The sequence below is a fragment of the Haliotis rubra genome, unplaced genomic scaffold (assembly GCF_003918875.1).
Source record: "Haliotis rubra isolate DU_JTF1 unplaced genomic scaffold, ASM391887v1 Scf171, whole genome shotgun sequence".
In the NCBI taxonomy this organism is placed as follows: domain Eukaryota; kingdom Metazoa; phylum Mollusca; class Gastropoda; order Lepetellida; family Haliotidae; genus Haliotis; species Haliotis rubra.
This window is the reverse complement of record NW_025765681.1, coordinates 382,286-454,374: the sequence shown is the minus strand read 5'-3', so window position 1 is coordinate 454,374 and position 72,089 is coordinate 382,286. Positions and strand designations below refer to the sequence as shown.

Here is a 72,089-nt window from a genome sequence, read left to right as displayed (position 1 = left end):
AATTGCAAAAATGAGTATTTGTTAAGAAGGGCTGTCATTTAAAATATCTCGCTAAGTCAATTAGCTATCGATCGGTGAAAATGAGTGTGAAATTTACGTTCCTATGTCGAACAGTTGCGATTGGTTTTAAACGACTTTCCGGATTTCCTGCTACAGCGTCTAAGTTCAACTCATATATTTTCCCTAATGGAGCGCAATGACTCGGGCGCCCGGATTGATTGACAATGCAGTTGTATTTTTATTTCAGAAATGAAAAAAAATAATTTGGTTCTTGAAGATGAGATTTATTTATTTCGTGAAACAACGATACAATGCCTAGATTTGAATTTGAAAGGCACCAGGCAATAGAGATATTAAGTCTTTGACATAAGTCATCGCTTATGTCACATGTATCTAGTTTGGGGTTGAATTCCTGGCTACTAAGTCATGCATGAAGAATGAAAACGGTTTGTTTGCAGGATGCTTTTTTATTACAGCAAAACCAGAATAAATAGGTCATACTGAAATCCTTCGTAATGACTCTGCAATGCTAAATACATGTTCTTTGTAATGTTTTAAGGGAACTTTGTTGACATTTAAATCATTCAGATATTTCATATTCTTAACAATATTTCTGCAGAGAAACGATTAGGAATGACATTACGTCAGCACGTCAATTGCCAGAGTTAAAACGTATTCAGATCAGGACTGGAACAACCGGAACCTCCCAGAGCAAGGAGGTGTCAACTTCAGGCTCTGAAGACATCCTGCGACGGTGCCATCTGCATTGCTTGTACCATTCATGTGGTATATGAATTATTAACTGATGGTTTCAGCAAAGTGTTCTGGGATAACTTATGATCCGATAACATTTTGTATATCATCTAGTACTTTCTATCTATAACGAAATAATTTGTGAATTAATTGGAGTATAAAATATGAGTTGAAGAAATGTTAATAAAACACACAAAATCAGTAATATAATCGACCATTATTTACAAACTGTATCAGGCACAACCAAATAGGTGGTTTCATTTAGGTATAAATCCATTCATTGGTTTCATTCGCGTTTCGTATATTTCCGGCACCTAATAAGTAACGGATGTAGCCTCATTTGCATTTCTTACTGGCATTGTCTTGAGACACCCAAGATGAATGTTTCTGGTTTTTTTGGTTTGGCCTTGAATGAAACATCGTGCATCCTGTACATGTGGAGCTTGTACTGTCAAACTTGTGCAAGCAGGTCACCCACGTGCATGTGTGGCATTGCATGCATACGTTATAAATACTTAGTGTCATGTCATAGGTATATTGCAGTACCACGTGGCATGTCATAGGTACACTATATCATAATATTGTATGACATTGCAGTCATCAATTATAATGTTGAGTGGCATGTGATACGTACGTTATGATCATCTTGAGGCATGTCATACATACGTTATAATACTTTGTGGCATGTCATACATACGTGATGATTTCTTTGTGGCATGTCATACATACATTATATTACTTTATGGCATGTTATACATTCATGATTAAACATTGTGTCATTACAAATATACATTATAATACTGTGTGGCATTATATACATATATTATAGTTCTGTCATACATACATTATCATACGTCATGCATACACTTCAAATACTTTCTGCCATCATATAAAGAAATTAAAATATTGTGGGGCATGACATGCATACATTGTGATACTGAATGACTTGTTACAAATAGGATGTGGCATGTCATATATACATTTTAACTATTGTATGAAATAAGATACATGTATAAATTATAATACTGTGCAGCATGTGTAACACATATCAAATAGTGTGTGGTATGTCTTACGTATATTATGAATACATTGTGCCATTACATACATGCATAATAACACTGTGCAGTATGTCTAAAACATATTACCTAGTGTGTGATATGTCATACGTATATCATAAATGCATTGTGCCATTACATACATCCATTATAACACTGTGCAGTATGTAATACATACATTATAATAGTTTGTGGGATGTCAATATATTATATTATTCCTTCCGACATTCATATAGAAATTATAGTGAGTGAGTGAGTTTAGTTTTACGTCGTACTCAGCAACATTCCAGCTATATTGCGGCGGTCTGTAAATAATCGAATCTGGACCAAACAATCCAGTGATCAACAACATGAGCATCGATCAACGCAAATGGGACATGATGACATCTGTCAACCAAGTCAGCGAGCCTGACCACCCAATCCCGCTAGTCGCCTCTTACAAGCATGGGTTACTGAGGACCAATTCTAACCCGGATCTTCACGGGTGGACTAGTTAGGAACGCTCGGTGAAAGTGCGACGCCCATGCTCCATCAATACGTCCCTTACAGTGATTATAACACTGTGTGGCATTACATTTCAATCCTGCGGATTGCATGTAATATATACGTAATGAAGACTGTGTGGTTTGTCATACCCACCTTTTAATATTTTGTGGCCCTTATGTGTATTACTTTCAGCAAAGTCTTGAAAATTCTAGGTTATCCGGAAGTTAAATACAGAACGTTAACGTCACAGAACAACGAGTCTCGATAATTCTACAAAGGAGTTTCAACTGCAAGGCAAAATGTATGTGTGGATGGATCACTGAAAAACGTGACACTTGGTGTTCCAAAAAGGTTAAGCATGCCCTGCCCTACCCGTGGCACCGCCACTCACACTTACAAAATCCACAAGACATAAAATATATACTTATTACATATCTAATAACATATCTAATAACTGCAATTCAACTGCTGCATCATATCCAGGGGCGGTGGGGTAGCCTAGTGGTTAAAGCGTTCGCTCGTCACCCCGAAGACCTGGGTTCGATTCCCCACATGGGTACAATGTGTGAAGCCCCTTTCTGGTGTCCCCGCCGTGATATTGCTAAAAGCGCCATAAAACTAAACTCACTCACTCATCATATCCATGCTGACAGGCTAAAATATGTTTCCATATTTACCAAAAATTCGTTATAAATAAACTTATCGATGTCCCAGACTTAGAAATTTAGACAAGAAGAAACGATTTCATAAACCCATGGGATTCGTAATGTTGTGACTTCGTCAACCCAGTTTTGTTAAGGTACCGAGGAGCTATAAGTTCATGAACCATAGAGACAACGGGATCTGATTGTACGACGCAAACACGCACCAACTGTTTTTCTAATTCTTTGTTAGAAGCCTCGACCCACAGGGGCATGTTCCACTCTGATTATGTTTGATAAACTTTGATTTTAATCTTCTTCCAAAGATACTTCTTTTATTGCTTGTTGATCTAACGGGGATGACAAAGAGACCTTGTCTTAATCAGAGGAGGGCTGAATTAGCGCGAAGCCCGACACGCGTTTAACAGTCGTCCCCAGTTAACTGCCGAGATTAAAACAAATAAATTTCGGCACCTCTCGTTCCTGCTGTTGAAATGTTGTAGAATTTCCATACCCGATAAGCGACGTTTAAGAAACGCGATTGACGTTTGATGGGCAGCATGTAAACTTTGGGGATATTAATTTCTGGAAATATTAGAATATTGTTAATTCTGTTAATTAAATATGATATTTTATTAGAAAATATACTACAGCGGCAATTGCGCGGTAGCTAGTGGTCCTATAAAACACCCAACAATGTCTCAATCAATGTTGTTTATTGGCTCTGTGATGGAATACCTCATTATTTCCAGCGATTGTGATTATTTATATATAACCAATTCACGCGTCGATTAGGATAATTTGATAAAATGGTCAAATATGAAGGAGAAGATAGCAAGACAAGGGGTTTTGTGATAAAAATAGGATTTTATATGCTTTGCGGCTGTGAAATCTTTCAAAACAACATGACTAAGACAAAAAGATGGTTCATTAGCGCAGACGGATTGTTTTACTCAGCTCAATATAGCTGATCTTTATGATTGTGGTTTAGGTTTTCAGAGCCTTCGATGAAAATATATTGATGTTGACCTCGTAAATAATGAACAGTTGTATCTTTGTTTGGAAATTTATTTTCGAAAGGTCAAATCGGTTTTCTGTGGTGTAGCTTTATCTCAGACATCTGACATCCTCCGAGTTGAAATTTCCATGATATCACAATAATTCCCGCTAAACACTGAACACTGTGGCGATTGATAGGGTTGCGACGATAACATTATATATTGTTCCTGCGTTAAGCGGCAAAAGACACGGTTTTTGAATTTACTCAAATGCGTTGCAGATGTAATAAAACACTTGGACCGAAGCAGCCGTAATGATAATCAATTGTGTTGGAGCAAATTGATACACGGAAGGCCCCTCAGACTCCTCAACTGTAATTAGCGAGAAGACGTCCGCTTTCAGGAATCCACATTCAGAATATTTCCGATCCGGTTTTTAACATAAGAAAAGTTCTGGTTCCGTGTCGGTTCAGGGAGCCGGGAGTGATTTTACATCAACCCAGCTGCATGACATCTGTGATGGGTTTAGCAATATGACGTTATCTGTGTTTCCAGCTGAAATAGTATTGTCAGCAACAACGAGAAACAACAACTGCCGGTAGCAATGCTGACTTTTCGTACTTGTTTTCCTAGATACTGGAACAGTCGTTGTAACATACTGCAGCACCATCTGTTCTGCCTAGCTAGGATATGCTGTGCTATTGTATTCATAATCACCTAGTTCTCCCATTAATTCTGGAGAGAAATGATTTTTTCGGGAAGTGCCAGTGGCGAAAGGATTCCAGAATGTAATATGAAGTTGATGAAAATGGTTTACCAGATACTAGTACTAGGATAACGATGAGTCAAAGAAAAAGCAACCTCATTTGTTCTTGAAGCTACTGGTTACACATTGATACCCATTTCATGTGTAATACGCAAAGTACTTATCCATTTCCCAGCTCATTATGAATCAGTTAATACCATGTTCTCTCATGACTAGATATGCGTAAAAGTAAGATAGTGCAAAAGAAGACACGGGATATGTAATACCCAATTCTATACATTCCCCACGCGCAATACAACTGCAACTGTCCGGATCGCGCATCTCTGTCACGCAAGGTGCCGAGTTTGTTCACTATCGCTTGACTGGGCTCTGTCTCATTCGCTTGTCCCGATTCCTTCAGTCAACTCCACATTTACCAATATTCACCTAACCACTGCTTTTCTTTGAGTAAATGAGGTTTACGGTAGACTGTTCAAAGCATCTCGGATCACGTTCAAGAAACAAAACGCCAGTGAACAGATATGGGAACACATTCATTCATTCATTCATTCATTCATTCATTGCAGCAATAAAACAGCTGTGTGGAAAAAAGAATCGGGTTCGCCGAAATGGTGCATAAGTAGCCATGGCTTATCGAAAAGGAAACATGTAGGGATTCGAAATCTTTTCTTATACGTGAGGATCGAACGCTTTAACTTTGGGTTATCCGAGGTAATAAAGATCAGATTGTGCGCTTTGAGCAGGATATCTAGCATGGAAAAGGCGCGTTATAAATATTCTCATTATTATATTCTCATTATACAGCAACTGTGTCATCCAGACAGACCACTGGTGTAACGCCGGTCCAACTTTTGATTTTGTTTGGTTGTTTGATTGTTGTTTTACGCCGCACTCAGCAATATCCCAGCTATATGGCGGCGATCTGTAAATAATCGATTCTGGACCAGAGAATCCAGTGATCAACATCATGAGCATCTATACAGTTGGGATACGATGACATGTGTCTACCAAGTCGGCGACCCTGACCACCCGTAAGTCGTCTACCAAGTCAGCGACCCTGACCATCCGTAAGTCGCCCTTTAAGACAAGTAAGGGTTGCTGAAGACTCGGATTTTCACGGTTCAACAACTTCAGAACAACTCTTTGTTACCGTGGCTGGACAACATCTGTTTGCAATGTGAACATATGCTGTGTCGGAGCAACTTCGTCCAACGCCTGACCCAAACCCTTTCTACCCTAAATCATACACGATGTTTTGAAATCATTTAACCAAATGTGTGAACCACATTCAATGTTTCATAAATATGTTTGTCTGAACAACATATAGCGCATTGGAATTATATTAAACAATGTCTGAAACATACTTCACATACTGGAACTATTTTTGTAGTGACCAGATCAGACGCATTCGGATTTCAGTCCACAATGTCTAACATGTCTGATGCATAAGAGCTATTTTTGTCTAAACAAGATACGAGTATGACGTATAGGAACTACACTCCCAATGGCTGAACCATATCTGACTCTTTAGAACTTCTTTTCTCGATGTCTGAACCAGATCTGACATATCTGAACCCAATCACTGATCCGTTGCCGACATATTGGCACTACGTTTCCCAATGTTTGAACCAAAGCTAAGATGACGGAACTAATTTCTGCACCACATCCGACATATCGGAACGATTTTCCCGATGTCTGAACCAGATCTGTGACGTTTCGGAAGTAGCTTGGGGAAAAAGGAAAAGGAAACAAGAATATATCTGCCATTGTCTGACGTAATATTTGTACCCCGTATCTTGTATCATGTGTTCCTTTGAATATGGAAATGGTTTTGTCGCTTATATTTATAAAGATCTTCCTGCATCTGGAAAACATCTGAAGTTTCAAACCTACTCCGAGTGCCAATCCATCAGCCCCTTGTCCCCCTGTCTAAGCCAAAGCATCCATGATATCTTTCTGAAACATTGCCACCGTTTCGCATGAAGAATGAAATGTCTTTGCATTTTTGGGAATAATATATCACTGAAATACTAAAGAGACATGTAACGGTTCCAAACCTTCAAAGTTATTCCCTGGAATATGTTTTGCGTATTGTTTGTTTTTCTTTTTCATTTAACAACTCAACAATTTTCCAGCTATATGGCTATGGTCGAGTCCAGACCAGACAATCCATTGATCGACATCAGGTGCATCGATCAATTGGGATACGATGACATGCATCAACCAAGTCAGCGAGCCTGACCACCAGATCCCGTTAGTCTCCTCTTCCCATAACCATTGAGTGCTGAAAACCAATTCTAATCCGGGTCTTCTCAGGTATTTGAGTAATGATTCAAAATTATAAGTTCTTATATGATTTCAAAGTTCAATATAACTGTTAGTTGAATGGAAACAGTCTTGAATACAATGGATGGCACGGAGGTTGGCAATGCACACACAACACTAGTGTCAAGTGGTATGTTATGACATTGAAAATAAATGATTCGAATTCGCCAGATTACACTAATAGGAGAGAGATAGAGACCGGATCTTCTGTAAAAAATAATGCTACTTTCCTAAAGTCACGTCATATCTTAAAAATAAACACATAATGCTAAAGTATATGTTGATCTTTTGTGTCAGGAAAAGTTGATATCACCAGACAGAAAGACGCCAACAGCAATCAGTTCTGTTAACCAAGTAAATTAAAGTTTAGGTCAACACATACGGTTATAGCACGGTTATATCTAATGTTTCAGTGCAGATAGTTGATGAGTTATGTTCAGTTATCTTTTTTAAAGCAGTCCAAAAATATTATATGTTCACATATTTTCTGTAATGTCTTATTCATTCGTTTGAACCATTTTGCTAATTTTCACGACTGAGTCTACTTTATCTTATTGACCTCTTATTGAACCTTGCAGCTGAAGACGCCGTTGTTAAGGCGGCAAATGTTATCGAAACTCCTGATTGGGTAATAATCAATGTGATTCGAGTGGTACCCTCTGTGAACCTTCCATGGTGTTTACTTCTGAATGAAACAATCGTTGACATATTGGATATTATTAAAGAGAATTAGTGTGTTGTACCTTTTAAAGCTATTCTGTGTTATTTCAATACAGAAATGAGACTGCATATTGTCGACCGAGCTGCCTTAATGATGTAATACCTGTATTTAGCTATTCCCCGCAATTCTGCATGTTTTCCTCATGTTAGTCTTGAATTTAAATTGTAATTCCCGTTTCATGTTACCTTTACATTAGACATTTTCCTGTGTATAATACTTATATTTCGCTTTGTATATTTTCATTTATTAGCTCGTCATTGTATCCCAATTGCGTAGATCGATGCTCATGCTGTTGATCACTGGATTGCCTGGTCCAGACTCGATTATTTACAGACCACCGCCATATAGCTGGAATATTGCTGAGTGCGGCGTAAAACTAAAATCACTCATTCACTCATTAGTAGCTCACGGTCCATAGTCCCTACTGATCGAGGCGTGATCAGTGAAAGGGTCACACACAATCAAGGAACTTTACGGTACATGGAGCCTCAACTGGAGTACAGTGATATGGAGTTATTGGCAGAGAGGTGTTGGAACAATGTCACAGTGAAATATTTTTCAAGCTTTTTAAGATCTAAGAAAGTATACTTTACAAGGCTATCGTTTGCATAACGAGCCTTTCGATGTACACAACTGGATTAACTTTAGTTACATTTAACGGGTATACGTAACATTCCTTCGCAAAGACATTTTAAACCACAACATAAGGGCATTTAAGTCAAAAGGGTTATCCCAGTTGACAGACACTGAACTAGAAGGTTAATTAGGGTAACACCTACGGGTATAATGGAACAGTCCACTGTCTAGTGAGTAGAGCAGGGTGAGCCTGAAACAGGTTCGTTACTGAGAAGTTTGATTGTGGGTAATTAGAACTTTGTTGTGATTAAATGATAAATGATTTCTCTTCTCAAAATTGTTTTTACTATCAATTACTGGCTGTCTGCGTAATGGGAGGACACCGTCAAAAGTGATACTCTAACTATATCCTTTCAAGTCACCAATTTATTGTTAGAATACTGAACACAATCCAATATACATTGGTACGAACATGTGAAACATATTTTTTAAACACTCACAGGTCATGACTGTCCTTCTATTAATGAACCTTCCTAATTAAAAATACTGTTATAAACAACCCCGTTCCGACATTCATTCTCACGCCGTTTTCCTTCTTTCGCCCAGACTCTTTCTTTTAACGACTTTTGTTTTTCCCGCCCCTTACACAACCCCATCTCCCTTTTCCCGACCCCCTTACTCGTCCCTGTCTCCCCTCTCCTAAGCGTCCAGTACTCCAGTGGCTATTTCCCAGCCAATCAGTTACGGCCATTCGAAGCGGCTGCTCATCGCTAGAAAAACGTCTGTGTAATAATGATTAATACGCCGCACCGCTATCATTAATTTTCGGTCGCATTTCATCGCCCTCCTCGCTAGGGAAATTAATTCTTAATTCGATTGCAACAAATTTTAGCCGTTCCCCAGGGCCAAATTCGATGAGAGCGACTCGCGGGAGCAGATTAAAGGCGCGATGACATGCAAGCCACGTCCCAACATGCCAGCAACTTGCAGGGTGGCGCACCGACAAGGTCCCCGCAAACCTCACTGCGGGCCTTTTCTGAATACGGAACCTGAAACCGAGGCTGAGATGTGATAACTGCTCCATTGGTTGAGATGAGGACGGAGATGACTAGTGAGGAACTGGTACTGATGATCTTGATGGTAACAGACACCGGATACTAGCCCTGTTGATAGGGAGGTAATAAACATCGAACATTTATTTATTGATCGGGATGATAACAGACATCTACCTCTAGCCCTGTTGATAGGGAGGTAACATGCATGGACCGTTTACTTATTGATCGGGATGATAACCGACACCTGATTCTAGCCCTGTTGATAGGGAGGTAACATACATGGAACATTTACTTATTGATCGGTATGATAACCGACACCTGACTCTAGCCATGTTGATAGGGAGGTAACATACATGGAACATTACTTATTGATCGGGATGGTAACAGACATCTACTTCAAGCCCTGTTGATAGGGAGGTAACAGACATGGAACATTTACTTATTGATCGGGATGATAACCGACACCTGACTCTAGCCCTGTTGATAGGGAGGTAACATACATGGAACATTTACTTATTGATCGGGATGATAACAGGCATCTACCTCTAGCCCTGTTGATGGGGTGGTAACAGACATGGAACATTTACTTATTGATCGGGATGGTAACAGACATCTACTTCAAGCCCTGTTGATAGGGAGGTAACAGACATGGAACATTTACTTATTGATCGGGATGATAACAGACATCTCCCTCAAGCCATGTTGATTGGAAGGATAAAGACCATTGACTATATTGGTCAGGAAGACAGTTAAAATCATGTAATTGGGACGGTGACAGAGACACCTCAAATTGACACTAATGACACGTCTACTATTTGTTATATTGACAGGAATAATGTAAAAGATACCACCCATTAGCTTAAACACACCTCACATTGACTCTAATGGTAGGTGTGGGGACACAGTCATGTCACACTGACTCTATTGATCGGGATGGTGACACAGACATCTCACACTGACTCTATTGATCGGGTTGGTGACACAGACATCTCACACTGACTCTATTGATCGGGATGGTGACACAGTCATCTCACATTGACTCTATTGATCGGGATGGTGACACAGTCATCTTACATTGACTCTAATGGTAGGTGTGGGGACACAGTCATCTCACACTGGCTCTATTGATCGGGATGGTGACACAGACATCTCACACTGACTCTATTGATCGAGATGGTGACACAGTCATCTCACATTGACTCTATTGATCGGGATGGTGACACAGTCATCTTACATTGACTCTAATGGTAGGTGTGGGGACACAGTCATCTCACACTGGCTCTATTGATCGGGATGGTGACACAGTCATCTCACATTGACTCTACTGATCGGGATGGTGACACAGTCATCTCACATTGACTCTATTGATCGGGATGGTGACACAGTCATCTCACATTGCCTCTATTGATCGGGATGGTGACACAGTCATCTCACACTGACTCTATTGATCAGGATGGTGACACAGTCATCTCACATTGACTCTATTGATCGGGATGGTGACACAGTCATCTCACATTGACTCTGCTGATCGGGATGGTGACACAGTCATCTCACATTGACTCTATTGATCGGGATGGTGACACAGTCATCTCACATTGACTCTATTGATCGGGATGGTGATCTCACATGACAGTCATCTCACATTGACTCTGATGATCGGGATGGTGACACAGTCATCTCACATTGACTCTATTGATCGGGATGGGGACACAGTCATCTCACATTGACTCTATTGATCGGGATGGTGACACAGACATCTCACATTGACTCTATTGATCGGGATGGTGACACAGTCATCTCACATTGACTCTATTGATCGGGATGGTGACACAGTCATCTCACATTGACTCTATTGATCGGGATGGACTCTATTGATCAACACAGTCATCTCACATTGACTCTATTGATCGGGATGGTGACACAGTCATCTCACATTCACTCTATTGATCGATATGGTGACACAGTATCTCACATTGACTCTATTGATCGGCATGGTCACACAGTCATCTCACATTGACTCTATTGATCGGGATGGTGACACAGACATCTCACATTGACTCTATTGATCGGGATGGTGACACAGTCATCTCACATTCGATCTCTATCTCACATGATCGGGATGGTGACACAGTCATCTCACATTGACTCTATTGATCGGGATGGTGACACAGTCATCACATTGACTCTATTGATCGGGATGGTGACACAGTCATCTCACACTGACTCTATTGATCGGGATGGTGACACAGTCATCTCACACTTGACTCTATTGATCGATCGGGATGGTGATCGGACACAGTCATCTCACATTGACTCTATTGATCGGGATGGTGACACAGTCATCTTACATTGACTCTAATGGTAGGTGGGACACATCTCACACTGGCTCTATTGATCATGATGGTGACACAGACATCTCACACTGACTCTATTGATCGGATGACACACAGTCATCTCACATTGACTCTATTGATCGGGATGGTGACACAGTCATCTCATCTCATTGATTGACTCGGGTATGGTGACACAGTCATCTCACACTGACTCCATTGATCGGATGGTGACACAGTCATCTCACATTGACTCTATTGATCGGGATGGTGACACAGTCATCTCACATTGACTCTATTGGTCGGGATGGCGACACAGTCATCTCATTGATCTCTCATTGATCGATGGTGACACAGTCATCTCACATTGACTCTATTGATCGATATGGTGACACAGTCATCTCACATTGACTCTATTGATCGGGATGGTGACACAGTCATCTCACATTGACTCTATTGATCGGGATGGTGACACAGACATCTCACATTGACTCTATTGATCGGGATGGTGACACAGTCATCTCACATTGACTCTAGTGATCGGGATGGTGACACAGTCATCTCACATTGACTCTATTGATCGGCATGGTCACACAGTCATCTCACATTGACTCTATTGATCGGGATGGTGACACAGTCATCTCACACTGACTCTATTGATCGGGATGGTCACACAGTCATCTCACATTGACTCTATTGATCGGGATGGTGACACAGTCATCTCTCCTGGTCGCGTTGTGACACAGCCATCTCACATTGACTAAGTGTGTCTGGGCAGGTAAGAGGCTCTGTTGATGGGAATGGTGACACAGTCACCTCACATTCACTCACATTCACTCTATTGATCGGGATGGTGACACAGTCACCTCACATTCTCTCTAGTGATCGATATGGTGACACAGTATCTCACATTGACTCTATTGATCGATATGGTGACACAGTATCTCACATTGACTCTATTGATCGGCATAGTCACACAGTCATCTCACACTGACTCTATTGATCGGGATGGTGACACAGACATCTCACATTGACTCTATTGATCGGGATGGTGACACAGTCATCTCACATTGACTCTATTGATCGGGATGGTGACACAGTCACCTCACATTGACTCTATTGATCGGGATGGTGACACAGTCATCTCACACTGACTCTATTGATCAGGATGGTGACACAGAAATCTCACATTGACTCTATTGATCGGGATGGTGACACAGTCATCTCACATTGACTCTATTGATCGGGATGGTGACACAGTCATCTCTCCTGGTCGCGTTGTGACATAGCCATCTGACATTGACTAAGTGTGTCACATTGACTAAGTGTGTCTGGGCAGGTAACAGGCTCTGTTGATGGGAATGGTGATAGAGTCGGAAACATTGGCTCAAGTACGGTGATAATAACAACAAATGATGCTGGCTCTTGTCGACGCATGTGACAAGAGACACTGAATTAGCTCCGTACATGCCATGGTTGGTTGGTTGGTTGGTTGGTTGTTGAACGCCGCACTCGAGCGGTCTGTAAATTATCGAGTCTGGACCAGATAATCCAGTGACGAACAGCATGAGCATCGATCTACGTCAACCGAGCGAGCCTGACCACCCGATCCCGTTAGTCGCCTCTAACGACAAGCATGAGTTGCTGAAGACCAATTATGAACCGGATCTTCGCGGGTCGTACATGCCATGGATATTCCTAGCAATGTGACGACGACTTGCATACAAATGATGCAGGAAAACCAGTGGTTGATAGCATGACCAACGATCTAGGCAGTCAGAGTACGATGTCATACGATTATTTAGGTCCAGAGGACTATAATATGTGGCCCTGGACTCCCATTGATAGGACAGCATGAGTGTATTTTGTCCACACCTTCCAAATTATACATGGAAAACAACAGCACCACACAAACATTCCCATAACACACTAAAAGTTAAAACAAAGGAAAAAAGAAAAGAAAACTCACACGCACCCTTCCCAAATAGCCCCGCCCCCAAACCATACCTACAAGATAAACTTGAAGAAACTAAATCCAAACCAAGCAGGTGAAATACCGAGATTTTTAAAACTATGCCCTCTTTCATGCAATTGTGTGTAGTGACTTGGGTAAATGCGTTGTGAGGGGGTTTTCCAAACATTATTTCGTTTGTTTATTCGTTGATCTGCAACCATTTATTGGTGAGTCGACATGGAGATGGTAAGCAAACATTGCAGTCAACTTTTGTTGTGAAGCGTCTCATAGAATACGCTTCATCGTGAGAGTACATTTCCATTAATTTCCCCATCTCAAAGACAAGTGGTCACTGCAGCAGCTGGCCAGTATCTTGTGATGACCATCAAGAAGCAATTCGTCAGTATACCAAGGGGTCAAACGTACTGACGGGATCAGTGGCTCTTGGTATCTTCTTATGGGTCACAGAGACGGCGTGTTTTCAGTCAGAGAGGACTTCCGGTTACGAACGGAAACGGAACGTTAGTCAACGTGGATGTCAAAGTCAATGCATACGTCAACTTCTGTTGTTTCTGCGTTATATATTATCCTATAAATATAATCAAACATTTCCTTACATACACCCTTTCAAACTTAAAACGACGTTAAATTGTCAACTAACGGGATCGAATGGTTAGGCTCGATGACTTGGTTGACACATGTCATCGGTTTCCAATTGTGTAGATCGATGCTCATGCTGTTGATCACTGGTCCAGACTCGACTATTTACAGACCGCCACCATATAGCTGGAATATTGCTGGGTGCGGCGTAAAACTAAACTCACTCACATACTACGGTGAAATTAAACTCGTCAACCAGACACGTTATGGTATTATTCTAAATGATGCGCCAAGAGTGAGAAATTGTCCCTGTCTGAAGATTAATCAAAATCAATTAAAAAAACTAATTTTAAGTAAAAATATACCGATACGTTGCCACTTGGGTGATCAATGTGGTAAACACAAGTAAACCTGAAACGCAACTAAGAAGCGTAGACGTCCATGAAGAACGCTCGTCAGCGACACAAGCGGGTCCTGAATCTGCATAATGATCGTGACAGAGAGCGGCTTCCCCGGGACGTGGGGGAGGGGCATCAGGAAGCTGAGGGGGAGCAGTCTGTTAGGGAGAAGGGTAAGACGTTCGTCTGAATCTGACAAATTACAATCTAATGCTGACTCCAGTGATGTAGGAGACGTCTGGGACGCTGACCCTCAAGAACCTGAGGAGGATAATTAAGCACAATTTAGGAACATTTCATTAGATCTAACACTGCGTGAGGCTGATGTTTATATACTAGCTGTCTCTCTCTGTATGTGAAGAGCGCTGCCTGTTTGAGAAACATACGATAATACCCAAGCTTAGCTTCAATTTCACATATATCATTTAATGAGGTGTCTATCTATTTTGTAGACACATAATTCCGACAGAAATATAATTCCACTCAAATATGATTAATAAGAATCTTATATACATTTTCCCTTATCCTACTTCATCTGGGTTAGGCTGCCAGACATTCGTAGATCAATGAAATACTGTCTAGTTATGACGGTATAGCTGTACAAGCTATACATTCCCATCGCTACGTATGCCCCTCGGATAAATAATTGCTCATATATACTCTGAACTATATTTTGAAATATAGTTGTCTGTTATCGGGCTATGACATATGTATACATGAGATTTTCTTATCATGTTATTTTCCCATCAATACCTTTTCTGTAACTTGCTCACTGCGGTCATGCAATTTTAAGTACTTATCATGTGTCAGTATTAAGATGTTATATCTAAACGTAGTTTATTCTACATATTTGGGATTATGTCTTAACGATATAGTGTTAACAAGGGGTGAATTTTTCAGCGCGCTTTATCTTGTCATATCCGAGGTTTTTGTCTTTTAACACAGGAACGCAAGAAAAGGATCGGATATAAATGAGCATACGACAGATATATACGCCAAAGGGTAATGTAAAAATGTAATATATGGGTGTCTAGACACGTGAGATGAGTGCAATGTGGTAAAACACATTATATTTGATACGCCTAAAGCTATACACTTCAATAGTCTCCAGATTGTATGTTACATATGGTATCAAAATTACATATTTCAACTTGGAATATGCTCGTCTTTTAATACGCTGTCAAGTGACATATAATTCGGATATACGGACTCGCAGGGAAAAACATGGCACAAATAACGAGAAACCAATCCCATGGTGCATTGCGTCTGATCCATATTTTCGAGTAGCTTGATCTAATTAGATGTAATTTCAATCAACTTTCAACGTTTTTGTTACCTTTAAATCCAAATTAATCTCTTTGGAGAGTATAAAAATTCCACGTGGCGCTCTTTAAATACCAACAAGCCAGGAAACCGTATATTCTTTAACCCGCGAGATTTGGGTGAGAAGAAGCGAGAACGATTTACCACTGCGTTCGTGCCATAATTAACAACAGAAATGCCTCATCATTTTCGCCCTTTCTTATCCTTTTGTCTGAATACCTCTCTGTTTTCTTTATTCTCTTTTCAAAGTCCGCAGGAGATAGGAAAAAAGTCCGATAAAAAGTAGTCCCTTCTTTAGTAACACGGCGTCATATTTCAGAAGCGGTTCGCCCTACTGCTGTGTAATGTCCGCTAAAAGCAATACCAGTTATAAAAGCGTGAATTCTATCAGCTTCATGCATTTCTGAAGTGTATATACACATGTAAAAACACATCAATTAGCGCTTAGGTAGGCCCTCTCACACCCGCAACTGCTCGCTCCGTTTAATTGATCTGACATCCGAAAATCGAGGCCGCTCACTGGTTGATTGCTTTCACGGACGCCTCTTCACCGGGCTAGACCGCCCGGATCGAAATCATACATATTTCTCCAAATAACGATTTCCCCCTCATACTTTGCCAGTCATGCATCTATATACATGACCACCCAGACTCTCCCCAACCACAGGCTACAGCTTCTGAAGAGAACTTCGTTTGGTGAATGATTTCTACAGATAATTCCTTCAGAAGGTCCCCATCAGAATGTTATGATATAAACGGTTTTGTGAGGGGGTGTTATTCTGTGGGAAATTGCGCCGATGATTCCAGAGCAGAGTGGGTTATACAATCAGATTTAGTGGATTTAACCCACTTTTATAGCTGAGTTTTGGAAAAGTTCTACGTGGCAGGTCGGGGGTTTATAATGTGTTCATTTTGTATGCCCATGGGGAAAAGACGTCATATCATTCAAACTGACGAGTTAACTTGTTGATGTACGGTTTATGTTTTAGCGGTAGCGGAGGTAAATATACTTAACATTACTATTCCTTAAAAAGGACTGAAGTGTTAGGCAGATGATCATAGCTATACATCATTCCTTTTAACAACTAGGGATGATTTTAATGTAATATTTAAACATGCCCATTATGTTTTCCTTGAGTGAACTTCTCATGGATATATGAGCAATTTGACATGAATAAAATAACTGAGGTTTGAATAGGGTTTATGACATTGTATGGAAACTGAACATTGTGTCTGTGCACGTGTGTAGAGGGAGGGAGGATATGTGTGTGTGTGTGTGTGTGTACGTGTCTGTGTGAGTATCTGTGTGTGATAATGTAAGAAAAACAAGATTGCTCAGTCTAAATGAAACGCATTTTCATGTTTAATATTTAGTAGCTATTAAATAAATGTGTGCTCATATATTACATTGAAAAGGACATTTTGAACAAGGTGTTTTAAGATAAATATTTTCACAAATACTGCAATACTTAAAGATTATTTCATCCGAAAACCTGTTAATTCAAACTGTTGTGAGCCTTCACATCCGGATTCACTGTGGAGAAAGATGAAGTGGAACACTTCATCATACCAGCTTCTAAATGCCACTTAAGGAAGTGGAGAAAGATGAAGTGGAACCCTTTTTAAGGATAGACAGCTTCTTTGTTGCAGTCGCATCCCCTGCAATAAAGAAGTTGTCTATCCACAAAAGGTGCTCTTCTTCATCATACCAGCTTCTAAATGCCACTTAAGGAAGTGGAGAAAGATGTTCATGGGCTGAAGGTCTGTTTTCAGAGCAACTTTGTAGTACTCTCAGCATGCGATGCTGCGGTTTCGAGAACGTCTCCAGAAACGTGTGTGTGTGTTGCTAACCCCTCTGCAACCGAGTCTGGATCAGAACATCCAGTGATTGATATTGCGAGGAACTATCCACGCCGTCGGGGTACAATGATATGCTATCAACGAAGTCACCTCGCCAAACCACCCGTACCATTCATTATGTAAGCCAGCTATTCTACAGGCATAGGTTGCTGGGGACCCAGTCTGACCCTGAATCCCCGGGTGCTCGATAAAAGTGCGTGTGTCGATACATGATAGTAACACAAGGAGCGTAGAGGCGGTAACATAGAAATCAGCCATCATTTAGCTCTAAGGTATATAGTAATTCTAAAACATACTTCCAACCCCCTTCCCCCCAAAAACCCAAAACAACAACACACACACCCTAAAAATAAAATAAAATGAAGCAAAACAAAACAACCCCCCCAAACAACAAAACACACACAAAAACACACAAAAGTAACAACAACAAACAAACAACCCCCACCCCACCCCCAAAAAAATCAAAAATCAACAACAACAAACAAACACAAACAACAACAAAAGAAACAAATCAAAACAAACACAAAACAGAAACAAAGGTATTCTTGGACCACTGTCATTGTAGAGTGGTATCGGTATCGAAACTAATCCAAGCATCACACAGCCATCTGACAAGATATTGTACACAACGCATCACTGACTGCATCACTGTGCTTTGAGCAAGTGCGATCCATCCCGCTGGTTCTATCCTTGTCATTCAACTAATGTGATAAGTCCATCTGTGTGAATTATTGTTTGCACTGGTCATGTGGAATGGTCAATTGAAATGGACCCTGGAAAATTTGATAAAGTTGGCCACAATCTGAGAGTGGTTGATTGCAGAGTTTATTGGCACAGTTTTCGGTTCACTTCCCACAACGCATTGTCCATGGACATATCTCTGCGGATGCTTTCGCGTTCATTGAAGTAAAGTGCCTTTAAAGGACCATGACGGCTAGCGTGGATACAGTCGTCGATGTATTTATTATATGCAAACATCTGTAACCGACGGTGATGTTCACGCGGTAGGGTCAGAGCACTCTGTATGAATATGACGTCGTGGGAGAAAGTATACACAAAGGCCATTAATAAATGTCGAAGTCCTGCGTGTGAAAACTGACTGATTTTACCATTTGTTCTAGTCATTACGTATTTTACCGCCACAATGTCTAACAGTCACAAAATGTACTGATATTTACCGTTTGTTATTTCTGACAACTATATTAGTGGAAGATAACTGACAGTTACAGTGAGAAAAAGGCCTCTTATTTTTAGGGTTTTCAAGTATCAAACACTTGACAGTCTCGATGAAAAAATGAACTTGCATTTTACCATTGATTGTCTGTGACCACTGAATTTGTGGAACATAACTGACAGTTTAGTTAGAGGCCCCTATTTCTTTACATACATTGATACTCGGTTCTCTAGGATTTGACGAATATTCGACTTTCAGTAAGCGGATTTTCCAGGATGCAGTTCTGTAATTCACGTCAACAATAAAAAAGTAAAATAAACATATCACATTTACATCTGAAGCCAAATGATACATAACATTGAGGTCATTTGCTATGTATAAATGGTAGCCATGTTGGTTACATGAATAAAATCAGTCGAAGTTCTAATTTTAATTAAACAAAAAAAGCAATGTTAGTGTGTGTTGCAAAGAATTTATTAAGATGCAAATATGTTGATTGTCCAACATTACTATATATTCATCAAAACTGTAAAGAATTTAGTAAGATGCAGATATGTTGACTGTCCAACATTCCTATGTATTCATCCAAATACGCTCTGGTGATACAAACCTCTTCATTGCAATCTGTCGATGAGTCAGGTCATATATGTGTGTGAAGTTCTCAGTATAATAATTCACGCATTAACACATCTGTTCTGCCCAATAACTCCAATGATACCGTATCATCTGTATGGTTTAATAATATGAAACCTTAAATAGTTTTATGTAATCAGTTTTCAGGGCAACAAACACTTTGCAAAAACAGATATCGTGGAATTCCCCTGACAAGAATGTGCGTTGTAAGGTGGAGATTTGACATTACACTCCCCGAGCTGGAATAGTCCCACGGAGGACATACCGCATTCATGAAACGTTTTAATTGCATTTCTCGCTTTTATGTTTAGTTAATGGTTGAGTTTTATTTGTTAGAACCTATTTCTGGGATGATATTGCTCTCGTGAAGGGCTTTCACTGTACATGTGTGAAGCATGTTGGTATTGCCGTATTTACTGTTTTTCCGCAGACAATTCATATGTGTTATATGCCATCAGAAATTAGTAAAATTTAAAATAACGTATGATTTTATCGTCCAGTAGATATGTGTTGTGTGTGAATGAGTGCTAAGGACCGGCACTTGCAGTGATTTAAAGGTAACATGTGTAGAAAAATGTCTAAACGTCTGTGGGTGTCTTGGTCTGGAAGTTTGTTTTGCTTGTTCTTTAACGTCCAGTTGTTTCAGCTGTATGGCAACTGGATTATAAGTATGTGCGTGCGTGCGTATGTGTGTGTGTACGCGCACATTGTATTAGCGCGGACTATTGCCGGATGTACACCACAATATGATATGATAATGGTTTGTATATGTTAGCATCTTGGGTTTATGGGAAAAAGAAGTCGTTTCAGACTCTTATGTGCACAGATACAAGTAACTGTCATCATGGCATTAATCAACCCGGTTCGTAATTTTCACGAAGTACCCCAATACACCGTTTGTGTGTTCACAAGTTGTGATGACATGTTTTCGTTATTTGTTTCCGTCAAGAAATATGCATTGATTAAAATATAAAAAACACGAAAAACAACAACTAAGGGTAAATAGGCTCGCCTTTTTTAATCCAAGCGATGATGTTTATGTAAAATCGATCCGTAAAATCATATGTTGTCCATTTAATATTTGTAAGTATTCAATAAATGCATGTGCTAGTGGCTACAGCCTAACTTACAGGATGCACTTATCCATGTTTCATTATGTTAAGAAAACAAACTGTATGTATACAATATATGTAGACACCTTAACCTTAAAGGGACAGAAGAAGATGCAATGTTGGTTTGAATATATCAGAACTCAGGATACGTTTAGTCCCAGAAAATGTCAGCTGTTTTTCATGTTTTAAGCCAGAACCAAAACATGCCTGTTATGTTCCTGAATTGTATCAAAGAGTACATCCGACCGTCATGAATACCCGTGTTAGAAGTGATATGCAAGAAGCCATGCTTATGGCTGGGGACCATGATGGGATTGGGTGGTCAGACTCGTTGACCTGCTTGGTGCATATTATTACATCCGAAGTGTATAGATCCATGCTCATGTCAATCACTAGATTGTCTGGTTCAGACGCGATTATTTACAGGATATATATAGCTGAGATATTGTTATAAACAACAACAACAACAACAACAACTAATACATCAGCTGAGACAATATTGTCCCTCTGGTTTTAACCTTGAGTTCCTGTAGCCACCCTAAGGTGAAAATAGTTGCGACTGTGTGTGTTTGTTCATGTGTGTGTTTGTTCATGTGTGTGTGCGTGCGTGCGTGCGTGCGTGTGTGTGCCTTAAAATGTACTGTGTACAAACGGAAGTATACCTCTCATAAGAAGAAACTTTAATATATATGAAAACGGAAAATATATATCGTTTTCTTTCTCACGGTCAGATGATAGAAGTTACTTATGAGTAAGGAAACGGTTTCGATAATGCTGAGCCTTTGAATTCGTACTGAGTGTCGCATTGTCATGGTCGCCATTTACAAATTTGGAAATATCACCGCTACATATCACTGAGGCCATGTCCCCGAAAATGAACTGTCACAACTAATTTGATTAAACATATAAATTCTACTAGTTGTTGTCACACTGTTTTTAAATGTCAACTTTCAATAGGCACAATTATCGTAAATTTGAAAAATGCAATTTTCGAATCGGCAGTAATGCTTTCCTATCGACTTCTTCTGGGATTGTTTCGTGTTCATCATATAAAGCATCAGCCGTCTGAACCTAAGCACTTTCAGGGTGCAATCGTTACAATCATATCTTCCTCACGACCAATACTCTCCTCCGTCATCACAGAACATCCCTTATTCTTCAAATGCGATTTACCAATTCGGTCTGCTCTGCTTTGACAATGGGGGTTGGGAAAGGTTAACTTGGAAGGCGTACAAATTACGTTAAAACCTCACTACCGGGCTCTTTGCCGAGATAAATAGCTGCAAGTAGTCGTAAGGGGATCAGGCGACATATTTTTGCTACAGAGGGAGTCGGAAAGACGCTTATTTGAGAATGTGATGGGTTGAAATTTATCAATCAGATTCCTGTCTTTGTTCGCGTCTCACCCTAGTATTGAGACCAGCCTCAATGCTATCCGTCATGTTGTAGATACGGAGAGCTAGCCAGACTTGAATAGAATTTGCTACTCAGGAGTGTGGGGTACAAATAATTTACTCTCGGCGGCTTGTGCCATCGCGAGGATCAGCTCTCTTTAAATGGATGATTTATCGCGCAAATTCAAGATTATTAATTGGCTTGGCTACCTGATAGAAATTAATAGCGCCCTGCCGGCTCGGCGATCTGACTGTTAGAGTGCTGATTAGCCTAAAGTGGTAAGCCCCAACAGAAAAAGAACAAAGCCTGTTATTGGCTCTCCTTTTCCCAGGCGACTAAGAAAGTTGGAATAATTCACCACACAAAGACATAGTCAATTTCGAGGCTCTCTTTATTCGAACCATCTTAAAACAAATTATACACATCGTAAGGGGCCCTTCAGGGCCGCATAAGACCTGACATTGCGATTACCTCCCCTGTTAAATTTCAACCCTGGGTCTGGGGCGGAACTATTTTGTCATGTACAAGCAGCCATAGGGGAGTAGGAATAATTGACACATCGTGCAATAATTGTAACCTTCCGCTAGGAAATAAATTCCTACTCATACAATATGAAATATTTTCTCTACTGGTAGTGTTCCATTTTGAGGATTTACAGCATTAAATATCCTCTTTCAGAATTAATAAATAAAGCTTTTGGAACATTTATGTCTCCTATGCAAGAAAATACAAAATAGTGATGATACTGCAGACCCCTATATTGTGTTAATGGATGGTATGTATAATTGACATACAAATGGCATTCAGCATCATCTAGTTCCTAGCTCATACTTCAACATACAGGTACAATTGACTAGGAAACATTGTTTCAATAATATCATTAACAATAAACTTAATTTCATTTAAATACTATACACTTAAATCATCTTTGTACATTTCAATAGAAATCCACACAGAGGACGTGAAATGTAAATATTTCATATTACATCACGCATTATCGCTAATCGGGTCAGAAATATACAACTGTCAATCAAACGAGAAGAAACAACAAAGGCTAAATCTGACATCAATCTTAACTGAAATACATTTTGGTTATGGTGAATGTACAATAGTTTACCCTTTAAAACATGCTAGTAGTGGCCATATGATCAAGATATTGACAAGGTTACATTTCAGAAAGATAAGTTATAGAAGATGTGTTGTTGGAAGACTCTGGCTGATATTGATTACATACATTCAGTATGTCATCACTCGAGGTTGCCGTTGTAGGAATTGATTGAAATCTACACAAGTTGTCAATATCACATTGGCGAGACACAACCCGTTTACAGTTTGTAAACGACTCGCTTTAAAAGAACGATGCTTTAACTAAACAGAATTGTTTGTGAAAACGTAACTTGAATTATCTTTGACAAAATACATAGTCATGAAATGAAAATCACAGATTTCAGACTAATAAGCATATGTGATATTGATTTATAAATCTATATGATAATGTTGGAAGTGTATAAGACTTCCTATGAGTAAACAGAACAGAGACATAACAAAAAGATATAAAAGTAAACAAAAGTCCGGCTTATGCTATAAGCTGTCAACACACACAGGTGTTTGTGTAGGGGAATGCTAAACTAAATATATTGCGCCTCGACTAACAGGTTGACATCGATTTATAACTCGTGTTCCAGCGTCAAAACAAGATTACACATGTAACCCTACGTTTGGGAACGGATTGCACTTTGAATACATATAATTGGTAAATTATCTGAAAAAATATGATTTGAGTCACACATTAATATTATTTGTTTCTTTGGGTTAATACAGAACCAAACAAATCAATGTTATGAAAAACAATCAATTTCAACGATTGGTATTCATAATAATATGTTGTCACAGAATGTGTTCCATTTTGCAGTTTCCACATTCAACGTAATAGGCTCACGATTTATCAACCGAAGTCAACCCTTGCGACAGTCGTCAATACTACTAGTCATACAACTGCTGTCGGATGTTAATGTCTCAAGTATAATTTGTCTGCACACTGGCAAGGATTTCAATAATCGACACTACATCACGGTGATTGCAAAATTAAACAAATGATTACCTCTTCAACTTGAGGGAGAATTAATTGATTTCAAGACAAAAGCCGCCCGATATTTAGGCGGTCGCTTGGCAAATGGTGGACAGTTGGACTTGATACCCAATCATAGAATATTTCGATACTAATCTCCGGACAAATGCTTATTGAACCAGGGAAATTATACCCGGTTTGCAACGGTCGTTTTATGATCCGAATTGTTTTCATTGACATAATTCAGTTTGCAGGGATCATTAGAGTCAATTGTTATTCAAATGGTTGTTAACAACAAATCAATTTTTACAAATTTATCAATAGCACTTTGAAAGAGTGCCTATCGTGATCGGATGTATTTATGACATCATTATCGATCAAACATGGCTTCTCCGACTTTGTCAATTTTCTCAAACAAAGTCCATACATAAATGTATGAAACGAAATACGTATGCTTATAATAGTAGCACAGGTTGTCGTGCGGTAGGTAGTATGGTAGGTTTATAAAACAAACCTCTGTCAGTATGTTGTCGATGAAAAGTGATGTTTTAAACCAAGAAAATATTATACAAAAAATACAAAAGGATCGTTTAAGAGATTTTAAATATTATTTGACGGACAAGAAAAGAATCAAACATCGATATTTGTTACTGAAAGAATCATATACATTACAAAGTTGTAATAGAAATATTATAATTAATGTGTTAGAATAATAGGTTAAATTTTAATGACACAAGATTAAGTTACTTTCTTGGTTTCGTGACATTGTGGTTCTCAGTGTGTGTCCATCTTGCTAGGGTCAGCGAAACGATCATTCTGTATTCAAGTGATAAATCATGGCTGTCTGTTAGAAATCGTGTGGTACAGATAACTTCTTAGCTACAGAATAAATGACTTGACTATGCAAACACCCTTTCCCTCAGCCGGTTGCCGGGTTTAAAGATTTGTTCTTTCCAACAATGTTATCTTGCACTGGTGCCATGGATTTCCATCGCAGAGGCGATGTGTTCCTGGTTTGAACACCACCCTTCAGAAATACAAGCCGTATACAACGCCTAGGCGAATAAAGTCGACACACGGCTGTTCACTTAAACTTAAGTTTGTAGACATAAAAATGTTGTTCTAAATGGTTTGAAAGTGAATTTTAAGTTAAATTCAAGATAAATATTACAAATGAAAGAGTACGAAATATATTTTTTTATTGTTAGACAACACACCTAACTGCAACCTGCGCGCCGATAGTGGTTTGGAATTCTTTCCATTTGCCCTTATCCTGATAAATAGCCGGCGGATGAAAACGTCGACTTTCCCTGTCAATGCCAGGTGATGTATAGCATGCTATTGACATCCAGCTCTATGGCAGAAAAGCGATCTGACTGTTCAATGCAGGGTGGGGTTTTTGAGAAAGGTCAGTAGGTCAAATTCGTTTCCCAACAACCTTTGCGTCACATGGCTTAAGAGCTAGCAAACTCAACCGCTGATGATAATGTTTGTCGCCGGGTTATATGAATTGTGTTTATAGCAGTTATAACCATATATTTGACTTTATCCTTTGCAAAAGGGCCGGGAGCGAGGGTATTGGTGAACCTATGTGGCTACAGCTGAAGGGTAAAGGTCACGGCATCAGTTCGGTGACCGGAAGTTCTATACGAGAGGACATAGCAATACAGATATGTTGGCAACACACCGTTACTAAGTAACAACGTACACCAGAGAGCGACCAACTCGTAAATGTCTTCATCATGGGCATATAACTATATAACGTCATTTGCGGCGACCAGCCGCCATCTTGAGATCTATTGCCATGGCAACCGATCCACGCCGTGCCTGAGATCTGACTTCTCATTGGCTAACTTGCAGCACCAGTCACTTCCGGACCACACAGAATTATTATTAGCACTGGTAGATCTACATCTGGACAGAGGAGTCTGTGGTGTGGCATTTCAACACACGTTAACACCGTTATGATCAAGTGTACTTTCTTCGTAACTGTCATGGCGACTGCCATCAAAATTGTCATCTTCTAAATCAGAACCCTCCAGATCTTCTGCCTGTTCCTGCTTCTTCTTGGCAGTGGCCATTTCTGCGGCATGTTTCTTGCGCCATTTAGTTCGTCTGTTCTGGAACCATACCTTAAAAAAACAAAACAAATTGTGTCAAATAATGCGAACTCACACAAGCCCATGAACACACAACTGAAATGTCAGCAAGTAAACGTAATCTCGGCGATATTTCAGCCACATCTCGACTTCAAAATAGTTGTAAAATAGAATGCCGTTTCTTTTAGAGTTGTAATACTCAAATGTTATTGCAAAAAGATTGCTAAGATTGAGAATGATAGGTCAGAAGATAAACAGATGAGGACTGGTGCCAACTTTCGACTTGACTCGTTTCAGGAAAGTGCCATCAAGTGCACGTAATCTGTGTCACTAAGTTACGGGATAAGTTACCGCTGATATTTCATTAAACTGCACTCATAATGGTCAATGACCTTCACAAATACATCAGTTATCTCCCCTTGATAAACGTCATGAACGTAAGTGAGAGCGGGATGTGTCGTATCTCAGACAGGCCGTTTGCTGTTGGCAAGACCAGGCGAGACATAAGAAATGACGGGCTTTTATTTGGCGTTAAAACAGATGGGGCGTCTATTACATTTTCATATATGTTGACAGAATGAGACTCCATGGTACGTTTATAGGCCTTCGTATATATCGCCCGTGTGTGTAAAAGGAATTTAAATGGTCAACACTCAAATCCGTCTCACAGAATGACCAAGTACTGTTGGATGTGATCGGATATACCCATTTTAACACCTCTCTGTCCATAAATCCCGCTTATAGCTTCAGCTCGAGAAGCGAATAAAGTTGATAGGGACATAAAACAGGCGCCGGGCTCGAATATTGCCGAATAGTTTTATCTGATCAGGGAGAGCGGTTTTTCGACATGCCGAAAAGCGACTCTATCTTTGAAGAGCGCGACCGGTTAACGGCAGGACGATTCCGCAACCAATCATATGCGGTATAGTAGAATTGTTGTAAATCCTTTCAATGTGATATATCCGATATTAAAAATATAATTTAAACAGCGACTTGAATATGAAATAGACTTATCTCAACAGGGAAGAGGATCATAGCATGGTATTCTATTCAAAGCGTTCTGTTATAACTTTTTCAAGGGGATTTTCTTCACCCAATGGATGTTTAAAAGGCAGGATCTCATCGTCATACTGGCTTACCCATGTATAAAACAGTTTAATGCTCGGCTATCAAAATCCTGCTTTACAAATTGAGTTGCTCGATGCATTATAAATAAATCATTTGCCTCAATATATGGCGACAATGACGGTTTGTTTGAGAAAGAGGCGCGTGATAGCCCTTTACGTTACGTTTTGAAGAGATGTGAAGGGTTATCTCTTTAACCCTGCCCAATAAATTGCAAGTGGATATTTTTGTATATTAGGGCATTGTCTGAATTAATCGAAACAACAGAGAAAAACCAAGGGAAGTAATTATGATTTAAGCGTTAAATCAAACGTTCAATAATCTTCTGATATGAATAGATCGTTTTAATTCGAATTATTTACGCATTGCGTTAGTTGTTGATTAAACGCTGCCTAGACGCAGGTGGTACATTCAATCTGTCAACCACTTTCGAATGATTTAGCCTGTGTCCTCGTCGAGACTTGTATTGACGAAGAAGTACCCTCAGCACACTATGTCGACCTGCCTCAACACGAGACGTAATGATATTCTATCAAAATAGTCACCATAGTAGCGGTAGCAAGATGTGAATAACTACCACTTGAAAAGCATTCGTAGTGTTTCATCAATGGGCAATAACTGTATCAAGGCCCACCCACTTCCAGTATTAGAAGCCTAAGTTTTGTGATACCGAAGACAGAGAACTAAATGAACAGAATATCCCTTTGCAAGAAAAATGAATTATTGACAACGCTTTTGAAAAGCCAATCGCTTCACCCGACGTGTTAAACACCAACAAAGCCCAAACGAGCGAACCATGCTTGACTAAAGACTTGCTGATCTACAAAACAGGCTATGGTTTGAATATCTTGCGCTCGTGATAAGACTACCAATGAAACTGGATGTGAAAGACCGACTTGACTCTATTGTAAATACCAAACAAAAACTCATATTAATACCAGGTGTTCACAGGACTAGTATTCTATGCCCATGCCCGTCATTATTCAGCAAGCATTATCAATATTTGATAATTTGTAGTTATGGGCAAGGTATGTATTGAATTACGTTCAGAGGTCGTTAGTTTTACGAGCGCAGGAAGAAGAACAACAACATTAAGTCATGGTTTGATTTTAAAATAGGCTATGCGGTGCGCAATAAAATTGTATAGTTCATAGTGAATCATTGGCTTGTTTCGACTAATCGCGCTGTTTGAGCTGTCGCATGAAAGCAGTTAACAAAAAGCTCTAAAACTTAATCTTCAGGATAATAATTATTTAACAATTAAATTTGTATAGAAATACTCTCAAGGAAAGATCGCATTTTAATCTGATTATTAGTTTTGATATTCTTACAAAATGTTCAACCAGGAATAAAAGTTGCTGAATGTCTAGGCGTAGCCCAGTAATCGGTCGCGTTGGTAGCCAACATCAAAGTTGCAATTTCCGTTTCTAAAAGTATAAATATGAGTTGATTAGGACGAAATCGCGTCTCCATGAGATTAGATGCCTAGTTTTCGTTTACGGTTGAATGTAAATTTGGGATTTTATATACTGTCGGAACCTCTATACGGCTATAGAGTATGTACATTATTACCAGAAATGACGTTTATTACCATAAGAGTGCGCGTCCGCGGGCTAGCTAAATACACAAACATATCAGATCCTGCGTCAGCTTTGATGGCGAACTGCTCCCCGGCTTAAACAAGGCCAACTGCACAGACCCGATTACATGAATATTCACAGAAATATGAAATCTGGATGACTGGGTATACTATAACAATTATTGAGCGAATGAGTTGTGCCTAATGCTGTTTTTAACAATATGTAACCTCACGGTTCACATAAGCCTGAGATTTTGCATATGATAAAGTATATTCTTTTTATTTATAGGAACATATTGATTATCACGATTTTGTATGTTTACATATGAGTTGTTGATTGATTAGAAGTATATATCATAGTACGAGCATCTATGTTTGTATACAAGGACGGTGTACTTGGGTTTGATGGCATTATTTCTTCCGAAAAACATGGCGCCGAGTTTCAGAGTTTGTTTATACGTGAAGGATGGCAACACAGTAAGTGAATTTCAAAGTTTCAACAAAAACATAGAAGTTCTTAAGTACACAAAATAATATCATTCGCGTTGACATTTTACGCTTCGGTTTCAAATAACGAATCTGCTAAAGTCATAGCTGGGGACAATCTATTTTGTATGTACATGGATAAGCATCGCCCCGTCAAGCACAAACGCTCAAATCATAAACCAGTCTTTTTGACACAGATCCCAGCAGCCGTCGACAATCCATGTTAAAGGGAGTTGAATGTACACAAGGATTACGTTTATGAAATAACACGTGGCTAGATAAAGCCAAGAAGTGGGGTTTTCCATATGTTGTAGGTTCATCCAGGTCAATCAAATAGCAGGTTGGTTATTTGATAAAAATAATATTGATCGACGAATATTTCATTTCATTTCTTCTTTGTTATCGTGACCCTCTGTGAGTACGATGTTGACTTGCTTTAAGCATACGAAGCCGGTATCCTTATCGCAAAGCGTGTTGCGTGTGCTCTTAGTTACATATAAATACTAATATTATTTAACAGGAATGTATGGAAATTTGTTTTGAATTAAATCAACATGTGTTCTGATGTATGATATGGCTTTAGTAAGGAAATAAACATGTTTTTGATAGTGATAATCAATTCTTTGTGGTTTCTCGCAAAGACGTTGCATTGCATCGAAAACATGTTACACGGGGAAAATACGTAATAAGTATCATAGGAAAAGTGCACACATTTATGATCTGTTATTGCGCACCTCGTGTTGTGCTAGAGAGTAGACACACGAAAGTAATATCTTTTTGTGGGATTCTGAACGAAAACAAAGAACACATCCATCACAAAGATCATCGAAATGCCACGGACGCTGCAGCAACAATCATTACCGGATGTCAGGTGAAAAACAACAAGAACATGACAGTGAAATAAAAAAATACAATTGAATAAAAACTTTACATTGTGTTTACAGACAGGACAAATATGCGCTTCTTACTGCACTAACGCTCTTCTACTACACACACGTATAACGGATGCTTATTCAAGAATTTCTGGAAAAATGGGCGATCGCTAAAATGTGACAGTCAAGCTTGAAACGTTGACAGACAACAAAAAAATCTGGCAAAACATTTAGGTAAGTTCTGAATTGCGCGCGTCGTTCGGTAAAAGATACGCATGTGCGCACAAGGACGTAATAAGCGATTACTAAGTGGGTTGAGAGAGGAGCAATTTTGTTAACGCACTGTCTCTATTCGTCTCGTTTACCCTTCGTTAGTTTTAGTTGTTTTCTCAAAGCATATACAACGATACGGGCTCTTTGACATACGAGTAATATGGGCATGTGAGGAAGATGTCACATTTTTGTTGACAATTTATGGAGTTTGAGGGCAGGGTGGAGATAAAAACTCACACCACTAAAACCAACAGTGGCTGAAGTTTGTTGTAGGATGAAACCCACACTAGGCTAGCTCGCGTAAAAACCGCCCGTTCTCTTCATTGGCTTTAATTGAGTGTTAAAAATCATTTTACAAGCTGAAAATTATGCCAGCATAGTGTTAAAGAGAGTTCCAGAAAGATTGTGCAGTCAAAAGGAGCCTTTCTCTCTTGGTGGTAGATGAAAACTTGTAAAATACATCAGCGATGTTTAGGAGATGACTTCAGAAGAGAAAATATAGCAGCTATCTTAGGAAAAGTTCTAGAACAGTTGTTGCTTGAGGTTTCTAACAAGTTCTTTACAGCCAAACCAAAAGGTGTCATAAAACCTCTGGTACCATACTCGTGTTTTATGAAGTAACACTATAGTATATAAACACATTGCGTTCAAGACAAGAGCTTTTACTGTGGCGGTTCTGCGTCAGAGGTGTATCATATGTACAAGGAACTACGAGACGTGTGAAATAGACAACATGCCAATCAAAACATGCAGCAGCTTTGAAAATACCTCCTTGGTCAGAGGACAGAGAAGTCGGTGCTAAACCTGTTTCGTTTATCAAATAAAACGCCTCTTGGATATTATTAGAATTCAGATATACTATAAATTGCTAGATAAATAGGAACAATTGACAGATATGTACATGTTTGTTGATTTCAGTGCACGTGCAGCATGCGACATTGTCTAAGCATTATCTCGGTTTGAAACAGCAGCGTGTTTGTTTATAAAGGAAGTCAGTATATGAATCGTGGTTCTAGTTTGTTGCTCTGTAAACAAAACAGACATGAATCTCACGGTACAAAAAAGAAATCAACAAGAGATACGACCCTTGAGTACATCTCTCTATCACAGCAGTGCAGCCACTTTCTTGGTGGTCCTTCGTGAATTTCACACCGACGACTGCTATTACTAATCTCAATCACAATCTTAGAACTAACAAGCATAACGAACAAATTGTTTCTTTCAGAGAAGATGCAAAAAACATATGCTTGATCGCAGCCCTGAGAGCCATATTTGAGATGTGAACGTGTTTTGGAGTGATGTTATTAGAACTAACAGTATCCCCATAAATCACCCCCCTCGATATAAGCCCGCTGGTGTAGTGTAAATAACTCCCAGTAAAAGCGTGTAAGCGAAAGAACTTAACTTTCCCTATCAGCCACCCCCGGGCTGGCATTATGGGGGTGGGGCATGACCCCCAACCCAGGAGAGAGACCACACGGGTACACAGCTCCCTTGTATCACCCCATCTCTCATATAACATGACGGAATTATTTAATATGTTATTCTTTTTCGAGTTTATGTCTGCTTTTCTCGTTATTAGCGGTGGGTAGGGGCATCTACGAAGAATGTATTAAGTTATCAAGATATTCTGAATTTCGTTTGCTTGTTAAAATAAATAAATATGCTTGCTTTAAGGAGTACAGGCACATGATTTAGGGGGCAATGTGCCGAGTAAAAAATCCCGGGAATGGTATAAGACTTTCCTTGTTTGTTTCGTTTTGACTTTCTCAGTTGAAATAACACGCGCTCAATGCGAGCTGTGTTCTCCACGTTCCTTACATGTTGAACAAATATACACAAACTGCACAATTTCACACGTTCATGGAAATGATACAGCACTTGCCTATTGTTTGAAAACACTAGACGCGATTGTATAATTAAGCTTTGAACAAAAACGAAATCTATGAAAATCTAGATGTACAGAGTGAAATATTTTCGTGAATCGGTTAATAATATCTAATTATGAAGCCATTATTTATTTACCAGTCTACTGGATAGATATCTGAAATACCATTGACACAAATAATCAATTTTGAATATAAATGCTTGAATTTGTTGATAGGGTCTTGAATGCCGTTACACTCTGCATTGGTTATATATAGAAGGTAAAAATTTGAATTTTGAACTTATGTTGCCTGTTTGAACTCAAATGAATACTTAAGCCTTTTGAATCATATTTTATACCAACGTGAGTACAAATCAATGAAGTACAGGTGCTATTAAAGTTGATGAAGCGCATTATATATTAATTATGTATGATAAAATGGTAATGAAAATTCACACACTTTGTATTCTGTGTTGAGTTCAATATCAGCGAACACGGTCGGCAACATATTTATCCTATTAAATGCAGACAAGCTTTAAGGCGGTACCAAAGAAAGGTCGAATGGAATAAAATTCAATGTCATGAACCCGCTACAAAAACGCTCAGGAATCGAAGTACCGTGATCCATTACCCCAACTAATGACTTAAGCGATCAGTCAGATCACGTGATTAAGAAATCGAATTTTTTTCTCACACATAATTGGGGATGCTATTGATATTCAATTAATCTTATTTCTTGTGTTAATCATTGAGAGCAAACATTTGGGAATTAATCATTTAGAATATATAATCATTTTGTACAATCTTGACGTTGGGGTATCATTTCATTATTAAATTATGATAATTCGTTTAAAGCGATGTTTTGTCTCATTGGCCCATTCAAAAAGTGACGTTTTTCACAAGGAGATGATGTGCAGAGAAGCATTTCATTTTAGGTACTTGCGACTATAAGATGTTTTGTCCTCATCGTGTATCAAAGGTATTATTTCGTTTATGATACATATTTCCGTAACTATAACCGTAGAAGGGTAATATTTCTGAAGCTGTAGAGTCACTTAATGCCTGGCGAAAGTTCCCATACATTTATCAAGCCTTCCACAAATATTCCCACGTAAATAAACTTGGTCATGTTAAGTAGATTTCCGTTGCTATAAATCAGAGAACAAAACAGTTGTCATATCACCGCAGCCCCGAAAAACAATAAGACGTTATGTTTAGATAATCAAAAAATACCGCGGCCGCACTTTCTCGCCCTGTGGTCTGAATTATATTATGTGAAAATCAGTAAAACTTTTGTTATTATGATTCAAGGGGATACAGTGGGCCATTGTCTCAGCGTGTTCAACCATTAAAGAAAATAGGAATGTTCAAAATCTAGCTTTGGAGTTACTAGTTGGATCTCTTGTAAAGGAATAACGATACAGTCCGTTAGGATCTTTCAATGCGTTTAATTTTACAGAATGTTCGGTAAGATTCTACTCCATGCACTATAATATTGTACATGCATTGTATCATTGTACTTGTTCCTTTGAGGGACGTGATCACATTATTTATGTCATGAGAAGTTGGCCTCCATGCTAACGAGGTGTCCCATTTAAAAGCCATTTCCCATCACACTAAATAATTAAAGTGTTAGAGCTGGTGAAAATAGATCACATTACAACTTTATTTAATCAGGAGTTGCTGACAATTTTATTTATTATTAATATTTGAATTGTTAATATTTTATGATCAAAAGTATTGGACTTAATAAAGGAATTTCCAAGAGAATACCACATTTCACCCAAAGCAGTTCGTTGTTCGTCACGTGCGTCGGAGATGTCTAAACGATGTCGATTTCAGCACGAGCGACCAAAGGGTTGACAGCTGATCTGAAATCGACATCCGCACGAGCGCACGCGCTTGTCAATTCCTGTTCAATGCAGCGTGAAAGGAGTGAAAAACTTGACGGAATTAAACTTTATCACACAGAAAATGAAATTAATATAAAAGCGAAATAAAATTTCATTAACTAGTATTGGATACGATGAGAAAAGACTGGTGCCCTGCTAAGAGAATCGTTGACCGTCGAAATAGCGAGGACTGATGACTTGCCTTCTTGCGCTTCAGGAAATAATTTTTCCGTGTGAGTTGTCCTCCTTAACTGAGACATGATCACTATTGCATGTAGGGATGCATACTCCCCAATAACTCGCAATTTCATTTTCGCTCACCATTGTGTCCGAGCTGCACGGGCAGCGACATCACTGCACGTGAAAGGCGTGAACAAAGGCTACGTCACCGCGTTTGACAAATTCGCTATGGGATATTTCAGGCTCAGAGCTTCCTCGTGTGAGAGCTAATGTTTTATCGTCGAATTTTGCAAACATCGAAGAATTGTTATACTGCCGGGTCGCTTTGGGTGAAAGTTCAATATCATAAGAATTCCACCCTCATGTGCTTCTTTATATCGCTTGATTTCAGTTTGAAATGTTAATCCTTGACCGTCTCTGTATGCCATCCACTCATTCGAGTTAATTTGACGGAATTACAGAAAAATTAGAATAGCAAGACGTTTTGTGTGCTATTTTGATTCATCTCAGTGTTCTTATTTCGTTGGTATTGCGATTGCCACAACGATAGTACCCTGTAACATTTAACATTGTATTACATAAACAGATGTGGGTATTATTCATTGTTTATTACACGTGAAATCCAGATCCTTCATCTTTCAATTATAATTAATTCATGACGGTTAAATGAAATGGAAAGAAAACATTACCATATGTACATGTTTTGATGGTGCAAAGGGGTGTGTTTATTCTTATAGTATCGGTTCCGAGACTTATAAAATCTATTGCAGAATATAAATGTCCATTTTCTTTGTTATAGATTCATTTGAAATTACAGCTGCAACTGACAGCGATTCAAGCCAGTGTGTAGTGCTAACTTGCTGTTTACAAACGCTATCGACAACCTTCGGATGTAATTGACATGATCAATGAGTTAAAGCTTCAGGTGTGTTCCGACACCTGTAGTGATGATCGCCTTCAACTTACCTGGCTAATCATATCATCAATAACACTCTATTGTCAGGAAACAGGTAAGGCGTTTAAAGTCACAGATTAGCGGCATTAATTTACTAAAGGTAGGATCGGCTCGATTTAGAGAACATTGATACAACTACAAAGATACGAGATAAAGAAATTAATGTGATAAGTGGAAGCGGCGTGATCAAAGCGAATGGACACAAAAGAGCAACAATGGACTACTAAACAGGTAAATAGATTACAGCTTCGTCTTAAAGGTAAATAGCTTGAAGTGTTCGACAGGAGAAGTCATTTTTGACTCCTTTGAAGCTCCCATTACGTTTGACGAGTGTCTAAGGTAATATTGCATGATGTTTGCAAGATAGATACGGTATACTATTCACTAAGTATCGTAAATGGTCCCGAACTTGAGTGTGATGAAATTAACCATTCATCATTTGTATGGTTGCACAAGAGTTTCTATGAAGTCGCGTTGAACGAATCCTAATTGCTAAGAAATGCATCAAACGAAATACCGACTAAACAAGAACTGCGAGTTTGTTTTGAAAATACTTCGTTATTCACACATCTAGAACATATTTCACAAACGATGTTATCATTTGATGTTGTGAGGTTTGATAGAAGACGACGGATCTTTAATATCAGTGAAGTCTCCTGGGGTTCTTGTGCCCCAGCCGTCCCCTTTGGCGAGGATTCTTTGAACTAGGAAAGAATGAGTTTATTTATCCTAGAAATTCAACTATAGGAGATTGAAACGTGGTTCCAACCCCAAAACGACCCATTCTGTGTAATTAGAACCACTTGTTCTTAAAAATCCCCGGAGAGGAGGCATATCGCGTCTTTTACCTTTTGTATATTTGTATCAAAAGGCTTGATTTTTTCTCGATTCTTTGAGCACAAGCCAACATATTTCTTAGGGGCATATTTCTTTATTTTTACAGACTTCTGCAATTTATAAGAGAAATTATTTCTGAAATACCATGTATTTGGAAACATTTGTCGCAGCTTTGAAATGTAACAGCAGATCCGGGTGATTTCTTATTGATGTGCGTTGCAGTTTATTACCAGAAAAGCCAGTTTATCTTACACCGCACGTGCAGCATGTGATTGCGCGAAGACATCCTTGGTCGATTTTATTTGTTACAAAAATGTTACCACAGAAAAGATACCGTCTTGAAATGCACATTTGCTGTTCAAATACCCTCAAAAAGCAAGACATTCACAAAGTGAACAATTTCCGCATTCGCTGATATGCCTTTCTACCAGACATGAGTTGATAAAAATCTACGCGGCTGTCAAAGTGACATCACGGGAGTCGTTCGTAATCCACATTCCAAGTGTGCACTTCCGTTTCTGTTCAGACGTCCGAGTCAACAGCGCACCTACCGCTGTGTTTATAAGTCCTTGTGATGAGGTATATTACACTTGTAGTGAAATGATTACACGATCAAACGGATAAACTTTGATTTGTTTACGTTTACATCAACGAAATATGTGAACGGATATAACACGGTTTGTCACGAAGTGATACGTTCTGATCAAAGTTGCGCAAACAGTTGCTATTAAGCGACGTGTATATTTCATAAACCTCATGTCAGTCACAACGAAGTTTGATACAAACTAGATTAAGATATTGTCAAACAGGCACAAATACTTGGGGTTTCTATAGGCATTACAGGCTGTTTAAAAATTCACAAGTGTCAATTTCAAAGAGTGAATTTTATTAATAAAAAAATGAGCCCTGAAATAGACTGACAAGCTTTTTCCACTTGACTGCTTCGGCATCTTTTTGTTGAAGGCATCATGGGAGTTGTTATGGAGTGGACATCCATATATCCCATCAACCCCCTCCAAAGATGATAGCTGTTTACGCTAAGTTAACATGTCCCCCTTTCATCTGTAATGGCGCGAAATGATGACACCGGCACAGGGCAAATGTATCGTAATGCAGAGAGAAGTCATTAAATAGAAGCCACGCTGTGCCTTTCTGAAAAGTCAACTACCTTTTTTTGTGATGGTGTCCCTCGAGTCGAGATCTCAGTGGGATCTCGCGAAGCGCAGCGGGATCTCGCGATGTGAGAACCGACTGGGTGAATTGTCAGCCAACTACCAAAGGAATAGGATTACAGTCTAAAGCGCGCCCCTCCGCCACCCGAGCTCAATTTCAATAGAGATATTAACTCGATAGATCTCCCGTGGTGCAGCCGTTATAGAAGCCCTACTCATGTATGCGAAGTATACACGTTTAAAACAGGCCGGCTTTGGTCAGGAAGTTTTTAAAAAAGAGGAAATCTATCGCGACACAGCTCGGTTTGCATAATCCCAATAGACTTATATTTTCCTCATAATAGTAGATTAAATCTCATTAGGATAATTATGCTTTATCTGACATGAAGTGACACTGGTTTAATGAACTGGAATATACCATAAACGGGTATAAATAAACGTTTATGAAAGATTAAAAACCTAGTTGGGGCTTGTAGTGATTTACCATCCCTGAATAATCGCTCATAGTGTGATGTAAATGTTATTTTGATTACTGGTTCGTGAAATGTTAACACCATCAGCTGTTACCACAGACCTATACACAGTTCCTTGTCATAGACGCCCAAAAGGATTTATTAAGTAGTGTGTACATTATCATCGGACCACCAGGCTATGCTAATAGGGACGCCCAGAAGTTTCGTCAACATTTACAGATTTTAACATCATAAGCGAGTAGCTGTTCTTGTGACACCAGAGCTGTATGCATACATTTGCCATCATTGCCCTAAAGTGTCCACGGATTGTTGAAAGCGATCCTAGAGAATAATAAATCTGACCGATAACGAATCTCTTCTTAAGTACACGCCATATGACACTTTCTGAGGGTTTCCCAAACCACAAAAGAATCCACAATGTATATATTTATCATAATCCACTGGTACCAAACCCATCTGACAGGCTTATTCAAGACAGACATGAACAGATCGGGCACATGGGCCTTATGTGATTGACAAGGTATTCAATAGCGGGTTAGACCGACTGTTCACGAACCCTGCTTCCAGTGGTTTCTCCACCATCACTTGTCAGCAGTTTCTGAAGAAAGTGACCGAAGCTCATTGGGACAAGCCAACACCGGAATTGACCCATCAAAACTATGGTCTAAACAGACATGAGCTTGATTGACAAACCGCCCGGGGGCACACAGCGGCCAATTAACACCCCAAAAGCAATAATCGGAAACAAATTAGATACACGAATTGCACGAGGGGCTGATATATCATATTGATAAGGTTCTGAAATGCGGTTTTCAAAGGGAAAAAATATTTACATTTTTTATTGATTTATATTTTTTTATTTACATCATATACTTATATATTTAATCATTTATTTATGTTATGCTTTGTACTCTTTATTATTCTTGATTTGATTTATATATTTAACAAACTCGAGATGTATTTATATATTCAATAAACTTTGAAATGGTGTTTCAATTGAAGCCATTGGACAAATGCGCACCTGCGAAACTAATCAATGATTCGCTTACTCCCTCAACAAAGTTACCCTTGCTTGAAATCGGTGGCCGCTTTGTAAACATGCACAGCAATCGAAATTGACAAACTGTATACAGTGTTGTTGATTACATGCCTAATTCATCGACAAACATGTCAATAAAGATCAAAGATCTGTCACAATGTAATTCGATAGCACACTGACTTGGCCATATCACCAAACATAGATTGCGGATGGTGGCGGATAAACCGATATGTTTTTTCAACAAATATATTAGGCAAAATGATATGGGCACGATCGGATTTCTTAACTGAAATCCGTTTCAAGTGCAATCGTCACCAGACGTTTTGGCTGCATTACGCCTCATTTGGCGGACGACATTTGGCGGATTAACTTTAATTGTTTCGTCTACGGCTTCATGATTTCACAGCTATCAGTCACCTCCGACTGTCAGCGATAATAACAGCTTATGTCGCACACTCGCTGCCAAGGAAACACTTTACATGATTTTTATTGTTTTAGTTTTAAATTTGTATTCATTGTTTTCCGTAATTAACAATTCGCATGGGATTAAATATGATTCCTATTATTATAGAAATGAATGTGAATTCATATTTTGGTGCATTAGGTTTTTGAATGCCATTGTTGGAAAGTTGCCTGGTGATTAGAAATTAAATCGCGTGTGAATTTAGAATTTTCCCTTGCGAAATGAAGATGATCTGCTGGATGTATTGTTATAAACGTATATACATTTCCAATCCCTGTTTTCGGTTGTAGACGCGTCATTGTTTTCACCAAATCTCACAATAAATACAAATGAAGTTGTCTTTATAATCACAAAGTCGGAAGTAAAGAAACAATCTAAAGAGGAAAGAATCGTTTCGACTGCACGAAGAAAGAAAAAAATGCTTTACTAGAGCAACTACGGAGTGGCACAGAAAGAATGAAAATAAATTTGTATAAATATAAATAAATAGCTAAAACTACAACACAAATGTGAAATAAATCTGACTCACCTTAACTTGACTCTCCGACATTCCCAGTGCATATGCAAGCCTCGCCCGTTCAGGTCCCGCCAAATATTTGGTTTGTTCAAAGGTTTTTTCAAGTGCAAAGATTTGTTGTCCAGAAAAGGTTGGTCTTGTGTGCTTCTTCTTTCCATCCTTGTCGACAATTACATTGGATGAGTTGGCTGTAAAACGTGCACAGGAGCCTTCATTTGGAACGAAAAAATGGGAGGATTAGGACAAATGACGAAGTGTTAATTTAATGAACAAGACATGGAAATGAAATATTGGGGCGGCGCTATATGATTGTCAAGGGATCAGTCAAATGCATCGCAAAAAAACACAATGTTCAACGCGATGCGTTAAATAAAATCTGAAATATAGTCTTCTCTTTACACTAATTTGCTGCTATCTGAACATTTTGAAAACTGGTTGCTACTCATAACGTTTTTGAAGTTAACTGCTTGAGTTTATTTAATAGATGTTAGTGCGTTTTCAATTTTCCCACTACTCAACCGATAGAGACACTATGGAAGGAAGAGAAGGTATTTTCATGTTAAAAATAATTCATTTTACTTTCTCTCAAGGATCAGCACATAGTTTGAAATGAATGAAATGTGGATTGGAATCTGCTGTTGTAATCTGTTATATACTATCAACGACATCCTATTCATTCACAAAAGTAATTCAAAATTTGTATATACTGTACACAACCGTGAAATTGCAATACAAGCTTATCTTAGGATCTGCACCGGGTTTTTTAACCCACCACCACGCGTCTGTCGCAAAACCAACACAAGGACATGTAAGATTCTGGTGCGTTTGCCGGGGGGCAATTTTGTCCCTTAATTTGGAACATGTGTCGACAATGTGAAGTTGTCATGTTCACTGGGCCCCGAAATCCCTTTCTGCTATATACAAGGACGTTGCATTACACGAACACTTCCTCTATGGATACCACATGCTATGAACAAACTGAAATGTACAGCCGTGTCGATTGCTATCACTTTGGTTTCTAACAATTAGCGGGTGTCATCTGTAACCAGTTAATTGCGTGATCTCAATCCTCTTTTCCCCCTCCCCTCTGGTTTATTCCTGTCATCATTTAGGATATTATCGATATCTTGTTATTGGGCATCGATTGCGTGCGCCATATAATCCGGTTACTGTCAAAATCAGAGCGGACTGTTGTCGGCAGCTGTCAATCAAAGATAATTTTGTCACGTGTGATGTTTGCGTTTGTTTTGAAAAAAAATATTGCAGTATCACCTTGTACTATTTTCTATCGTTATTGAGAGGTGTCTGAATCTTTAACTCTTAAAGGTTGATGTAATTCTTGTATTTTTAAATCCGTTTAACAGTAGTTAAACAAATCACAATCCTGGGTTATTTGGAAATATACATTCACATTACGATTAGACTGTCAGTGAAAGTATGTGAATATTCTTTAAAAATATTTAGCTTGTAATTTTTCAAAACGTTTAAGAATAGTTGTAATGTACATAGTGATCAGAACATTAGTTTGTTCTCATGTGAGCAGTACTGTTGTTATCCATATCCCACACATGTAGCTTATTCTAATATGATCAGTTGTGAAAATATTATAAACTCTAGAATTGTTTTACAATAACATAAAAACACAAAACAAACCCTTGACTTTAACCTCTATTGTATATGGCTGTATGAACAAATTTATTATAGTGTATCTTGATGTTGGAAGAAAATTAGAAAGCCAAATATTTTCCAGAAAGGAATCCAAAATTCCATTTCGAATTTATCAACACTCGAAGTGTATATGTTCACCCTAACCTCAGTTATCCTATACTATCTTTCCTTTGTGAGAATGGTCCCGACATAAGTTCCCAATGTGTGAATACTTACCCCCTTTCCTTGGGAGGGGATACACATAAAAAATATACAATGATGGCCCAACCCCCCACGGCCAGATAACGTTACATGGCAACCACACCAGAACCCCCAAAACATTAAAAAGTTCTCAAAAAAACCTCCCAGTTGTTATAGAGACCCCCGGCATTGCGCGTTCGAGCTGAGAAGCTTGGGTAGACATCGAAAGAGTTAAGTACTTTAAATGAGCTAACAAGGCTGTTATTTTGTCGTTAGGTAATTAGGATATGACATATATATTTTCCGGTCAGTTTTTAAGTGCTTAAACAAAACTCTAACCAGGTGGTAGATCTACCATTGAGAATGGTATATACATTTGTGATAAGTGTTTTAACATCTCTAAATGCACAGACCTGTTTTGAAAATAAGGCTACATGATTTTAACAGGATAATGCCCCAGCCTGGGATATGATGATATGTTAATTGTACTCGATCTGTTGTTTAAATTATTTATTTAACCTCCTATTATTCACACGGCATATTGAAATGTGATTTCGCCACACTTAAGTATATTATAATTGTTCTTTAGGAAAAATGATTATTTAAAATGACGAAAACTTTTGTTGAGAAAAAGAATGCAGGATGGGCTTTTATTATCGTCTAGGGACGACGCGGTAGGGAGTGAAACATTGATGACATAGTTAACGTCGAATGTAAGTCGATATGTTGAAAGATAGATGTTACAAGAATATGGTTTTATTCACCACTGTAATACAATTTGAGGCATTTATTTTGTACACAGAACCTACCTAAGAATCCCAGAACCTACCGCTTTTCTATGAAGAGGTGAATAAGAACATACAATCTGTATTATTTTGGAGAGATTCGATACACAAGGTGTTCAGTAATTTAGCAATATAATAATGAGTTAATTAAGGATAATATTAAAAAATAATAAAAAATGGAATTTAATTTAATTCGATCACACATTCCTGGTGTCAGGGTTAGATTGGATACATGGATCTTATTACAGTTATAATTGCCTTAAAAAACAAATAAATAGAATTCAATAAAGAATGAAGCTTAACTGCGAAACACATGAAAGAGAGTTAACTTTCATCTATACGTTCTTTTGATAAGCTGAGAAGTTTAGAAGGTGCAGTTACGACAAAAATGTTGCCCACATGACTGCGTTCAAGCAAGATAAGTTTTTTTATGAACGTGAATTGCGACCCTTTCATATTTACCTGGCGACGGTCTCCAAGGCTGTGGTAGCACACCCGGCCAGTAGATCGGTTGTCTACCTGGCAATTCTGCGATTTTTGGAAACCGTACTTGTGGGCTAAGGTACATCTGTGGATTAATCCGTGGTATTCCGAGTGGATTCCCGGGTAAGGGACGGCTTAGAATGTCATTAATTCCATGCGGCGTTGAGTTGGCAGCCAAATGCTTGAACGCATTTTGTTGATAGTCTGTTAACTGTTGTGATGAAGGAAACTTCATCTCTGTTAAATTGTGTAACGCCGCTAAAGGAGGACTGCTTAGGACGAAGGAATTCTGTCTAGAGGTGTCCATAGAACCGCTCATGTTTAGAATTGATGCCATGGAAGGATTTGAGGTTGGGTACCCGTTGCCCGACGCATCGTTGGCACAGTAGTCCAACATGTTGGCATCGAATGACTTGTCTTCCGTCACTTTGGATGTTTACGCTCACGGAATATGAAGGTAAGTATGTGTTCGCTCGGCGATAGTACGTCGTCGTTTGAGAAATGTACACGTCTCTGACAGTTCTAACTCGGGCCGACTTACACACTGATCTGTCAATCAGTGGGACCTGTAATTCATAACACCTTGTACCGCCGGAGGCGAGTCCTGTCGTGCGTATCGCACGTTCTGATTGGTCGAGGGGCGGGGCTTATTCCAGCTGTCTGCTGGTTCAGGTAAGGTGTTATTGGCTGAGGGATTTGAGGATAAGAAAATGATTAGGCGTTGTGTTTGAGGTTTGCTACAACAGCGTGACGACGCTGTGTTCAACTACACGTGTTGGTCGTTTAAGATCGAACAAACAAAATTCTACAACATGTTGTGAAGATAAGATCCAATTTCCTAATCACTTTTCGCATCTAAAGTGGAACGGCAGATCTGTTCCGTATTGCATTGTAATTTTGCCAGGGGGTTGGAAATTGTGTTAAAACGAAACTCCGAATAGAAAAATGTCACATTTGAACGAAAATCCTTTAACAAACGAGAAGAAAATTGATAGGGGTCAAAATTCGTTAAAACCGCACAATCGTATTAAAATCTGTTAAAATTATATGTTATTTACTCAACACAACGCGAAACAATTCACCCCTCCTGTTTTAATATTGTATTAATATTAATCCATGATTACATATTTCCATCACCAGAAGTTTTAACTACAGCTTGCTAGTTGCTATGGCTACACTTAAAGCGTTTAAAATGGTTACCTCGCTTGAAAGCCAGTCCCTGGTGTTATTCAAATGACATAAAATCCCTTATCTGAAGGACCCGCCTTTCAAATATCACCCATGACTCGTGTCAGTGAAAATAAATGACTGAAATGTCGCATATACCCTGTTGTATTATCCAGTTTATCAGTTATCAGTTATCACCCTCTCAAGGAGAAAGTGTTATGTTTTACACGCCCGAGTTTGAGTTTGGTCGGGTTCACTAAGGGATTTAACCAGGTAATTTCTTGATGTGACATTTTGGTGACAAAGTTGTAAAGTATTGATTTTTTTCAGTGTTACCCTTTTACAAAATTAATTACATTTTCGTTCTTTCTCTCACAACCTTTTGATTAAGTTGTGTTATAAATTCTTCACGGGCTGCCACGCTCTGCGCATAAAATGTTTTTAATTATGCAAATTCTCTTCGATTTCCTTGGTGGCGTTTCAGTGCCTACAAGGAGATATGTGTCAAGTTTATTGTTAACATCTTCCATTAATTTTTTTTTCGTTACAATTATGATTATGCTGTAGTTAAATTCAAATTTGAAAATAAAAGTAAGCTTTTAGGATACTGTTTTGAAGTGGCGGAAGGATAATATAATGTGTGTGTTTTTGTTGAATAAAAACGGTAAGTGTTCTTCCAATGCCCGTTTACACACAGTTCGTCCTTTTAATGGTGTCTCATTAACATATGAATATTAGCTTGATCAAATATTTAATTTTGAATACCATTTTAACAATATTCATAATATCTATGCTTGCTGTAAAATGTGCATGTGCTTGTTGTACGTTGAGATGGAGGTCAGTCTGGGACACGTGTTGGGGTAACACGGATCTCTTTAACGATCATACAACAGTACATCTGAGATTGTGACTCCTACTTATGTTAAGAATGATATTGGAACTTGTTTCATCGTTTGTGTGCTAAGTAGCTCGTATTATATATGTATATCACACTATGGGATATAAGCAATTGATGCCATACACATATAAAACAGAAATCTCTATGCTGACATAATGGGAAAATATATACTGCACTTCAAAAGAAAGTATACACCATATTTTACCCTGACTGAAATTATGATAAACAAGAACTGATTTTTCAATGGTGATGTATTTAAGATAGGCACCATTGTTGTGTACTTGACGCAAAGTTTTCAGTTTTCAGTTTGGCAACGTTTTGATAACGATTGTAATGTTTTTGTAAAGTCCAAATTTTAAGTGTGTCTTTCTTTTGTCCAACACTTTTCTAATATTCATGTTATGTATGTTCAATAAATGATCAAAACTATACAATTGCTTGTTTGTTTCAAAACAACAATGATTCAGTCATAACCACAAAAGAACGTGTTGTAGTTTTGACAATTGAAATTCACCAAATGTTGATGTTTTGTAACTTTTGTGAGCTCTTCATACAACTATTTCCTTATCGTCTCATGGTCAGCGGTGTATAGTGACATATACACCTCTTTGATAACTGTAGTAGTATTATCATAAGTTACCATTCGTTATATCCAGCAGATTATCTACCTGATAACTGTTGTTGACATAAACACGCGTGTTATCAAACTGAAAGGTTTATTCGAATAATTTAACCCCTTCTGGACATAGCACAACGCGGATAGAGTCAATAAAGCATCCCGTTGTTAACTCCCTTCCACTTAACTTCAGGGAGAAAAAAATGAAGTAAATATGCTTGAAACTCATTACTCACTTATGCATAGCGCCTCCCCATCTTCAACAAAACATCACTGTAGTGACAACTTCCTAGAAGACCATCTGTACAATTATTCGAATATATTTTCTCCTTCAAAGAACCCTCTTTAGCATTAGTTATAGAAACATAGTGATGCGGGGCAATACACTTCAGTAGTTCCTTATACAGTAAACCAAGGTAATTATTTTCTGACATAAGATGGGTTTGGCGGCTTGACTGATCTGAGCAGTGTATTGTCTGGTGGTTTTCAAATTTTAAACAGGTAAGTTAAGTTTTAAAATGATGGTAAAATACGTTGTTACTCAATGTTACCTTTGTTACCTAGCCGGCCAAACTAAACTGGGTTTATATAAGATACCTACACGGACTTATAGTCAAACATAACGATAGTTTAGTTACGTAATATAACCCTAGTATTAAGTGCCACTAGTGATATTTATATAAAGTTAACATGTAAAGTAGTTTTGTCTGAGAATTCTGTAGAATCTGCTGTTGTTATTGATTTTTATTAAAATGACACTGAATCTGAATTCGCCTGGTCTTGTGAATAATCTTGGTTGGTAACACAACTGAAGCAGAATTTAACACTGATATAAAGGAAAATATAAATTATCTGATTCCAATTTGCTACCGTGAATCAAGGAAAAAGTTAAATTTCTGAACAGAATACACCGTTGTTGCAATATTTAAACGTAAAGTGTATGCACCCAAGTATTATGGTGGCCTAAATCGAAACACATAAGAAACTGTTATCCGAAGGTTATGTGTTGGATAAGGGCATCACAGTTGTGTACAGGACCATATGTTTGCTGTATTTCAAGTTTTTCATGTAACTTTTTGCCTGATTCAGTTTTCAGGTGTATAGTTTCTTTCCCAGCCTTTCGATATGTATCTGAGACCAATTAAGTTGCATTAATTATTGTCAACAATTATCATTTGTATTTTTTCAAATGTTTGATATTTGTTTAAAGATTTAAAATTTAACAGAGCCATTTTGTATTATTGGTATTTTTGAAACTTAGTTTGTACATACCTATTTTCATGTGCATAATGTAAAACTCACAAATGTTCAGTAAGGCCCCGCTTATAATTAACTTGAATTTATGTATTCGTAGTAGGTAGAGTCAGTAATGCTGTCCAATAATATTATGCAAATTAGCTGGCACATTATCATAAATTATTGATGTGAAATGTTATCGGAAATGATAATGTAAACAATGATTCAGATAATGCATAATTTACGGCATACCGAAGTTCAAAATCTTATTTATTTACATTCTAGTGCTATATGTATAAATATTTTATTAATACCACAAAGGAAATTTGATTTTGTTTAATAAGGTTTCAATTACTTTTCATAGTTGATGTTAGTTCAAGTTACTAGATATTTAATAACAGTTCAGCATTTATCCCTACAGGACTGACAGAAGCCTGATTGTAATTTCATTTTGAGAATTAAGTTTCATAATACCTATTTTTAACATAAACATCTTTATTAAAAAACGGGAAATATTTCTCTGAAATTTACATGCAAGACAGCAGTATACATCGATCAAATGTTCATTTCAAAACATATGTTCTTTTGAGATAGGTAATCTGACAAATTCTTAGCGGCAAAGATTTCACAAGAATCAATTCCAGCTTCCGTCATTACACGTCCAGGTAGACGTATATGACTTTTACAAGCTGATAAGTGCGGTACATCGTTTTCAAAAGCAACAGCTACAGTGACATATACATGCAATCGAGGTGAAATGAACAACCAGAAATAGAAAACTAGTGGTGCAAAAACTACACAAAGTGCATCGTTTGTTATCTACACCTTGGATACATACATGCGAGAGGAGAGGATCGGCAGATATATGTACATTAAAGTAACACACACGACATAGCGCTACTTGGGATACGATTAGATTCGTGTTGTGTTGTAATATCGACGGAGTGTATAACTATAACGCTCCGAGCATTAACTCGATAATGGTTCTCATAGTTGTTTTATAATATCTCATATTTCTCCCTCCTTCCCTCCGACGCATGATTGAGGGAAGGAATAAAAACAGCCAAGGGATAAAAAATATCATTGTTTTGTACCGAAGGATAACATGATTGCTTTATAGAGCAATGTGACGTTGTGTCGGGTTTAGGAGGTGGGAAACTTATACAACATGTCTAGTCCGCTACAAATTTGTCACAAGAGGAATATACTACTTGGGTGGTCTCGTAACGGGAGGGAGGGGGAAAAACTCCGTCAGTCTATACCGCTTGCATGTTGATTCATATACCAGCAGTCCCCCCGAGATAGAGCGTTCCCCGTGCAAGTTCACAGTCTTGGTGCAATCAGGAGCGGTGCTGTTGCTACGTTTTAAAGGTGCTTTACCAATCTGGAAAATATTATTCAGTTTTCACGTTCCCCTAAAACACAGTTATATATCAAATAATATTACGCTTTTTGGGGCGCATTACATTTGCCAATTGTTTCTGTGTTAAAAATAGAGAAACTGTTGATTTCAACATGGTTGAGTTGAATTAAGTGATGAGTTTATTAAATAATTTAAAATCTATTGTTCAATAGTCACACAACTATATAAGTCACTATTTTAGGTGGCTTTGGACATTCGAAATAGTCGCATCCGTTGTGCGAACACCTGGTGTCATGTAGTTCGACTGTACTATTACTGTAACGACACTGCTCTAGCATAAGTTTGACCGTAACAGCCAATGTAGCAAGCCTGTAACGTCACTGTAATATAAAAACACTTCACTGTAATAACACTGTAACTTTATTGTAATATCACTGTAACTTCACAGTAACACTACTGTAACTTCACTGTAACACGATTCTCTGCTATCGAATGTTTCATTTTAATGGAAGCTCCAAGGATTTGCCAGCTACAACTACCCCCAACACATGTTTAACCTCTGTATTACATTACGGTTTTGTAACGACACTGAAAATTCAATGTAACAACACTGTAACCTCGCTGTAACGTAACTGAAGCAACACTGTTACTGCTCTGTAACGCGAGCCTCATCTGTCGAATGCTTCTTCCACTTAAGTGCAAATAACCCAAAGACCATGTCAGTTTTAATTTCCCTTAAAACAATCTGTAGCCAATTCCTCAGCTCATATACCAGACGAGCTGATGCTGTTGTGGCGTTAAACAGCAGGCATCAAGCTGCATCTCATTATCTGCTTGATCTATGTCTTTCTTTGTTAGGATACATGTGTATATGATTCATATTGTGTAGTCATGTAACTCTCGTGTGAGGATAGATATAAGACAACCATAAGGCTTCTACAGACTTCTGTTGCTGCAACATCCAGATGCTCTGTACTCTACATCGTTGCTTATCGCTAATCGATGCTAATGTTAGCGTTTGTGAACATTTCATAACTTGCGTTACCGTTACAAATGATTATAGGTTGGTATTTAATATCAGCATTCATGTTGGCAGTTTGCATCTTATAAATATGAAACCAATTTCGTCAATTGATGGTTGTTTTTGTATAATTCTGTTACTTATTTTCGAGGTACGCCATGTTTGTCGGGATCAGATGATGCACGTCTTCCCTGCGGTCGTAATTTAATCACAAACGAATGTTAGATATGTTTTATGATGCATAACTGATCAGAACATTGTCTGTATCCACTGTGGACAAGCTTACCAATACCCACATGAACAAACAGTCATGGATCAGTTCACAAATTACTTGATTTTATGATATATGGCTTTGATCTCCTTAAACAGATTACTTGTTAAAACAATAAAGGTTTTTTACGTCTCAGTTGACGAAACGTTTTACAGGAGAACATTTGGTGACGTACAAAAATACATGAACAGTAATCAGAGTTTGAAATAAAATACATGTGCGCCATCGACAGGATGACGGGAGGTGACACGACACGACCACAGGTGGGAAGCAAGTGGTGATAATGACGACATAGTGTGCAGCACGGTGCTGAATTAGCAGTTGTAAATTAATGATGTCGGGAACTGGGTAACAGCTCTGGCTGCACCAGCCTCTACTGTTATCCCTGTCTAGGAATCCCCCCTCCCCACAACCGCCCGGGGGGGATCAAACATACACACAGACGTTTAATATTACATGCAGGTGAAATATATTCGTTATTTGTTATGAATTATAAAGATTCACAAGTTAAGCTGCTGTGTGTTTCACAATATCTTAATTCATGATGTAGTAAACACAACAATGAAATTAACATATTGGATGATCAAAAACAGATAATCATAGTTTGATCTCTGAAAATGTATAAAATGACAATCCTGCAATCTCTGCCTTTGTTCAAACAGTACAAACATGGCAATCGGTGCTGAGTGCGAGTTATATTGACTGTGTAAACAAACTGTGAAGTCTGCATTATATGACAATACGATGCTGCAGATCATTCCCAACTCCAATATACATTTTAATTCTGTATCGTATGTTATGCTACGCTACATACTTAGTTTATGGCAGCTCTGCTGTAAGTCATGGGATGACACAATCGAATATATATATATATATATGTGGAATCTATCCATCAATATATACATCAGTGACTTGCATATATATGTATATATCACAAGATGGATGGATTTATGGATGGGTGGGAGGATGGATGGATGGATGGATGGATGGATGGATGGAGGAAGGAAGGATGGATGATGGATGATGCTACCTGATAAAAGTGTCCACATACCTGTCCTATATCCAGACGTAACAATGTATATAGCGGGACTGAACGATTGCATTATGTCAAATCATACCAACATATCAAAATGTTGAATCACACAAGTTGGTTATTTCGGTGCACAGATTTTGTTTGAAATAGTACAACAGATCTATGACGTCATGTGATCACAGATGTCTGTCAGGGACACAACTTTTGGAAAAAGTTTTATGATTGGAAATATTTTCCCATGGTAGCGCAATTACCATAAGTGCATCTTTAAAAACATGGATCTGTATCTCCTCCTTCATTCTTTTCCTTATCCAGAATGTATCACAACAGTTAAGTTCGTTACTCTGAATGTAACTTGTACCACCCACCGCCGCTATCATCTAACTTTGTTACCTGATTGTATCATTAAGTGATTTGTCGCATTAGTCGGTGCATCACCCTTAATGCATCATTGTTTGTTCTTAACCGGTCCTTTCCTCGAGTCTATTTATCTGAGATATGATCCATGTCAACTCATATCGTTAACCTGAGTGTGTCTTTAACTAATGTTACACTTTATGGTTTCGTTACTCTGGGTATATCTTTAACTAAACTATACTATCAGCTCATTTCTTCATCCCGAGTGTATCTTTAACTAAAATATCGTATCAGCTCATTTCCTCACCCCGAATCTATCTTTAATTAAAATGTCATATCAGCTCATTTCGTTAACTCTAGTGTATTTTTAGTCAGTATTCTCTGTCAGGTTATTTCGTTACACCGAGTGTAATGTTGTTTCAATTTCACATTTCGTTACAGTGAGTGTATCTTTAACAAATGTTGTTCCAATTTCTCGTTTCGTTACCCTGAGTTTATCTTGAATTAATATTCCCCATAAGCTTATATCGTCACCCCGAGTGTATCTTTAACTAATGTTCTACCGTCAGCTCGTTTGTACATAATTCTTTTCACTTGATATTATATGCTGATCAGCAATGCAGCCCTCATGGATATGCAACATGGTATTTATTGGCTGAATCTAAACGCAACAGCAAATTCCAGGTTCTGATCTACATGGCATTTCTCCCATTGTTTATACGCCTGGCTGACATGCATGGCAAACGATATTCCGAAAATCCAAATCAGTATTTCCAAGATGTTCTGAAATACCTTTTGATTGATTGTAACAATTTTTCACGGATACACATATGCCATTGCGCTTGCACGGCCCGAGAATCCGAATGTACAAAATATTTCTCGACCTCAAAATGAATAAACCATCTCTCTTTAGAAGAGCAATGTATCTGAAACAAACACGCTATTCGCGGTAGTCATCATGTTTTTTGCGTACATGGCATAGCCATAAAGATTGCGACAGATATGAAATATTGCCATTTGTTTGTTGTTATAGGTTCAGCTTAGTACATCAACTGCTCCTAACTCACGGCACATCGGAAAGAGTATAACTTTTCCAATGTTAACGCACACATAAAACACAAGTAAAATCTACCACACAAGAAATCTGTTTCTGTTTTGTGAATAGTCCTTTTCTATGCGTTTTCAGGTTTCATGCAGTTCGTCACATTTGCAGACAATTAACGTAAATTTTATATTTCGTTAAATTATTACTTTTAGTTACAAGGAACTACATAATATGCTCGGATCACATACTGAACAGGACGCTAGCACGTCAACATCAGATAAGGAGCTTGGCTGCGTAGGTGGCCAGCTTTGGTTATCGGATGTTGCTTTAAGAGTAAATTTTACTTACGAATAGTTATAGAATAGTTTTGTACACAAACATACACAGGTTAGTCAGTTCATCGCTTTGTTCATCATGGTAATATGGCCTTTTATTACTTGAAAAGAACGAACACGCGATAACACAAATATAGGTTGCACGGTTCGCTACGACCATTGATGAAATGAAATGTTTAACATCAACATACAACTGTTAACCTAACGTAGCATTAAATATGGTAAAGCACTTTACTTGTCATGTTTCATCGTTTCAGGACAATGCAGATAAACGAAATCATATTATTATGACAAACTTCAGAATACTTTAAGATCTGTAATATATGTTTAAAAAATGGAATTAAATAATTTTCAAAATTAAGTTGTTTTGATAGTTTCTCCCCCACGGGGTAATCGGTTATAATGTTTCAATAATGTCCGTTTTATTGAATCCGACCACTGAAATGAAACGTGTTTCACCCCTGAATTGTTTCATAGCTCTTTCTCTCCTCCAGCGAAATTGATTATCTGGGATTATGACGTCACAGCACGTGCCGCGTGGTGCAACAATTAACACTGCGTGTTAATGACATCGGAAGTTGAGATCAGCGAGGACAATGGTCAAGAGGTCCATCCCATACAACGGTGACACCACTGACCACTGTCCATAACGGAGGGGCGCGTCACGTTGCGGGGGAGCGAATTATTCCCTTGTTGTTAATGATCCCCCATTTGGATATGAACCGTGGTGTATAATTATCACTAGGGGTGCCCGATGTGACACTAGCACAATCGCTATCTACACCTGTATTGGCCTTGAGCGAGCGAGGTATATCTCACCTGTTGATGTGACATGTACCGTATGTAATTGACAAGGCATGGTAGTAATCTGCATTGCGTGGTAGCTACTTGGAATATTTTGTAAGACAAGGAAACGACATCTGTATCTGTTATTGACAAGATGTCCCTGTAATTGACGTGACATGCAATTGTCGATCTTGTTCACACGTGTTTATGTTTTTATTGAAACTATAGACAGATTATTCAACGTTGGCCGGTTTATTTATTTATTTATTTATTTATTTATTTATTTATTTATTTATTTATTTATTTATTTATTTATTTATTTATTTATTTATTTATTTATTTTACTCAACGGACAAAAGACAAACAAAATAATTAACATATACTATGCTGTATGTTCTCGACTCAGATGTGAAATTATTATTTCAATTCTTACATTTCACTCTTGAAAATAAAATACTACTAGCGTTGATTCTGTGAATGTATTCCACTAAGTGTTTGAGAATATGTTGAAACGTTCCCTTTTCCATAGTATTAAGATGAGTGAAGAAAACATATGTTAGTTTCGATAAAATGAAATATATTGTCCTATGTATACAATCTATTACAGATAACATCAGGTAAATTCAGTTGAAACGCTGGTTTTATTCTTCATTGAAATTGCTTTTCCCATACTAGCCAAATTACGTTTTCCTTTTTGGGAGTATCTTTAAGCAATTCTTATGCCCTACGTAAAAAGGTATATTTTCAGTGGTTATGGATAAACTGCAAAGTCGCCGCACTGCTTATAATCTGCTCGATTCCAGAATAACCAGCTGGTGTACACATATGAAAATAATTGGGACTTAATACTTAAGATGTGTTTGTAAATGAAAATCCCAAAAGTCATAGATTTTAAAATATACCAGCAACAAAATTAACCAAATAGTGTGTATATATTTTTGTTGATATGGATAACATCATTTAAAACGGGATATCCAATAATTCCTTAAATCTCGAACTATCTTCCAATATATCAGCGTGTTTATCGTATTGGTCACATGCCTAAATATATCACATCACATGGTCATGACACATAACTATATTTTTCATTCGGAAATATCTAAATATTTACATTATACACGCCTTTCTAGCAAAGCCCTTTGTTAACATCTTCGTATTAGCTACCTGTTCGTATCAGACATGTCAATTGAGTTACTGATATGTTTTTAATATATTAACTGAAAGGTATGAAACTTGTGATTTGGTAATAAGTGCTACAAAACCCACTCTCATATGTATTCTATGACAACGATCATGCTGTATTTTATATTTTGTTCCAGCGACAAAATGGTAAAGTACAGATATATATATACTTTATAAAATTAAAGTTGTGATATGTTCGATGGACTAAATTTGTTTGTCGAATTGACGCGGCGGGTTAGGCGGCTGACTTTGTGTGCTGGCGATTTGGTGCCTGACTCTGAGGGGGTGGGTTCGAATCCCGGATGGGACTCAACCCAAAAAAAGTACTAGAATTTGTACTTTACTAAGAAAGTGTAATCCCAAATATAACATATGTTAAACTGAACAATGTCATAAATGTAAGTTACATTGACCACCTGCCAATTACAGATTCAAAGGCAGCATTATTTCAACTAAATTATTACTAAAACCCTACTCCTCATGTTTGGAATAAAGCGGGCAGGCATATTATCAACCTGTTGAGATTTTACAATGAAGTTATTCAACTGATTTGTCAATAATCTCAGAAGAGTTAAAAATGATACAGTTTAATAATGAATTTACACCGGAGGGTGTAAATGACCTTTGTGAAATGAGAATATTAACCAAATGAAATCTAAGTAATCACAAATGAATTTCATGTCTTTAACATCATGAATAATAGAGAGGAAATGGTCCCAGCGGCTAAGTATAGTTCTTAGTCCAAGGGTGTAATTAAAACTAGGTTAGCTTTATAGTGACCTTTTGACAGTAAGCTTCCCGTAACATATCTTTAATGAAAAGAGGAACTGTTAATTACAGTTTGAAGGCCTATAGTCTATGACCGTTGCTCTGTGTAGCCATGCAGATTGTTGATGATGCTGGTGATTAGAGCTCACTATAATTAACCGATAAATTTGTCCACCATCAATAAAGCGAGCATTCGGGAGGGCGGTGAGTGTTCAGAGTTTTCAAAATGTCATTAGACGATAATGGGTTAAACAGATTTGAGAGCAAATTTCATGTATCTTAAATTCTAAATAGGTTAAGTAATTTTTGTTGACTCGTTTGCGAGACTTTTCGATTTATATTGTCGTTATCGTCCCAAAAGAATATCCAGAACCATTAACGCCAATCACGGCATTCTCAGATGTAGATTGTTATAGGTACTGGTCGTCCCTAATTGATAACTTAATAGCTTGGAAGAATTGTGAAAAGCATAAAGACTTTGAAATAATTAAATGTACTTTTGAAAAGGACATTCATCAATTAAATTAAACTCAGACTATAATCAGTTTGGAATAATACATTTCCCTACTGCGAACACTTAAACCAGGATCAACCTGATTTACACCTGTTCAAGGGAGAAGCATAATACGCAAATCTTATAAGGATTATAAAATGTTGAACATACAGAATTTTTCTGGATTTCGTCTTCTTTTTTTCTTTGATACAACGTTTCGGGGCCTGTTCCGACCCCATCATCACGTAAGACAAATAAACAGTTAACTGTTTAAATCCAGAAATTGCTTTATGTTTATCAAATAGCATCTTCTAAAATGTCAATAAAGCATCTGATTATATAATGTGTTTCTGAGAAAGATTTGTTTGTAACACTAAATACCCCGAATTGACATATTGTATAAAATACGCCAATGTAAGTAATCAATTTGATTGCAATTTGTTTAATAAATTGTGATGAAGATATCAGCTGTAAGAAAACGGTTTCCCGATTAACTGGAATGAAAACGAATTAAACACTGGAAATATACAGTGTCATGTGAAAATAGCGTTTGACGAAACCATTCCACCACAAAGATTTATCACCACCACTGCACTGAAAGAAGTTTAAATTTCAACTCGAGGGACCGACAATTCAGAAGAAATAACATCGGAGTATATGTTTCATTGGAAACCAGTACTTCTCCACATTCATGGATATGGTAAGGTGATTTACATGAAACGCACCGTCAAGAAATGAACCATTGTCGTTTCACAATGGACCTTTGGGAATCATATGACGATATTCCAATTGACAAAACACATATTCAAATGAAGCTTCAACTTATAATTGGTATTCTGTATGTTTCACTTGAACAATTGTAAAGCTTTCAAACGTCAACTAACTTGGATAAAAAGATTTCTTTTCTAGGACAGTTGAAACAATTTCATCACCAAGAGCTATTTGTAGAAGAAAGTGATCTGCTATTGTTCCAGGTAAATCCTGCATCTCCAGCTGTGCGCATGACGTATGCACACAAACCACAGACATGCCACCCCTTTCAACAACACCTGGTGTCTTGCTAATGAGTGATGTGCAAATTCACGACATTTAGACTTGGCGTCCAATACCAACAAGCGGCTCTTTTCAACACACAGTCACGTTCCAGCAGGTTTTCTAGTTGACGAAACAAAATCTGCTAATGTTCTCAGTATGTTCAGTTTTATTATTATAATGTTGAAAAGTTTTAACATAAAATGTATAATTGCAGTTATCATTCTCCCCGACTCGTTATTTTAAAGGTGCACGTGACGTTTTCATTGCAACATGACATAACTATCAAGACAGCACGCAAGCTACGACATAACTACAATCACATGTGACCAAACATAAATGCCGTAAATACAGACAAAAATAAACAAAAATGTCATATGAAATCTCCTTTTGTGTCAGCATCCATTGTTCGAGTCTGGCTACATCATAAGCATGTTTTAGAATCAATACTTGATTTTGTTGAAACAAGGTGTTACAAATACAGTTGAAAACATCTGCCAAACGCGTCACAAATGTTGACATTTAAAAAATATATTTATTACACATTTAAACATTTACGGTATTTGCTGATGAAAGTGTATGTCTTAATTTACGTAGTGTTTCGCATCTGAATATGTACCAAATCTTGCACATTATGTTCAACACACCGAGGATACACAACCAGCATAGCCGGTAAATGGTTTACATGCAAGGTAAGGGATAATGTTTTTTTGTTTGATGTTTAACTCAACATTGCTAAGATGGCGGTCTGTAAATAATCGATTCTGGACCAGACAAGCCAGTGACTGAACATCGATCTACTCGATAAAACGATATGCATCAACCAAGTCGGCGATCCTGACCAATCGATCTCGTAAGTCGTCTCTTACTAAAATCGTGGGCTGCTGAAGACGAATTCCAATCTCAGTCCTTCTAATATATGCTTCAAGCGGTTAAAAGTTTAACATACATGCTGAGCGTAGGTACAATACTTTATTATAAATTGTCGATAAATTGGTAATCATCATCACAATCACCTCTTGAGATGGAGAACGGACGGTCGGTAGTTCGATCCACCTCATACACAAGGACGTTAAACAATGGTACTTCTTGTTACCCTGCCTGTCAAATGGCATCAGGGTGATAGAACAAGAGTGAGTGAGTGAGTTTGGCTTTACGCCGCTTTTAGCAATATTCCAGCAATATCACGGAGGGGGACATCAGAAATCAGCTTCACACACTGTGTCCATGTGGGGAATCGTACCCAGGTCTTCGGCGTGACGAGCGAACCCCTTAATCACTAGGCTACCCCACCGCCCGATAGAATAAAAACTGATCGGAGTCAGTACAAGGGGCCGGAGTGGAGAATCCACGTTTTATTGCGGCATGGTATCTCAGTGACCAAGTATTCTAAAGATGGTGTAAGTCCGAGTTGGCAGGAGGACGCACGCACGCACACACGCACACATACATATGCTTTATCGCTATTTCATAGTAATTTCCATGCACATGCTTATGCTTTTAGCAGAAATGTCAGGCTCAGAGGCGTTTATCAATTTGCAGAGTCAACTTTTACCGTAATTATTGAGTCGGGACATTAAACGTGCCGCCCACTGTATTGCATAAATAGTATAAGGAGCACGCTATTGGCACTTGCACACAACGCACGTAATTCTAAATTTATATATCGTTTTCATTTTTCCACAAAATTGGCGAATACACAATGCCTTTCAGAAAGTGGAACATACACTAAACGCCAAAAGAAACGTTACCCTCCTACCTTTATGAATTACTGAAAAACTATGAAAGATATGTTAGAAGGTATTAGTTTACAAGAAAGCTTAACAACACAGCTTTATGCAAATCAAGTAAAAAATTCTCAAATGCATTCATATTTAGGTGAAATGCATCTTTTTCAGAAGAGTTAAATTGTCCTATATTCGTCCATGCCGAAATAAACCAATAACAGTGATTTAGATGTCCAAAAGAAAGGTTGAAATATAATTCTGCTTTGGGACAATGATAAAACCATTTGAAGTCACCATTTTTCAACTATTAAAACAAGAAACAACTGCTGTAGAGTGTAAAATTGTAAACATATCATTCCTATAATATCAGGCTTTTAAAACATTTTCTGCCGATTTGCATTAGTGAAAACAAGTAACACGTGTCTTTGATATTGTGAAAAATGTTTAGGAACATCTAAAATTATCTTTGTTAACATTTTTGCTTTGCAAAGTAACATTTTTCCATTTTCTGTTTACACATAGCAATATCAGTCGCCAAAACGCAGCAATATTCAAGCAGTATTTGCATCCATTTCACATGTAGAATGATTTTATAGGGTATGATGAGAGCCTGGAATACATGATATGATACACAGGTACGAGACATTTGCCACGATTAACAGCTGAAGAGAGAGAAAGAGCCATTGGGATGGTGCAGATGGGGTCGACATACAATGCTGTTGCCAACGCCCTCGGATGGCACCGTATCACGGTTATAAGACTTATTCAGGGCTTCAGACAGACTGGGGTCACCGTAGACAGACCAAGAAGTGGACGTCCGCGCATCATAACGCCAGCGGAAGATAGGTACCTCCGTCATTAAGAAAGGAGGGTAACGTTTCTTTTGGCGTTTAGTGTATGTTAGCTTGGGAATTACACTTACTCAACAAAGTACAGATTCTAAAACCTGTTTGGGGTTGAGTCAGATCCGGGACTCCTGTGGAAGCCGCCATGACTGAATGCCTGACTTTGTGTGCTGGAGATTAGGTGCCTGGCTATGAGATGGGACCCAACTCCAAACATTACTAGAATCAGAACTTCACTGAGAAAGTGTAATTCCGAATATAACGTAATTTGCAAAATCAATTAACGCACTGTCGTATCACGCATTGCCTGGGGTGGTGGGGTAGCCTAGTGGTTAAAGCGTTCGCTCGTCACGCCGAAGACCCGGGTTCGATTCCCCAAATGGGTACAATGTGTGAAGCCCATTTCTGGTGTCCCCCGCCGTGATATTGCTGAAATATTGCTAAAAGCAGCATCAAACTAAACTCACTCAATCCGTCGTGATATTGCTAAACTAAACTCTCACTCACGCATTGTCTGCCTCTGTTGTTACTATCTGGTCATGATAAAGACACTATTGTTTACAGACCGCCTTGTATGGTAGGAGACAAGCAACAAACGCGCACGCACGCACGCATACAAACATTTTATGCAAAATGATGTGAGCGGCTACACGGGTAGGACAGGACTTACCCTTTTCGCAAACACCTGGTGTCACCACTGATTTCTATTGGTGTTGTTTGTTTTTGTATAACGCCACACTCAGCAACATTCCAGCTATATGGCAGCGGTCTGTAAATAATCGAGTTTGGACCAGACAACCCAGTGATCAACAGCATGAGCATTGATCCACGCACTTGGGATACGAAGACATGTGTCACCCACCCGATCCCCATGAGTATGAAATTATATTAATCAATGGAATCTGTTGGGGCAGATAACAGAATCTCGTCATCATACATATTTTTATTATGAAAAGAGTTCCTTCATTATATTCAAACAAAATTAATTTTACCTTGACAAATATGTAACTTTAACTTAGGGAATCAAATATCTACCTGTATGGTTTATGGTGTGTTGATTTCCTGCTGTCAATTTCAGAAAATGCATACAACAAATGACATGGCATCTTTCCAGCTTTTTCCAGGTACACATGTACATGTACATTGAATAAACTGCAGAGTCAGCATGCATGTGTTATTAATGGCTATTCACACTTATGTTGTATCACTATCACAATATACGAGGGGCGGTGGAGTAACCTGGTGGTTAAAGCGTTCGCTCGTCACACCGAAGACCAGGGTTCGATTCCCCACATGGGTACAGAGTGTGAAGCCCATTTCTGGTGTCCCCGTCGTGATATTGCTGGAATATTGCTAAAAGCGGCGTAAAACTGAACTCACTCACTAACTCAAAATATATATTCCAGTTTGTTTTATAAATTCCATGCGTATTTGAAGTTGTTTGTTTTCCAGATTTGCCACCTTTAACGTTGGAACATGTCCTACATGGCGTGTTTCCTGACCTGGGAACTGTCGATATGGAACAGCTGGTGTTCCAATAATAACCCCAACATGCTTTAAAGATTGTGTACAACCATATGATTACATGATTTTGTTATCAGGAAACATATTTTTAAATCATCAGTTTTAAAATTCCGCCGAAAGCGATGGAACTCAGACCTAGACTTGACACGTCTTTAAATTCCTTATAAACAGATTAACTAAATACGTTGTGCATATCTAACAACTAGTTGCATCTATTTCAGAGTGACTGAGTGAGTTTAGTTTTATGCCGCTTTTAGCAATATATTCCAGCATTTAGAAAACGTATTTGATATATATTCTCCTGACTGTAAAACTTAAACAAATATATCTTCCATACCATGGAAGATTTCATGAGGGTGGTGGGGTAGCCTAGTGGTTAAAGCGTTCGCTTGTCACTCCGAAGACCCGGGTTTGATTCCCCACATGGGTACAATGTGTGTTTCTGGTGTCCCCCGCCGTGATATTGCTGGAATATTGCTAAAAGCAGCGTAAAACTTAATTAACTCACTCACTCATTTTTTAATATCTGTCACAATATAACAAAATTCTCAAATGGAAGCGATGCATTAAATATTTAATATGGCAGTATTTTACGATCGAAACATGATTATTTTAATACTCGACGACTTGATGACACAACCAATAAATCTCGCTAACAGGAAAGTGATATGTCAATGGTGTGAAGAAAGTTGATATCTCTCTGTGGTTGCGGTGGGAGAGAAATGGAGTGTGGAGGGGATATCAGTTTGACACAACTCATGGTTATCTGTCCAGCATAATCAGTTCTGTTAGGGATCTGTCATAACATTCAGTTTACAATACATCAACGAATATGTTTAAGCGATTTCACACAAGGTCGTAATGAAACTCGGAAGCTGTTGTTTCTAGTCACAAGAGTTACACTGGCGGGCCGTCTCAAAATGCCACGACGTCGTTTTATGTGTAGCCTAGTGGTTAAAGCGTTCGCTCGTCACGCCGAAGACCCGTGTTCGATTCCCCACATGGGTATAATGTGTGAAGCCCATTTGTGGCGTCCCTCGCCGTGATGTTGCTAGAATATTGCTAAAAGCGGCGAAAAACTAAACTCACCCACTCACACTCATCGAATGTATAACGACGTCTTGATATGGTTTCATGCCACATTTTGATGCTTGTCTGAACGTCCTTTCAAATACTGGATCCATTGCTATTGTACATACAAGTGTGTCACCTTATCCAGTATCCACCCATACCTATAAGGATTTGCTGATGTAGGTGGAGCGGCTAATATTTTTACGGGCGTAAACACGGCGGGTGCACATTGTGACCATAGGTGCGTTCGCAATCGTTTAATTTGTGTTGAAATTAGGTATACTTAAATTTTAAGCTTTGTGTACATCTCTTCCAAAATAATTCCTAATGTATCTTCGTTCCCCAACCGCGTCATACCAAAAGACGTTAATATATGGTACTTGTTGGTCCCTGCCTGGCGTTCGGCATTAATGGGTACAACAAGGACTGGTCGGTTCGGAGTCAGTATAATGTGTCTGAGTGGGGTATTCATGCTTCACTGCGGCATGGTATCTCAGTGGGCTAGCACTATAAAACCAGCTTAAGTCTGGGCTAGTACAAGCAGCCGCACATACACATACACACGCATGCACGTCGTCATATGAGCGAAATATTCTCAAGCACGACGATAAACCCAATTTCACCTCACCTCACCTAATGTATCTTTGTATATGGGGAGGAGTGGTACTGGGATGGACGGAGGTTAAGACACCGCTCTACACCCCTGTGGATATGGGTATAGTGAGTCTTGGGATGATGTTCATACGTTCATTGTTATGCATATGAAATACTCAAACAATTTAAATGATAACAATTTGAAGGCTGTGCGTTGCAATAACCACCAGCTATTATAGATTACATAATGTTTAAAATACGGGTGTTCCTGAATTTCTTCAGAGATTAAATAATCCAGTCTGGACCAGGCAATCCAGTGACTGACATCTTATACGATGACATGCAGCAGCCTGATCCTTTAGTCGCCTCTTACAACGCACTGAAGACCAATTCCAACCGAGAAAAGTATGACTTTATTCATTACGTGACAACTTCCCAGTATTCACAACTCCAATGATAGTGGTACCTGAAGAAGTTTCCAGGAATCGAACATTTAAGACTTGGTACTGTTGAAAAGTGAGTAAGAAATGTGTAGTGGCTAGTGGTCCTGTGCATAGAGCTCAGGTCACAAATCAGGTGAAATTAAGCGACGATGGGCGCGGACAGTGCTTGGATGGGTGACCGAGTTTGGCAGCCTGTCTCCTGAGAGTTTCTGGGACTTCAGTCCTGCCCCACAGCGAATCACATGAGACATGTGTTCTTCAAATTACCCTGTTCATCCAGTACAAAATGGATACCCAGTGGGAATAAGTCATGTAACCATTAACCTGCAAGCGCCTCACAGGCTGCTTGGGTTATCCGGGGTTATCATAATTGTTTGGGCGCTTCGAGCATGCATTGTGCATTGAGAAATGCGCATGCTAAATTGACAATCAATATTATTATTATCATTTTTATTTAAAATAAATCGCCACTTTCTAAATCCGATAGAATAACATAGGGTGGAAAATAAGCAGCAACCAATGCCCTACCCCCACTCCCAATCATGAGGAATCACTGCCCAAAACAAAGTCCATTACAGATTACAACTATATCATAAGCATGAATCTTTATCTTACCTCACACATAAATATCGCTTTCTGATTGGCTGATCGCTCTTCTATTATTTTCAATGTACCCCGCTTACAAGCGAGTAACATTTCAATGTACCCCGCTGTCAATGGCAACTCATTCTGTACTTCGTGGTAGTAATTCTTTATCTCGAATAACATTGAATTACGTATGATGTACGGAAATTACCGATGTTTTGCGAATGCAAATCGATGGAAGGGAGATAACTCTAAATCTGTTTTTCTTGTCAGCAAAATCTAGCAATGGCTACAAAAAGATTTGTACCCGTGCTTCAAACAATTCAAAATTAACATTAAGGTGTTCGGAAAGATAAATACGTTGTTAACTGGTCCCTCGGGCTCAGGGAACATAAACAAACATCGAGGGTACATCAACCCATGCCCCCCTCGTGACCAGTGAACAACTTATACTGTCACATGTGTGTATGAAGCACTATCAGATTGTGAATGTATCATGGGCCACCGGTGGCGGGTCGCAAACACCTGCAGGACAGCTCAATTGTTCTTTACAATGCTTGGCTCCTCTGAATGTGGGCCAACGCATCCAAATGCCGTGGATCGTGCTTCTTGCCATCAACCACCGGTTTACCTGGCTGGACTGGCATATCGACAATCAGCCATGTTATAGCCGGTATATTGCTGACCACTTCGTAAACCACTATTCACCTTTGGATGATTTCCTACACCCACATTGTTGTACACACCCTTGCTGTAACCAGAAGTCCCACGGGGCGGTGGGGTAGCCTAGTGATTAAAGCGTTCGCTCGTCGAGCCGAAGACCCGGGTTCGATTCCCCACATGGGTAGAATGTGTGAAACCTGTTCCTGGTGTCCCCCGCCGTGATATTGCTTGAATATTGCTCAAAGCGGCGTAAAACTAAACTCACTCTCTCTCCAGAATGTGTTCTTTTTCGATAAAAGTGAATATTATTGAGTTGGGTGTTCATACGAGTCCGACCCATGAAGGTCCAGGTTAGAATTGGTCTTCAACAACCCGTGATTGTCAACAACCCGTGAGGCAACTCACGGGATCGAGTGGTCAGGCTCGCTGACTTGATTGGCACATGTCATCGTATCCCAACTGCATAGATCAGTACTCATGATGTCAATCACTGCATTGTGTGGTCCAGACTTGATTATTTACACCCCATCATCGTAGAATCCGTAGAATGGTGAGTGCAGTGTTAAACAACAAACAATTAAATCATACGAATCCCCATCTCCGCACGGACATACCCGATGTGATCCGATAGGCGCCCGAGACACAGTCTACTCTATGCGGATGCCTGACTACGTGTGGGTGAGCCTGCACAGCACGTGCGTCTGTGAAGGATGTTAGGCACATCGGGACCTCATTATCGTGGTGGGGAATCTTGTTTATTTACGTCACACTGAGACTTAATGATGTAACAAACAACCTCACTTAAATCCATCTGCAAAACATATCGCCAAATGTTTGCTTTCCCGTACATCTTTGATACATTAAGAAAGTGGCATTTAAATGAAATTTACTTCTTGTGTTCGAATCACCGGTGTGAGGTTTCCTGATATTGATGGATGTATATTTCATCTTGAAATTGACATCCCGATGCAATTGACATCGTTACGGCATGGTAACATCCAGAAATCGTTAATTTTCTTCATATTGAACGCAGGCTCCCAAAGATTGGCTTTGAAGTATATTATTTCTAATTTCGAGCATAAACCGACGAAATCTGGTATTTATATCACCAACTTGGAGATCCACGGGGTACCGACTACATCTGTTGATATAAGGAATGGATGTGTGAGAATGGAGCTCTAATTTCTCAGAGAAATTATATAAAACCACCGTTCTCTCCGTTGGAATAATAGTTTTTACACTCAATACGCACAGTCGACCTGAGAAATGTATCTTTTTTCCCCTAATGGTGCTCATGTCTGGATACAACCCTGGGAAGGAAGTGGAGTGGCTCTCCACGGCCACACGTGCAGTTTCGTGGTATACATTCGGATATGAGTGAGTGAGTGTGAGAGAGTTTAGTTTTACGCCATTTCAGCAATATTCCAGCAATATCACGGCGACGGGACACCAGAAATTGGCTTCCCACGTTGTACCAGTGTAAGGGAATCGAACCGGGTCTTCGGCATGACGAGCGAACGCTTTAACCACTAGGCTACCCTACCGCCCCCATTCGGATGTGACTAAGTCTGCGGGGCCATATATTTGTTATTATTTACATCTCACTTCTATTTTGTGCATAACTATCTTGCCATGCAAATATCCATTTCATTCAACTTCGACAGGTATCCACAAGTCTTTTAATAATCATTATTTTCGATTTCGTTTAATCAAACCTATAACAAAACCTAGTCGACTGTGTCATTCCAGCCATTATCAAATGTCCAAACGCCTTCGAATAGTAAACCATCTTGCCATGCAACTATCCATTACATTCAACTTCGACAGGTATCCACAAGTCTTCTAATAATCATTATTTTCGATTTCGTTTAATCAAACCTATAACAAAACCTAGTCGACTGTGTCATTCCAGCCATTATCAAATGTCCAAACGACTTCGAATAGTAAACATGTAATTATTGCTTTGTTGTCTAAGAATATTTTCTCAAATTTAGTCTGTATTAATACACCCTGTTTGACGCAACGAGCGCACAGGGCCGTGCCCAGGTCACCGAGACTAACACTTATACAGACAGTATACCAGCCCGCAAAACCACCCAGCCCATGAATCGTTCTGGAACAGCTATCTACATAATACTACAAACACACGTACATACGCATGCTAATTTCACAGTCATTACACTATCTTCAGTTGTTTCCGCAGAAAGCACGGACCTGGATGTGTGTATGACAAGCTATTGACACTATATATACATAATTTACCATATTCTGCGTTCTGTGTTGTTCAAAACAGGTGGCGTGTTTCACAGAATGGCTTTTCACAAGGTGTCTTTATTAGAAAGCATGAATAAAACATGTTGTAAGATACTTAGCTGTTGAGTTACGGCTTTGTTGCAGAATCTGTACTGTGTATATAAATTAATTACGTTCCCTATTAGAAAGAAACATTGTTACAAGGGGCATCAAGGGGCGTACTTTGCCTGAATACGGATTATTACGTTTTCAGGAAATGCGAGTCTCGTGGGTACACAATACCTGATTGAATCACCTGAATATCTTAAACGGAATTGAGTGAATATGGAATAATATTCCGATGTTTATCATATGAAATATTTTATGAATTCTTGAAGTAACCGTTGAAGGTAAACGAGCCGCGAGAAAGGGCAATGCTTGCAATCATAATGCGTTCGTAGCCGTTTCAAAGGGAGACAACTGGAACAAAAGATGATTTGTCCGTTGAAATATTAGCCGAGTATTACAAAGGGTAATGCCCTTACTATTGATCGGAAATCTCTTTTTTTTCATGGATTTCGTGATTTTGGTTTTCAGGTATTATTTGTGATAAAAATGTAACATAAAAGTAGTAAAGCGGATTGTAAACACGGGAAACTTGGAATATATCTGGGGCATTGATGTTCAAGTAGAGTAAGGGACAGCTATTCTGCACGGATCTGGAGGTCAGCTGTTCGAATCTCACACTTGCTCTGATTGGTCTGCTTGCGCCAAATCTGTTCTCACAAGTTTTCAAAGTGGTGGGCCATTTTTCATTTTTCCACCCACACGAAGCAGCCTTGTTGCTATGCAACCGAAGTAGTGTTCAAATGGACATTAAACCAACTTCACTTGTTATCATATAACAATACAAATGATCACAAACATGATAAGTCAAGATTGTTAAGACTATTCAGAGAGACGTTTTAGCTTTTTGAAAGGCAAACAGAATGAAAGCAATGTTAAATTATTTCTGATAAGATAAAAGTTGGTGGTATTAACTAACCCCGAGTAGTTTGGATAAACCTTTATCAAGTCTCTATGAGCAATCAATGAGCATTCTCCAATAACTCTACTGCAGTATAACACTGTTAGATTCAGACACTGGTTTCTCATTCAACGTTATCGTAAAATCAAAGACAACGCTTTTTCATAAAGACGATCGAGATGTTATTTTTGTCCCGTAATATGATAACTAGGAAATGGGAGGCAATTGAGCATGATTGTCAGTGGTCTCATTGATCATACTGATGAAATAGAATCTCTCTTGTACATAGAATTTCACTTTATCGCGTTCTCAATTGAATTATTACAAATATTTGGCTACTTAATGAGGCGTGGGCTACACCGTGACTCATGTGTGACATGGCGTGACGGGGGAAACTCCATGTCACGACCTCATCACACCTTCCTTACGCATTCGGAAAACCCAATCATCATATTACTCCGCCGGTATCAGACAATTCATAAATCGTAACGCCACTTGCAAAGTCTACACAGAAGTAATCTGCCACTTAATCCGATCTGCCCAACACAATTTTCTCAAGCGCGCCTCTCATCAATTAGTTTTTATCTGTTTTGCACTCGCCTAAATGCTGTTCCTAATGAGGTGTATTAATGCGCCTGTCGGAGAAGTTGCCTCTCAGCATGTCTTAATGACTGCGCGCTGTAAAGATAGCACTATATCGCTTGCTCTGTCCTCTTTATGCGTCTGTCGGGAACTATCGACTCTCGTCGAATTCAACGCCGATATGGACAGGAGAAATGTGTTATGGTTGTATGAAAGATAAATATGTTTACAATAATCATTCCGTTGTGTCACTCATCACGATGCCGCCTTGCTTTGATGCACAATGTAGAACAAGCACCATGGCATTTAATTTGGCTCTAGACCGAAAATGAAATGATTTTACTTTTCAGTGAAGTGGTTTTGTGACGTAAGCGTTGAAATCATTCCTTCAATAAATGACGTTTTATAGTCAGGGCAGGTATATGGACAGAAGAATGGCAGCATTGAAATAATCCAAATGATTTTACTTTATATTTGAATCAAGTAGCAATTCAAAATATTCTGTTTAAGCGTTTCAGTTTAAATAAATCTAAACAAATAATAATCCACGCTACATACACTGTGTCATTAACGTATAGCGTATTATATATCAAGACAATTGCATGTAGACACACAATTCCATAATGAAATAATGGTAAGCAGATTTCCGACATCGATGCAAGAGAACGTAGTTCTTGAAAAGAGTACAACTTGTACAGGTGATTCGTTAACTTGGTAATACTCCATTTGTGTTATTCTATTTGACAATTTCATTCATTAACCGTACACACAGTACGTTATATACGTCTAATGGTAGAACGTACATGTTACAGCGACCTCTAGGTTATTCCATACTGCGCATGTGTACACGGCTGTAACCTAGATGTGAAGGGTTGTTGCAGTTTTTCTTCAGGAATATTCTTGGAGTGTGATGACATTAGTGTCTGCCGTTGAAATGTAACTCTCGACAAACAGATAGACGAAACACATGATATATTTTTCCAAGTGGTTCAGTTGTTTCGGTGATGGTATCGGATTCAAAATGGCGTAGTGAGGGTGACTGGCGAGAGTATCCAGTTGAAAGACTGTCAGAGGTCGGGAAGTCACGGGATGTACAAGTCAAGCCGAAATATTCCGATTGCTGATCACTAATAGCCTGGGCTATCAATCTAAACCTAATAGCATTCAAGATTAATTGTTGATTATGCTTCTAAGTGCTTTCGCATTCACAATGAAAGGCCCCTTACGACTTTCTGATGCCGATAGTTCTTTATTGCCGGTATAGAGCCAGCTTGATCAAGTGAATTCTAGCCATTTAAATAGTGGCCCATTTCCTCAGCTCTAATAGCTATTGGGTCAATGGGAACGGACTGAAAGGAGAGGAAGGAGGGCTATTAAGGCATGGGGAATCACACGTTGTATTGGGGTCTAACTGGAGAGGCCAGATTGGACCAACTATTACATCTGCAGGGAGGACTCCATCCTGTTCCTTATCCGCTAGGGACGGATAGGGAATCACAAAACATTCCGAGGTTGGTCTTCATTAAACGGGAATGACTTCATTAAAAGCGTCAAGAGAGTTGCGTTTTCCCAATCTTGGCCAACAAACAGACTGCCAATTTTATGGCTAAAACACAAGGCCATAAAATATTTGGCAAGAGAAAAGGCTGGAATTGGCGTACGTTGTAGCATTTCTATAGGTTGCCATAGTTTTGAAACTAAGGGCTGCTTAGGGAGATTTGAACAGGTTTGAAAGATGAGACCTCAGAGGGAGAAGGGCATTCGAATGAGGTTGACCAACAAGCCGTGATGATTAAAAGTCTACGATGAACTGCGTCCTATAGAACACAAGTCTGTTATAAACAAGTGAATGGGGTAAGAATTCTGAACCACTTGGGTGTTTGGTGCACTATTTTTGAGTACAAAAAACCTGATGAAAGTAACATATACAATTCGGGTTTAAATAAATAACATTAAATGCCATGTATTCACTGTTAATGTCATTCAGTATCAACATTCATTTATGCCGGATCAATGCTTGTACTGATGGCGCGCTACGATCAAACGCGCTCAACCTGCAGGGAACGCTTTTTGTGGAATAATTCACCAATTTAAACTTCAGAAAACAGGTTAGGTTAAAGTAGTCTTTATTTTTTTAAAGTTTATCTCAAAGTGCCCGTAAGTCTCTGGCAACCCAACGTAGAAATGGAGCATAGAGCAGTAGCGCTGGCGAGCTAATAAACCAGTTTAGGACTGGTTAGGGTCCTGTTCATGCATTTTGATGGGTTATCATGCATGAAAATTCAAAATGCACAGTCATGTTTAAAATCGGGAGGCAAAACCATGCGAATATTATCACTCCCGGGCGAAATAATGATAGTTCTAGTAATGGTTATATTCCCGCTGGGGCGATGGTTTAGTAGCAGAGGCGTTGGATGCGCCACGCCGAAGGACCAGGTTCCATTCCTCACATGAGTAATACTTGTGAATCTCATTTCTTGTGCCCCTCATACTGATGGAATATTGCTAAAAGTGGAGTACAGACAGACTTACTCTCATCAATATCGGTTTCTATGATGTGTAATTCTGCGGAGGTGGTTGTCTTTCTTACTCATCGCCGTGGGGTAGCCAAGTGGTTGAAGCGTTCGCTCATCACGCCGAATTTTCCGGGTTCGATTTCCCACATGGCTACAATGTGTGAAGCCCATTTCCGGTGTCGCCCGCCGTGATATTGCTGGAATATTGTTTATAACGGCGTAAATTCCAACTCACTCACTCACTCACTTACCCAAAGGTTTGTAATTTGATCGCTACTTCTACAACATTAATTCAATGTCTTAACGCCACGATGATTAAACTGATGATCAATAAAATGTTTGGAAGTCATAACAGAATCGACGAAGCTTACACAACCAGTCAGTGATCTGACCTTCTGGTTACATACTCAAAACCTACATGTAAGTACATCATATTGCAGCTACAGGACGGCGATCTGAAATATATCGTGTCTGGACCAGATATCCCAGTGATTGACGTCATGAGCCTCTATCTACTCAAATGAAATACGATGTCATGTATCGGCCATGTCAGCATCCTGGACCCCGATCCCGTTATAATTGGTCGCCTCTTTCGACAAGCATGGGTCGCTGAAGGTTGATCTTCATTGTGATCTTCACAGGTCTAAGTAACACCGACGTTATGACGTTGAGATTGGTGCAATCGTCACGAAGTAGCGGTATTCGACGGATAGTGTTCATGGTGACCGACACCTTATTGATAAGTTAGAAACATTTCACAACCAGTGAGTGGGTTTAGTTTAAGGCCGCTTTCGCGGCCCAGCTTGATGGAGATTCAGAGAGAGTGAGTGAGTTTAGTTTTACGCCGCTTTTAGTAATATTCCAGCACTATCACCAAGAATGGGCTTCACATATTGTACCTATGTGGGGAATCCGGGTCTTTGGCGCGTCGAGCGAACGCTTTAACCACTAGACTACCCCATCACTGCTGACGATGGAGAACTGATGATGTTGAAACATTACAATGAAACCGACGAGCACAATAATGGTAAGAAAAGAGTCAAGACGATAGTTGAATTCGAACCCATAGGTTTCTGGCAAAAATACATTTCGCTGCAGTATACATATTTGTATCCTCAATGTAGCATTAACATAATTTACATCACTGTTTGTTCAATATCCAGCTATATGGCGGCGGTCTGTAAACAATCGACTCTGGATCACACAATCCAGTGATCATCAGTATGAGCATCGATCTACGCAAATGGGATACGATGACTTATGTCAACCAAGTCAGCGAACCTGACCACCCGATCCCGTTAGTCGCCTCTTACGACTAGCATGGGTTGCTGAAGACCAATACACGGATCTTCACGGGTACTGTGAAATAGGATTTAGGGAACAAATGATGTGATGATTTACTTCAGCAATGAAATACTACTACACTCTCAACACATGTCGATGCATACCGGAGTGCATGACCACTGACAACTTTCACAGGTTGACGTTCGTTCTCGAACGAAAGGTCGT

The 72,089-nt window shown here is 38.8% G+C and overlaps 1 protein-coding gene across 1 annotated transcript; it reads right to left on the bottom strand.

The window, feature by feature from the left end:
• Positions 1-22,528: 22,528 nt before the first annotated feature.
• Positions 22,529-43,720, bottom strand: LOC124272623 (homeobox protein Nkx-6.2-like). Its single transcript, XM_046707820.1, has 3 exons — positions 43,148-43,720; positions 40,065-40,261; positions 22,529-26,355 (listed from the first exon to the last, which is right to left on the bottom strand). Exons 1-3 carry the CDS (start codon positions 43,563-43,565, stop codon positions 26,167-26,169), a joined length of 804 nt encoding a protein of 267 aa, XP_046563776.1. The 5' UTR covers positions 43,566-43,720; the 3' UTR covers positions 22,529-26,166.
• Between the last annotated feature and the right edge of the window lie 28,369 nt (positions 43,721-72,089).

Excerpts from the sequence above, each read along its gene's own strand:
- LOC124272623 (XM_046707820.1), bottom strand. The coding sequence starts at position 43,565 with ATGTTGGACTACTGTGCCAACGATGCGTCGGGCAACGGGTACCCAACC. Across the intron at positions 40,262-43,147 it reads GCCTTGGAGACCGTCGCCAG|GCTCCTGTGCACGTTTTACA; the intron begins GTAAATATGAAA and ends TTCCAAATGAAG. Across the intron at positions 26,356-40,064 it reads TGTCGGAGAGTCAAGTTAAG|GTATGGTTCCAGAACAGACG; the intron begins GTGAGTCAGATT and ends TGTTTTTTTAAG.